Here is a 72,089-nt window from a genome sequence, read left to right as displayed (position 1 = left end):
GGCACTAATTTCCTGACTTCTTAAAAAGGAATCACAAAACTGGAATTGAATTTCACTCAGGTTTCAATCCCCTGTATCCACACAGATGAATGGCTCAACCACTGAAGGCTGACAAATGACCACCTTCCTTAAAGGTTTTTAGTATGGACACACCTCAACCTCATTTGGTAGCTTTTTCGGTGTTTCAACATCTTGATGACACAAGATTTTTTTTTTCCCTTTTGAACAGCCCCTGTCCTCTCCCTCTGCCTTCAGGCTGGTATCTCCTCCTGCCTCCAGGACGTCTCTACCTGGATGTCTGCCCGCCACCTAAAACTCAACATGTCCAAAACTGAGCTCCTTATCTTCCCTCCCAAGCCCTGTCCTCTTCCTGACTTCCCTATCACTGTGGATGGTACAACAATCCTTCCCGCCTCTCAAACCCGCAACCTTGGGGTAATCCTTGACTCAGCTCTCTCATTCATCCCACACATCCAATCCATCACCAAGACCTGCCGGTCTCACCTTTATAATATTGCCAAGACCCGCCCTTTCCTTTCCACCCAAATGGCTATCTTACTGGTACAGGCTCTCATAATATCCTGGCTGGATTATTGTGTCAGCCTTCTCTCTGATCTCCCTTCCTCCTATCTCTCCCCGCTCCAGTCTATTCTTCAATCCGCTGCCCGGCTCATCTTCCTGCAGAAACGCTCTGGGCATGTCACTCCCCTTCTTAAAAGCCTCCAGTGGTTGCCTATCAACCTCCGCATGAAACAAAAACTTCTCACTCTGTGCTTTAAGGGTCTCCATCACCTTGCCCCCTCCTACCTCTCCTCCCTTCTCTCTTTCTACTGCCTACCCTATAGTAGGCTCCACTCCTCTGCCTCCCACCTCCTCACTGTCTCCCATTCTCGCCTATCCTGCCGTCGACCTCTGGCCCATGTCCTCCCACTATCCTGGAATGCCCTCCCTCCTCACCTCCACCAAACTAATTATTTTCCCCTCTTCAAAGCCCTACTGAGAACTCACCTCCTCCAAGAGGCCTTCCCAGACTGAGCTTCCCCTTTTCCCTCTGCTGCCTCTCTGACCCCCCCCTTCACCTCCCCTCAGCTAAGCCCTCTTTTCTCCCCCTTTCCCTCTGCTCCTCCCCTCTCCCTTCCACTACCCTCAACACTGTGCTTGTCTGCTCATTTGTATATACTTTTATTACCCTATTTATTTTGTTAATGAGATGTACATCCCCTTGATTTTATTTATTGCTATTGTTTTTGTCTGTCTCCCCCGATTAAACTATAAGCCCGTCAATGGGCAGGGACTGTCTCTATTTGCTGCCCATTTGTACATTCCAAGAGCTTAGTGCAGTGCTCTGCACATAGTAAGCACTCAAATACTATTGAATGAATGAACAGCCCAGTTTTTTTACTGTTGTAAGTTAAGTTGACTTCCTCCTATTCAGAAATAATCAAAATCCTCAGAAAAGTTTAAAAGCATGAAAACAGTACTCTGTATATTTGAAAAACATTCTAAAGCGAGATCTTGCTTTCCCTTCTCTACTCTGATCTATAACATATTTGTCTTTGAAGGTCTACACATAGAGTGCTAACAGTGAATGTTTTGGATAAATGCTTGAGCAAACCTTTGATAGAAATTCATGTCTACAAGGATGCATTACTTGAAAGAGGTGGAAGGAACAACTTTTACTTCATAAAATACTGTTTCATAGTGTCCTAAAAAAGGGTATTTTGCATGAAATTTGGGCCTGGGGGTTGTCCGCTTTTTTTCCCCCAGTGTTAGTCATTGAGTTTGGCTAATTTAGCACTGATATGGATCCATAAAAGAAAGGCAAAAGTGAATAATCAAGGAATTTAAATAAAACTAGGGAGGATCATATTTGTGCCATGGTGCAAGTTTCTTTAACAAAAAGAAGATTCTGATATCATTTTAATTTGGGTCAAGAATGGACTCCCATCTCACCTTGCTCCAAGGCATTATTCAGTTCTATTGTATCTAACCAATCTCTTTCTGTCTGGTATTTTTGGTTTATTTGCCCTTAAATGAACTAATTAGAGTTTGACTCCAGAATTTCATTCTGGTTTAAAGACTATTTTGCTAATTTATCAACAATGTTCTAAAATACATGCCTGTTTTCTAAAAGGCTTCTACCCCACCCTATTAGTCCCTTCTGCAGACTTGATGAGCAGCTCATTAATGCCCAGATCCTTAATCAAAGCTGCTGGAGTGCTTGACTTTGGGAAAGGATTTTAAATTCTAAATAAATGAACAATCTGTGTCCCTCAGTAGCCTCTTTCCCCATCTAAAAGAAAATGTCTCATCAGAATATATGCAATTATACATTAAGATCAGTGAAATGTTAAAGGCATCCATTAAGGCTGCCTGATGGTTTTTGAAAGTACTGATAATAGAAAGACTTTGTATAGACCCCCCCCACACACACACACAGTGACACGCACACACATATGTTCTCAAGCATGCATAAATGTGTAGGACTAAAAGACCCCTACAAGACCAAAAATCCATTTCACACTATGAATATAAAATCATTCTTTGTTTCTCTGATGAACTTGTCATTTACAAGTCTTGCACTGATTTGAAACCTTTCTCTCTATCCCAATCTTTCCAAAGCTTCTGTCCATGGAAAACAATTCCTTTCTTATGGACTATGCACCTGACTTACCTGTCTGTTAATGTTGCTTCCCAAATCTTCACTATTATATTCATACAATCTGAAAACTGGCTAGTATTAAGCATTGCTTAAAATGCTTAATTTGTTCTGATGTTCCTTTTCGCATGTGCCCCATTTCAGTGCACCCATTCATTTGTTCATTCCTTCATTAAATTGTATTTATTGAGCACTTACTATGTGCAAAGCACTGTACTAAGTGCTTGGGAGAGAAGTATAACAATAAAGAACTACTACCCCTGCCCACATTGAGCTCACAGTCTAGAAAAGGAGACAGAGATTAATATAGATAAATAAATAAATAGATAAATTACAGATATGCAGAAGTGCTTTAGGGCTGGGAAGGGAGATGAATGAAGGGAGAAGGTCAGGGTGACTCTGAAGGGAGTGGGAGAAGAGGAGAGGAAGGCTTCTTGGAAGAGATGGGCTTTCAATAAAGATTTCTAGACGGGGAGAGCAGCACCTTAGGTATCCTGCTATACAGGAATCGATGGTATTTACTGAATGTTTACTGTGTACAGAACACTGTACTAAGTGCTTGGGTGAGTATGACAGTAAGGTAGGAATCATCCTTGCCCTCAAGGAAATTAGAATTCATTTTCCACAAATATCCTCAGTTTCATCATCTGTAAATTAGGGATTTACAGATGAAAAATCTGTAGAATGTTGTCCCTCTTACTTAGACTGTGAGGCCATTGAGCAACAGGGACTGTTTCCAGAATGATTAACCTGCATCTAACCCATAGCAAGCACTTTAGAAAAAATAATGATAATAATAATAATGATGATGTCCTGAAAAGTGAAAGCTGTCTTGCAAAATGCACTATCTTAATGCTGTTGGTGAATTGATGCATTTTAAGACCTCCCTCTAATGATCATGTTTGCCCTTTACTTTTAAGTGACCATGAGGAAACTGCTTTATAAATTGGATGTATCTTCTACTGTATGGCCTTCTGTTGCAGCATTACAGAAAGTTGAGTACAGCTGAGAATTCTATACACCTTGAATTTGATATGAAGATTGATGCCCCTTTGGTTCATTTTGTTGTCCTCCCAAAGAACACTGACTTTCATAATTAGTTTTTCTACTGTTTTTCAATTTGTTCCTCATTAGATTTTGTACTGCCTAAGTAAGAGAATGAGCATTACATTTTGTGTTGTCAATTTAAGTATTTGGCTAGGTGTTGGTTTTCAATCAAGCTAGTAGATAATCTTTTCTTAGGGCTTATAGAGAGTGTTTAGATTTGTGGTGAATGACAGTCATCTGGATGTCTTCTGGTGATTTTAACTCCAGTGCTCAGTATGCTTATACAGCAGATCTGTTGAGTTGGAAGGGATTTCCAGTGGATTGAAGCATATTCTGACATGAGTTTCCAGGGCACTTGTTATATCCTCCAGCATGGTATCATATGATTCCATAAATGGCCTAGTGAAAAGAGCATGGGCCTGGGAGTAGGAGGACCTGGATTTTAATCTTGGCTCTACCACATACCCGCTCTATCACATTGGGCAAGTCACAACTTCTCTATGCCACAGTTCCCTCATTTGCAAAATGGGGATTTAATGCCTGCTCTACCTCCTACTTAGACTGTGAGCCCCATGTACTTTCCAAGCGCTTAGTACAGTGCTCTGCACACAGTAACCACTCAATAAATGTGATTGAATGAATGAATGAATGTGGGACCTGAACATCTCCAACACTTAGTACAGTGCTTGACACTGTATGTGTTTAACAAATACCACAATCATTCTTATTATTATTATTAGGCTGTGTCAAAGAGTCCTAATTTATTCCATAATTAATGGCGAGAGGGCAAATTTGAATAGACAAATTTGAATAGACAAAACCATATCACAACAAAGTTTCTTCAAAATGTTAGGGAAATAGGGGACATGTTTACTTAATAAGTGGCTAGAGTTCTGATCTCCTAATACTGTGAATTTTTTTTAAGGTTGATAAATTTAACTTAGAGATCTCTGTAGCATTCTAAGCACTACTGCATTTTCTGTCCACTAATAAATCAGTGGTATTTATTGAGCACTGACTGTATGCAGAACACTGTAATAAGTGCTTGGGAAAATACAGTAGAGTTGGTAAACATGAACCCTGCTCAAAAGGAACTGACAGTGTAGAGGGGAAGACAGGCATTTAAATAAATTACAGATAGGGGAACTATTAGATTATATGAATATGTAAATAAATGCAGTAGTGCCGGGATTACTGCTTGAGAGGTACCCAAACATCACAGAGGGAAGAACAGAGAAGCAGCATGGCTTAGTGGAAAGGGCATTGGCCTAAGAGTCAGAGGATCTGAGTTCTAATACTACTCCACCACTTGTCTGCTGTGTGATCTTGGGCAAGTTACTTCTTGTGCCTCATCTGTTAAATAGGGATTAAGGTTATTTGGGACAGGGACTATATCCAATCTGATTATTTTGTATTTACCTCAGTGCTTAGTACAGTGCCTGGCACATAATAGCACTTGACAAATTCCATTAAAAACAAAAAGGTGGATAGAGGGAATGAGGAATTACTCAGGGAAGGCCTAATTAAGGAGATGTGATTTTAGGAGAGCTTTGATGGTAGGGAAAATTGTGGTCTGTTGGACTCAAAGGAGAAGGAAGTTCCAGTCTAGAGGAAGGCAAGGGCAAGGGGTCTTTGATGGGTTAGACAAAAATGAAGTACAGTGAGTAGGTTGGTATTAGATAAGTGAAGTGTGCAGTTTGCCTTGTAGTGGGACATCAACCAGATAAGGTAGGAGGGAGAGAGATGATTGAGTGCCTTAAATCCAACAGCAAGGAGTTTCTGTATGATGTGATGTAGGTGGGTAACCAATGGAGGTTACTGAGGAAAGGTGAGAAAGGTACTGAATTGTTTTTCAGAAAAATGATACAAGAAACAGAGAGAAGCATGGACTGCAGAAGAAAGAGATGGGATACAGGGAGAATAGCAAAAAGACTGATTTAGTAGTTAGGGTATATGTAAGTGCTCAAATCAGCTTGGTAGTAGTTTGGTTGGAGAGGAAAGTGTAGATTCTAGGAATATTGTGAAGTCACAACCAACAGAATTTAATGACAGATTGATTATATGGGTTGAATGCCAAGATAACATACACACTTGTGAGGCAGGGAGGAAGGTGGTGCTGCCTGCAACTATGGCAGTCAGTGGGAGGACAGGATTTGGATTTAAAGATGAGGAGTTTTGTTTTAGACTTGTGAAGTTTGAAGTGTTAGCAAGATATCAATTTAGAGATGTCCTGAGGGCAGAAATAATAATGATAATAATAATAATAATGTTGGTATTTGTTAAGCGCTTACTATGTGCAGAGCATTGTTCTAAGTGCTGGGGTAGATACAGGGTAATCAGGTTGTCCGACGTTAGGCTCACAGTTAATCCCCATTTTACAGATGAGGTAACTGAGGCACAGAGAAGTTAAGTGACTTGCCCACCGTCACACAGCTAGCAAGCGGCAGAGCCAGACTGGAGAGAAGGAGAGAGATCAGGTTAGAGAGGTAGATTTGGGAGTCATCAGCAAAGAGATGAAAGTTGAAGCCATACGTTCTCTGAGGGAATGGGTGTAGATAGAAAAAAGAAAAGGATCCAGAACTGATAAACGAGACACTCCCACAGTTAGAGGATAGGGAGTAAAGGAGGAGCCTGAAAAAGAGACTGAGTGGATTGGCCAGAGAGTTAGGTGGAGAAGTACAGGAGATATTGTCATTGAAACCACATTTTTATATTGTTTTCAGGGGAAGGGGGTGGCCCAAACTGTCAAAGGCAACAGAAAGGTCAAGGGGGATTAATTAGGATGCAGTAGAGGCCATTGGATATAGCAAGTAGTAGTCAGGAAACATATCTACGAACTCTGCACAGAATAAGAACTCAATAAATACCATAGATTATTATTCACATGAGAAGACTACTTCCATAGAGTGAAGGTGTGGAAAATAGAGTACAGGTGTTTGAGGAGCAAGTTAAGGAAATGAAATGAAGGCAGTTGAGGTAGAAAACATTCAAAGAATTTGAGAGGACTGGTAGGAGGGTGGTGGGGTGATGAGTTGAGGGTGCTCTGGGATAAACGGACGGCTTTTTAACACCGGGGATACATAAGGAATCAAATATGTTATCTTGGTCTAAGGTCACATTCTACTTCAAATAAGGCATGGTAAACATTATTCTTCAGCTGTCTGCTTTTAGAAAAACTCTTATGAGTTTTTTTGTTGTTGCTAATTAACAGCACTTAACTGCATGGTGGTTTTCAAAATCAACTCTTTCACCTTCATAAAGATTTGTATTTAGAAATTATGCTTCCTTTCAATATTTCAAGTGTTTGAGAATACTTCCTGCAACCCATTGGTTATGGCCACTTTAAATGAGAAGTGACTCCTTCACAGTTGAAAGTAAAGCTATATGTTCAGTAGTAGTAGTATTAATAACAGTATTTACTGAACATCCATTGGATGCAGTACAATCTATTATGCACTTGAGAAATACAAAACAAAAAAGTGACATATTCCTTGTCTAAAAAGAACTTACACTGGAATGGTAGAGATAAACCAAAAAATTACAAATTAAATAATCACACTAAATAATTGAATGGGAAATTGAGTAAACTTTTATACCTAAGACTGAGGTTAAGTAAACAACTACAAAAGTGGAAAATATGGCTGATGAGTTTAAACAGTTTGGGGTGGTAGCAATTAATTTGGAAAGTCAAAATAGCTGCTTCACAGGGTCTCACACTCAAAGAAAGAATGAGCCAATAGAAGATCATGGTAGAACGTATTGGTGATCTATCTGTAGGGTTCTCTGCATCTACATGAGAAGGTTGTCCTAGTTAGCATTGCTAGAAAAGCTATTAAATCTTGGCGAAAACAATGCTCTGTGGCAGTAGTGATCAGTAGATTTACCAGATATCTGTTGGTGATTTTGCTCCATATTTAGGGCGTAAAGTTATTTGACTCTATGATAATATATTCACAGAAAGTCTGATAGATTATTCTACAAAATTGTTGCAAGTTTTCAAGTGTTCATTGGTAAGCCTGGATACTGAGTTACCCTTGTTAGGATTATTGTGGAATCCTTTTCCATAAAGAGAAGGTATAGTTTTTTTCTCTTATAACATGTGTTTTCATTATTTGTTTTGGCTAGAATGCTTTTAGAGAAACAGGGAATGTTCTTCTAACAAAATTCATCTTCTGAGTATAGTATGATGTGTTGCTAGAAAATTGCTAGGCTATGAGTTGTAGTTATTTATTAAGTGCTTACTGGGTGCAGAATCCTGTACTAAGTGCTAGAAGAAAATACACAGTTGTCCTTTCGGGGGTTCACAATCTGTCCATCAAACATGCACATTATAATGAGAGTTTACTTTAATGCAAGGTACACAAAGAATGTAACAAATATTAAATGAGTTCCAACAGTCCAATCTTTTTCCTTCTTTTCTCCCTTGCCTGTACACAACATATCCTTAGCCTGGATCTCCCTAGTTTCTTATATCTGACAAACCACAGTGCTCCCTCCACTGAAAACCCTCCAAAATTTTAAATTCCTTGATTAGTTCCTAAGTGTATAAATTCATCAACATTCTGCAGCACTTCTTTTCTTATTTATACCAATTCTGAACATTTTTGTATATATACCATTCAGTATATTCAATTACTACTTTTGATTCCTTTTTTTTAAAAAATAAGTTCACATCTGTCTCTCCCATTTGATTGCAAGTTATTTGTGGTCACCTTTTTTTTTTGTACTTTTCAAATGTTTAGTTTGGAGCCTTCCATCTAGTCACCACTAAATTAATACTATTATTTTCACTTTTAATCTTGTCCAAAGCTCCACAAATTCCTCTCCACCTCATTTAAGAACTCTTGGGGGAACTGCATCTGGTCATGGTGATGTGTTTCCACTTATCAATTTGGTTCTGCTTCTTTTATCAAATTTATTATGGTTCCTCTGTCTAGTCTGATACAAAAAGCAATTTAGGTGTAAGGACTTCCCTTACTTCTTCCTCAGTGAAGTTCAGTATAAGAATTAATTGATCCTTTCAGCTATCTTTTTCATCTTATATGCACCTTTCACACTTGGATCATGAAATGGAACCTCTGATTCACGTAGCTGGCTCCTGCTATTGCTTTGAAGAATCTTTTATAATGAGCACTGAAGTCTCTCTTGAGGTGCTTTTTGAACCCCTATTTTACCAGCTCATTATCTATTTCACTTATTCTGCCAATATCCATGCATTTTCCATTTTTAGGTGACTACTTTTCTTATCTGGTGAGAGGGGTGCACCATTCGTCAGACACACCAGTCTTCTATATAGTCATTTTATTTAATTTTTTTTTTGTTTGGGTTTTTTTTCTGTTCTGGAGCATTCCATTTCATTGAAAATTCTATATGGTCTGGGAACATGTGTTTTGCTTATGTTCCTACATGCTTAGGAACACAGCAATGCCATCAATAGGCAGTTGTCAAAGTAAATAAAGGCTATTTCTAGTATACTAATAGTTTGATTTTCCTCTGCTTCCAGGCTTTTTACAAATTATTTTTGTTTCTGTTTTTTTGTCAAATTTACTTTGGATCCAAGAGTAAAAAAAAAAAAAAGTTAAGCTAATCAATACTGTTTATTGAGCACTTGCAGTGTTCAGAGCACTGCACTGAACACTTGGGAGAGTACAGTACAGCAGAGGTGGTAGGCATATTACCTGCTCTTAAATAACTTAAGCTTTCTAAGGTAGTTTTCTTATATAGCATTTTAATTAAATCCCCATTCCTTACTACTGTACCATGAGAACTTGGGAAAGTAAGTCCTATCTCAGTGGTGGTCAAGATTCTAAGGCACTCTGTTAAGTAATTTCTTGGTGGTCAAGTAACACATTCAACTCTCTCATGTATCATCCGGTAATTAACTGCTTCAGAGCATGAAATGGTGTTCTGGTGGACTCAAAGGTTCATGCAGCTCTGAACTGTCACCTAGCAAAACACAGTCTGTTTTCTTGTTATGTTTCCCCAAATCCCCATAGCTTTCTTGGGAAACAATGAATCCCTTCACTGCAGTGAACATCACTGCATTTTGCTAAGCATGAGGAGTAAAATATTCTCTCCCATTCATTCTAGCAATCCCATTGTTCTAGTTCTATACATTCTGTCCAGCAAAAGGCAGTGATTGTAAACCTGGAATGCCCTCCTTCCTCACAACCACCAAACTAACCCTCTTCCTCTCTTTAAAGCCCTACTGAGAGCTCACCTCCTCCAGGAGGCCATCCCAGACTGAGCCCTCCTTTTCCCTCTGCCCCTCCTCTCCTCCACATTCCCCTATTATCTATATTGATGGTGTTGATGCCTGGCTACTGGTTTTGTTTTGCTGTCTGTCTCCCCCTTTTAGACAATGAGCCCACTGTTGGGCAGGGATTGTCTCTATCTGTTGCCAAATTGTATATTCCAAGCACTTAGTACAGTGCTCTGCACACAGTAAGCACTAAAAAAATACAATTAAATGAATGAAGGAATGAATCATCCTGGCCAGAGCCTACATTTACTGGGAAGTGGTCCCCAAAAGAATGGCCCATAGTTATTTCTGAAAAAGCTTACACTACTTTTTGAGCTTTCATCAGGTGTTTTTTTTATTTGTCTGTCAGAAATAGGAGTCTCTGCTTTCATTTATTAGACTTTTCCATTAGACTCTATTTCATGATTTCTTTTAATCTTAAGGACTTCTTCATCTAGTCTGACCTCTTATCATGAATGTTATTGATTCTCCTTCTTGACTTGGACTTGGACTCAGTCTTGAAATCCCCTGGCATTTTTCCAGTACTCCTTAGGAAATTAATTCTAACTTGTAAGAACAGGCATAACTAACTTTCATTTATTGACATCACACTGTTGGTAAAGTATAAAGGTATTAAGAATTCCTCTTTAAATATCTTTTCTGCTCTCCCACATTGTCTAACCCCTCTCTTTTGCCCAATAGTTTTCTTGAGAGATACAAGGATGAGGCCTTACCATCAGAAACTTTTGGAGAGGAGAGATTCCAAGGTCAAATAGGTCTTTTGCAATTAACACTTCAAATTACACTTGTGAGGTGGGAACCTCAGTGCTCTGGACTCTGCTGTCAGAACTACTGAAAAAAAAAGAGACTGTCAAAAAGCAGCCTGCAGGGACTCAGACAACCTTGGATATCATTGGAGATGTTAATGCATTTCAGGTGCTTAGAAAGAAAATGACAGAACACTTCTCTGAGTGTAGCTGAAATCAGTAAATCACAATATGTTTTCATTTTATTTGGCTGTTGCTGTTTTTAACTGGAAAGTATAAACAGCCTTAGCTCAAGGGAGCTACTAGAAGATGTCATCTGTAAACATTATTAAAAAAAATCTGAACTCAGAGCAACTTCAGTTTAGTGTGAAGTGTTTCAAATTAAAATTTGGGAGATAAATGTATTCATCTCCAATCAAAAAAAAATGATTTGAGGGTGAGAAAGTTTATTTCATTATGTGGCATTATTAATTTGTAAAAAACATCAAAATCACTTCCAATTGTCCTTGAAGTACCTGCATTGTTTATAAATAGGATGTAGAAAAAATATACTAATAGCAAGGAAAATCACAGGCAGAAGCAGAAGTGTAGGCATCTTTGAGTTGACCCAGGCAGAGAATTTAGCCATGGATGTCCATCAATTAAAAAGCTCTGAGATTCAGGTTCACCAAAAACAGCGCATCCCATATCCTTGGACTCTTGACTGAGGCAGCTCTAAATCTAAGTTAAAAGCTCGAGATCAGGTAGTTGCTGAGGTCTGGAACCCTTCTCCAGCGAAGGAAATTAGATGTCAAGATAGTTGCTGCAGTTTGCTTTCCACTTATCTTTGACATCCATCTTTTCCAGGATATGTTCCTAGATTCCAGCACTACTCACCATATCCAAAGCAATCTTTATTTCAGTAATAGAAGTTACCAACTATCTTCTCCCTCCGGTCATGTGCAACAGGGACCAGAAAAAAGCAGAATGATCATAGTTGGGAATTAGAACTAGCAGACATGGCTAGGAAGTTGAAAGTGATGGTAGGAATGAAGAGATAACATCAGCGACTCACAAATTCCACCCTACATATTCATTCTGTCACCAACTCCTGTCAGCTCTACCTTCACATCATTGTTAAAATCTGACCTTTTGCTAAAATCTGACCTGTCTTCTTGATCCAAACTGCTACCACACTGATCCAAGCATTTATCTTATCCCATTTTAACTACTGCATCTGCCTTCTTGCTGACCTCCCTGCCTCCTCTCTCTCCCTGCTTCAGGCCATACTTCATTCTTCTGGATGGATCATTATTCAGCAGAAGTATTCATTCCATAATAATAGGTACTTACTGTAGGCCAAGAACTTTTCTAAATAATAATAATAATGATGTTGGTATTTGTTAAGCGGTTATTATGCGCAGAGCACTGTTCTAAGTGCTGGGGGAGATACAGGGTAATCAGGTTGTCCCACGTGAGGCTCACAGTTAATCCCCATTTTACAGATGAGGTTACTGAGGCACAGAGAAGTGAAGTGACTTGCCCACAGTCACACAGCTGACAGGTGGCAGAGCCGGGAATCGAACCCATGACCTCTGACTCTGAAGCACAGGCTCTTTTTCCCTGAGCCACGCATCAGATTGGACACAGTCCCTACCCCACATGGGGCTTTCAATCTTATTCCCATTTTACAGATAAGGTAACTGAGTCACAGAGAGATTAAGTGACTTGCCCAAGGTCACACAGAAGACATGGCCGAGCTGGTATTAGAACCCATGTTCCCAGATGCCCAGGCCAATATTCTTTCCACTTGCTGCCCATCCACCACTGCATTAAACAGAAAATCCTTAACATTAGCTTTAAAGCAATCAGCTCACCCCATCCTTCCTCAGCTCACCCATCTCCTACTACAGCACAATCTGCACACTTTACTTTTTATCACCAATTTACTCATTGTCCTGGTCTTGTCTATCTTGCCACTGACCCTTTTCCCACATCCCCTCCCCTAGTCTGAAATTGGACCCTACCTCTATACCGGACCGCTCTCTCCACCTTCAAAACATCAAGTCCATATTTTCTCCAAGAAACCTTCCCCAATTAACCCCTCTTTTTTCCAGCTCTTTTCCCCTTCAGCATTGGATCTGTGATCTTTGGTCATTTTATATTTGCCCCACCCTTAACCTCACAGCACTTATAGACAATATCCTTTTAATTATATATTAACATTATGTCTTTATATACTGAAAGGTTGTTGGGAACATACTGTACATACAGTAAGAGCATTTACTGTAAGGACAGGGAACATGTCTGTTATTTCTGTGGCATTGTACTCTCCCAAGAGGAGATCACTGGATTCAAAGCTCTCCATTAGCAATCTGCTCATGTCTTCACAAGCTAAACTATATTTCCCACTCAACTCTCCTTTTTTTTACTCAATCAGTGGTATTTACTGAGTCCTTACTATGAGCAGAACACTGCACTAAGTGCTTGGGAGAGTACAGTACATCAGGATTAGCAGATATGTCCCCTGTCCCTTCCTCCTCAAATCTACCTAAACTATATTCCTCATCATTCAAAGCTCTCCTAAAACACTAATACCTTCAGGAATTATTCGCTGACTAATTGAATGCCATAATCAGGAGATGGGAATTAGCCAACTCTAGTCCTTAAGCAAATAGAGGTTTATTTTACTTATTTATTCATTTTGTTACTTTTGTTTCAGTCGAATGTATGGATGCCCTCTGAATCCATTCCTATGTATACAATATATGCCTTTATGTCTCTTCAATTAGATCTAAATGTTTTGAGTAGACAGTGTCTGTCTCCAAGTTCCTAGAGCCCTGCTCAATAAATAACGATGACAGTGATTGGGAAGGCAAATGTAGTGGTATGATGTTTAGCACAATAAATAGACTTAGACTTTAAGCTTGTAATGGGCAGGTAGCGTATGTGCTAATTCTGTCATACTGTACTCTTCCAAGCTCTTCATACAGTGCTCTGCACATAATAAGCATTCAATAAATACCATTGATAAATTAGTAGACTTGGACATTAATAAATGATTCTCGCATTGATGATTACACACTTTTCCGAGAGAGACAATATTTTTAAAATGGTCTTTATTAAGTGCTTAGTATGTGCCAAGCACTGTACTAAACACTGAGGATGATACGAGATAATCAGTTTGGGCATATCTAGTAGAAGAAAGTAGGGTGTAATTCCCATTTTAAAGATGAGGAAACTGAGGCACAGACAAGTTAGATGGGAAAAACAGAGTTGGGAAACTACTGGGTGGTGCACTCACTTGTGCCTTAGAATGGACAAAGGCAAAAGTCAAGTTGCTGGGGATCTGGAAATATAGGAGAAGCTAAGGTTTGGATTTCATTGTTCTTGGTCAGTGGTATTTCCCAATCAGAAACTTAGATTCTTCAATGAAAAATGTTATATATGTGAAAAGTATTATTGATTTCAAAATTGAACACTCCATACAGTGCATTTGAGGAAATACAATTTTATTATATGATTAAAATATTGAAAAGTGAAAGGAGAAGAATGGGAGACACTCCCAAACTCCCAATCTTGTCTTCTAAACAAGATGAGATGAGCTGAGAATTTTTCAAACCATTTTATAGGGGTCACTTTCCAGTGCAAACATTATCTTCCAGCCTTCATCCTAGACAGTCACTAATGCTAATATCACTCAATTCACGTGCTTGTCTGTACTGTTTAATTTAACATCCCATTGTTGATTAAAATCAAGGGTAAACAAATCCAAGACCAAGGAGAAGTTGTTTTTGATACTCTTCTAGCTTCTTACACAAAACTCAACGTGTGATTATCATCTATAAAATAAAAAAAGTATACGAATTATTATGATTCAATTTGATGGGGTAAAAGTATATAAGGTAAAGATGCATAAAAAATGAGTAATGATTCCAGCAGGGTAAGGTGACTGAGACTTTGACACTCAGGTCTTTGGGGAGTATAAACCCTAGTTTCTGAGAGGCCAAACAAACAAGGGAGCATAAGGGAGAAACTGTGAATCCCTATGTTGTGTTTCTAAATTTAAATTTAGTTCTTGGGATTTTTCTCCATGGACAACAATTCCAAGGAGAAAAATCCCTCAGAATTAAGTTAAAATTGAAAAACAAATTGCAGAAAGAAACATTCCCCCTGTTTGAATTGACTACCACCTGGGAAAGAAAAAAATTCTAGATTGCTGCTCCCTTGGTGCACATTTGTCCGAGATCCACTGGGGCTCTCATTCTTACTTTATAGATGTCAAATTTCATTGTGTTTTTTGTTATGTGCTCTAACCACATCAAAGTGTCACAGATGTGGTGTGAGAGATTCAATTCCTTAACTGGTGCTCCATTTTATATTTTATATTTGAAGGTACATAGGCATTTCAGAATGTAACATTCCTGAAACATGAACTTAATGTCACATTTCTAGGATCAAAGAATAACTTTGTTAGTTCATATAGCTAATGTCAATTTTTAAAACAATGATCATGTATCAAATTCTGAAGCTGAAAAATTGGTGTATAGAATTATTTCCTTCTGTGATTTCTATCTGTAGTGTTAAAATTACTTAGTTACCTGACATAGAAGATATTTTAATAAGTGACTTGGATGGTCCTAATAATTTAGGTCACTTTCAAAAAATGAATAATTTTTAAATTAGGAGTTCTTATAATCTACAAGAATCTAAAGATGGAGAAATTTGGACAAACTTAAAACTGAATGAGCCATATAAACGAAAAGGATTTATAACTTCCAACATGTAACTGGATAACAGCATTTATAAGCCCATAAATCTTAAAGCTCCCAACCTAATTTAAAATCAGTTCAGTGACACACTGAGAATGAAGACAGCACAGACAGGGTTCCTTTAATTATCAGAATATTTGCTTCTAAAAATTATAACCTCATCAATTATCAGGGATATCTCAGGGCTATAATCAGGGAAAGCTATTCAAGAGGTAAGGCAACTTAGTATGCTGAATGTCAATCAAGCCTGAAGAAAACATGTAAATTTGATATTTCATATATATATATAATATGACAAGAGGTGAAATGAGGTACTAGAAAAATATGATTTCTAATGTGCTTTTGGCACCTTATTCTTATGCATGCAGTCATAGATAGGTGAGATTCAGGAAGCTGGCCAATTAACTTGGGAAGTAAGATGAAGAAAAACAGTAAAATAATGAAATGCTACAAATTTCAGAAATAAAATTTTATCTTTTTGGAAGCAATAATTAATATCCAACTAAAGAATGCAATGTTTTGAGTGCTTTGAAATAAGCGTGCTTAGAATAGTCTAAATATTTTAGCAAATTTTTCAAGAAAGCAAGATTTGCTTATCAATTTCCAGAGTCTTGTCTATTAAAGATGTCAAATGTTTAGGTCATGAAATGTGGTATAGAAGTCTTAATGTTGCTCTTTACACTTTTCCTATAGGGTCATGAAGATCATATCTGAGTTTATTGGCCTGAGGCCACACTGTAATTAAGATAGTGCAGAATTCATTATGTTCTTCAGTAGTCTTTTCAGTTTTAAGGAACCTGGCTAGAATCTTTCCAGCAGTGGAAAGCAAGAAGGTTCCTCTGTCCTTTTGCAAGTCAGGAAATGCTTCCATTATTCTTGAAGATGGTGATTTCATGCTTTTAAGTCTTGTGGCATTTCCTCAATGATTATATGATGAGAAAAAGATCAGGTGGACACTTGAATATTAGATCTCTTCAGCTTTGGTGAGGGCTTGCTAAATGCCATCTACATTCTGTGATGCAGTGCTACTGCAACCAGCAGGTGTAGGAGCATGGTCTAGGGGAATGGGCACGGACATGGAAATCAGAAGATCTGGGTTCTAATTGTGCTTCCACCACTTATCTGTTGTGTGACCTTGTGCAATTCACTTATCTGTGCCTCATTAGCCTCATTTGAAAATGGGAATTAAGACCTGTTCTCTCTTTCTTTCCAGACTTGAGCCTCATGTGGAGATTTTGCCTTACCTGATGATCTTGGCTTATACCTAATAAGCACTTAAATATTATTATTATTACCATTGCAGTTATCATCACCATCATCATCATTTGGCCAATTAGAGTAATAAGTGGTTTGTTCAGTTCAACTCCAGCTCTCTCTTCCTGCCAGTCATGTTCCTTACAATAGCTGCATTGTTCTCTAAACTCACACCCCACAGCCATTGCTTTTTTTTAGTGGTATTTGTTAAGCATTACCTATGTATTAGACACCTTACTAAGAATGGCAGTAGATACAAGATAATCAGGTTGGACACAGACCTTATAACACATGGGGATTACAGTCTTAATCCCCATATTACAGTTGAGGTAACTGAGGCAAAGATAAATGAAGTGACTTACCCAAGGTCATAGAGCAGACAAGTGACTGAGCTGGGATAAAAATCCAGGTCCAATATTAATATTGTGCCTCCATTCTCCAAATAGTTGCTTCAGTTCTTCACTTTGCTCCACAAATCATCTGGAAACTTTATGCCAAGCGGCACAAGAAACTCTCACATCATGAAAACAATATCAACTATTACTGATGTATCAGGATTTTCAATTATCCAGTCAATCTCAGAAAACATTTTGTGCCCCAATATAATTCTGGGATTAGTTTTCCAAGGTATTGGAAAGAGATAATGTTTCTCTTGCCATTTTATTTTATTTCTTCAGAAAGTGATCTGGCTCCAGAAGCTGTTTAGGCTGAATGAAAGTGAAAAACAGAAACATTGTCATCCAGACATTTTCAGGGAATCTAAGCAGCACTATTTCTATTCCAGCTCTTGACAATGAACAGCTCTCAGTAATTAAAATATTAAGTTTGAATCTAGACAGAACTACCATTCATTTGTTTTGTAATACTTATATCCTGCAGAGAGCTTTTAGCCGGTAATTATTTAAGTGACATATACATATTTTATTTTGATCTTTAAAAACAATTGTATACTTTTTAAATATTCTGTTGAACATTGAAAAAAATAAATTTCTAAAAACTGACTTCCACAGTTCTTTGTGATAAATAACCAGTTTATTCTTTTTCTTCCCCCTCAGTTTTCTCCTTATGCAATCCTCTGATTGAAAAAAGAATATCTTGATACAACCTGCTTCTGCAAATATGCCTTGCACATTGTTTACAGTACTTGTTTCAAATGCTTTTGTTATTTTTAAAATGAATGCATCATTTTTCAGGTAATTCTTTTTTATGAGAAGCAGAGTGGCTCAGTGGAAAGACCCCAGGCTTGGGAGTCAGAGGTCATGGGTTCGAAGTCTGGCTCTGCCACCTGTCAGCTGTGTGATTGTGGGCAAGTGACAACTTCTCGGTGCCTCAGTTACCTCATCTGTAAAATGGGGATTAACTGTGAGCCTCACGTGGGACAACCTGATTACCCTTTATCTACCCCAGCACTTAGAACAGTGAACTGCACATAGTAAGCGCTTAACAAATGCCAACATTATTATTATATTTTTAAATTAAGTTATTGGAAATGTAGATTTTCCATTCTGTCTAGAGATTTTCCTTACTAGGTGTGACTAAATGCTACAAAAACCTAGAGCAATCCAAGCCAACCTGCACTATGCTTACAATTCTCTGGAAATTATATTTGTTGTTAGTGAGGCATGATTTGGTATATAAAAAGAATTTGTACACTGAAAAGTATATTTGCTTATAAAGATTCAAATATGTTGAATCCATGAATCATGGACTAAATTTAGAGAAAGTTGTGGCAAGTGTATCAACCACAATACAATTAAATTTGTCAGAAGTCTGCACACTAATAGCACAATGAATTTTGTTTCTGATTATCCCCCAAAAACTTCTTGTAATAGCTTGCACTAAATACCACTTCTGCCTTCAGCAATTACTTTTCTAGGAACTAAAGGTTCTGAATCCTGCAACTGTCTGCTGGAATGATCTTAATGGAAATAAAATTGACTTGGCAATTCAAAGTGGCATGATAGATATCACCTCACCTTTCTTTGAAGAAACATTCTAATGCTGCTGCCCATTTGACCAAACAATTATTACTGTTTCAAATTTCCAAAGTATGTTTTTCAAGACGAAAGGGATTTTTGAAGGCACTTAGATTCCCCTGGAACATTGAAATTAATATCACAAATCTCCTGTAAACACAAATACTACTTCTGACTCTAATTGACCGCTTACAGACTCCTTCATTGTGCCTACCTCTTGTTTAAATAAAGTAGTAGCTAAGTGGCAAATGAATCAACCACAAAGCCCATCCATCTTTTTAGACAACTCATATGTAAAATTCTTATGAGTATTTTGCAACGGGATGCATTCCAGTTCCCTACTCACTTATTGCATCCACTCCCTGTTTCATCAGAAACATGACTGGCAGGGATGAGAAAGTTCTCATGACAGGGCAATCCACTAACAATACAATGAATTCATCTATACACCATAGTCACAAAATATTTATGACTGGGCTGAGACTACTTATCCTGATATTGATGAGCTAGAATCATAAAGCTTGGAAAATTTCTAGGAAGTATGCTGGAATAGCTGAATGAAACTGGCAGCAATAATCAATGATTTGTTTTATGTTCTCTCTCATTAACTTGAGGGTAGGGATTGTGTCCTTGCTTTCCAAGCTATCATATACAATGTTTTGAGCACACTGCCCTGCCAGCAATTCTCTGTATATATTCACTCTTTCTTTCCAAAGAAAACCAGGGAAGGAGTAGGGAGAACTTGGTTCTCCCTTATGCAGGTGTGGAGAGTGGTATATCCAGTGGACAGCTAGATTTATCGTGGTTTTCTCCAAGTACTCAAATAATAGTATGAGCACCCCATTAGTCCCATGAGGTAGAAAATTGATACTGCTATTTTATTCAGAGACCTTGCCTCTGAGTGTGGAATGCCCTGAATGGGCTTGAATGCTACCTCTATGTAAGGGGTCTGGCTTGAAAGGGGCCTCCCTCTGGTGCCATTCTTCAGGACCAGCAGTCCAGCAGCCTTGCCCTTCTAGATTGTAAACTCACTGTGGGCAGGGAAAATGAGTTTACCAACTCTGTTTCATTGTATTCTCCCAAGCACTTGTAGTAAACTGCTCTGCACAGTCAGTGCTCAGTAAATACAATTGGTTGATTGATTCATTCATTCATCAGGGACATTTCTGAGAAGAAATTTTCACTTCAGAAAATAAATCGGTCGCTATCAGCTAATCTGAATAATCCCAGATAATATTCTGACAGGTCTGAGATGAGACAGGGAATGATTCAGGCGAGTGGTGCTTGGGGGTCCCCACCTCACCCAATCGCACTTCACCCAATCCACAAATCAGAATGATTAACATATCACTCAGGCTTTCCACTCCCCTTCTCATTAGCCCCAGACAGTATTTTGAAGATTTCATTTCATATGTCGTTCATCCCTTGATTTTTCCTCATCCTCACAAATAGGGAAAAAAGCAAGGACTTAAACAATACACTGTAGCAGGTATACAGGAAGAACCTGCCCGGCATACTGGTAATCTTGATGGAGCAGTTAGGAATTACTATATTTCTGACCATCATATGGCACTTCTAGGAAACAATACCATTTTAGGAAGAAAGAATTTCAAATATCTGATCTGGAATCACAGATTAGACTCAATTTATCAATCAGTCCTCTCAGCTTGTCCTGAAAATACCAGGAGAGAGATATATGCTGCTGAGGCTTGTTCATTAGTTAAAACACCTTCAGCACACTTCATTAGGCATGTGGCACCTCTCATTTGTGTTCCATGATGCATAAAATCTAGCACTACTCAGGAAGAATCCCAGACAAAATAACCATGAAGGAAAAAAAAAAACCCAACAAACACACTTAACAATCTAATAGCAATGAACGGCTGCAAGATCATAGTAAAATGCTTTTGTATGAATATCAGAATATTGCAGTCCATGAACGCCAGCTCCTTGTAGACAGGGATGTCTACCAACAATGTTGTATTACACTTTCCCAGGAGCTAATTACAATGTTGTACACACACATTAAGCACCCAATAAATGCCACTGATTGATTGATTGATCATTTCCCCACAGCTAAACTTGGATAGAAATAGACTTGTTTGCTCTCAGATTGTTCCTGGGAGAACATCTCCACTCTGCCTTATGATTTATTCTGGCCAGGAAGTTTCCTAATCTGTGAACAAAACTGAAACCTGCACAACTGCTGCCTTTGCTGCTCTGTAAATGCCCTGGAGGGGATCCACTTCACAGTTTCCACTGATTGAGCAGAGGCTGTTTCTGGATCTTTCTGGTTGTCTGTTTGGGTGTGACCAAGGTCAAGCAGAGGGCAGATGAGGAAATGAGACTTGGTCAGGGACAGCCTCTTGGAGGAGATGTGATGGGTTCTAATCTTAGTTCTGCCACTTGTCTGGTGTGTGACCTTGGGCAAGTCACTTCACTTCTCTGGGCCTCAGTTACCTCATCTGTAAAATGGAGATTGAAATTATGAGGCCCACATGGGACAGGGATTGTGTCTAACCCTATTTGCTTGTATCTAGTCAAGTGACTGGAGCATAGTAAGTGCTTAAAAATATCACTATTATCATTATGTGATTTTTATAAGGTTGTTAAGGTGGTTAAAGGGGGGAACTCTTAGATATGAAGTCTGAGGGAGTTCCAGGCCAGAAAGAGGTTGTGAGCAAGGGGTTGGTGGTGAGATAGATGAAATAGAGGTAGAGAAAGTAGGTTGGAGTTATAGGAGCAAATTGTAGACAATATAGTGGTACACAGTTTAGGTTGATGTTAGAGGAGCAAATTGTACAGATCACATAAACTCTGAGTCCCATGTAGGGCAATAGATGTGTTCCAAACTGATTATCTTACATCCATAGGTTAAGTACAGTGCTTGGGACACAATAAGCGACTTAACACATACCATTAAAAAATATTTTTTTTGTCTCAACAGCATATATCTCATGCCTGTTATTCTCAAGACAAGCTGAGAGGATTTATTGATAAAATAAATTAACTGGTTTCTGCCTGATCATCACACTCTCTGTTTACAGATCAGATGCCAGAGATTACTTGTCCCTAAAATGGTACTGTTTCCTAGTAGTGTCATATGTACTGATCAGTAACATGATCATGGAGATTAGTGAGGTACGTTAGGACAGAGAAAGAGCAGACCAAGTGGTTTAAAGCCAATAGTAAGGAGTTTCTGTTTGATGCAGAGGTTGATGGGCAACAGTCACCCGTCACCTGGGGACAGGTTAATTTTTGAATCAACATGGTGAGAGAGAAGGAGACTGGGGACAGAAAGGCTGAGTTTTATATGAAAGTTTTTCCATGGGGTGAATTGAATTATTTGATTATTTTGGACACAGCATACTGAATCATTTGATTATTTTGGATGAGGCGATTGAACTATTTGATTATTTTAGATGTGGATAATTGAACCTCCCTTTCGGGAGGAATATTATTATTTGGTGATATTGGAACTTCCCTATCGGGAGGAATATACTTGTGTGTTACTCATGCATAGTAAAAACACCCAGGTCCCACCCAGCCAGAATTCACTTATGGTTCATTCACAAGCGGTGAGGCAGCTAGCTCTCCCCCATGAACATTTCCCACTGGGGAGGAATCCACTTATGCATTACACACCTATGGTGAAGCTCCTGGCTTCCAGCCCCACAAGCGTTGAGCAGAACGGGACCCTCACCCATCCATCCCTCGGCTTCTCACTTGGTGCAGGCAGAGCGGCCTTCTCACACTCTGAGCAGAAGTGACCTGCAGCCGGCTGCTGCAAATCTTGATCTGCTGCACAGAAGGTGCATAAATATACCATTCCAGCTCCCAGCCTCAGTTTATCCAATCTCCACCCTCCCTTCTTCTTCATTTCTAATTTGATTGGCACGGGGCCAAGGGACATCTTCTGTATTCTCAGCTTGGGCTGTCAATCTAGCACTTTTGACTGTGGGAGAGATATCCCATCGGCACTTCCTAATTCCTTCTGCTGGCTCAGGCAGTCACTCGATAACATTTCTTTCAATCGTATTTATTCATTCATTCAATCTGTATTAGGCACTTAATGTGTGCAGAGCACTGGAACTAAGCACTTGGAAAGTTCAGTTGAGCCACAGAGACAGTCCCTACCCAACAATGGGCTCACAATCTGGAAGGGTGGAGAGAAAACAAAATAAAACAAATAGACAAACATCAATTGCATCAATATAAATAGAATTATAGATATATACACATCATTAATAAAATAAATAGAATAATAAATCTGTACATATATTCACGAGTACTGTGGGTGGGAAGGGGGATAGAACAGAGGGAGGGAGTCAGGGCGAGGAGAGGGGAGGAGGAGCTGAGGAAAAGGGGGGCTTAGTCTGGGAAGGCCTCCTAGAAGAGGTGAGCTTTCAGTAGGGCTTTGAAGGGAGGAAGTGTGCTAGGTCGGTGGATGTGAGGAGGGAGAGCATTACAGGCCAGAGGTAGGATGTGGGGCAGGGATCGACGGCGGGACAGGCGAGAACAAGGCACAGTGAGGAGGTTAGCAGCAGAGGAATGGAGTGTTTGGGCTGTAGATGGAGAGAAGGGAGATGAGGTAGGAGGAGGCAAGGTGATGGAGAGCTTTTGACCTTGAGATGGTGGGTACACCCGGATCACCTTGGGATATAAACCATTGGAGGTTTTTAAAGAGTGGGGAGACATGGATTGAATATTTTCACACACAAAAAAAATGATCCAGACAGCAGAGTGGAACGTGGACTGGAATAGGAACAGGCAGGAAGCCAGCAAGGTGGCTGATGCTGTAGTCGAGGTGGGATATAAGAACTTGGATCATGTAGGCGGCTGTTTGGATGGAGATGAAAGGCAGATTTTGGAGACTTTAAAGATGTAACTGACAGAATTTGGTGAGAGAGAAAACGTGCTGATTGAATGAAAGATAAGCATTTTGAGGGACAGGAAGGCTGGAGGTGCTCTCCATAGAGAAAGTTGGGGAGGACAGGGTTTTAATGGAAATTCTGTTTTGGACATGCTAGGTTTGAGGACATTTTTATAGTTGATGGGACATCCAAGTAGAGTCGGTCAGTCAGTAACATTTATTGAGCGCTTTCTGTGTGCAGAACACTAAGCTCAGGGCTTCGAGAGTACAATATAACACTATTACAGGCACATTCCCTTCACACAATAAGCTTACAGTCTAGGGGTGGAGAGATAGATAGTAATATAAATATATAAATTACAGTTCCACAATTTTCCTTCCAAATTCTTTCAGAAATTTCATGGAATGCTTATGGTCCAAGTGATTTATGTTAGTTCATAAATTTAGTCTTAAAAGCACCCTTTGTGGAAACCACAGTTTGATTAAAGGGCTCCTGAACTGGCTTCCTGCCTCTGACATATTTAGAGCAAGCAACATGACCTAGTGGGAAGAGCAGAGGCCTAGAAGTCAGAAGGGAATCCTTGCTCCGCCACCTCTCTCCCTTTGTGACCCTGGGAAACTCATTTCACCCCTATAGGCCTCAGTTATTTCCCCTGCAAAATGGGAATAAAATACATATTCTCTTTCCCCATCAGAGTGAGCCCCACATGTGGCAGACACTAAGACTGTGTCCGATCTCATGATCCTGTATCTATATCTCTTAATCCAATAAATAATAATAATTGGTATTTGTTAAGTGCTGACTATGTGCCAAACACTGTTCTAAGTGCTGGGGTATTCATTCATTCATTCATTCAATAGCATTTATTGAGCGCTTACTATGTGCAGAGCACTGTACTAAGCGCTTGGAACGAACAAGTCGGCAACAGATAGAGACAGTCCCTGCCGTTTGACGGGCTTACAGTCTAATCGGGGTAGATACAAGGTCATGAGGTTGTCTCACGTAGGGCTCACAGTCTTCATCCCCATTTTACAGATGGGGTAACTGAGGTACAGAGAAGTGAAGTGACTTGCCCAAGGTCATACAGATGACAAGCAGTGGAATCAGAATTAGAACCCATGACCTCTGACTCCCAAGCCCGGGGACTTTCCATGGAGCCACGCTGCTTCTCACCAATACATGGCACAAGGTAAACGCTTAACAAAAATCAATCATTATTATGATCTGTCTGCCACATAAAATAGTTTGTTACAGAATCTGTGTCATCTTCCCTGATAAAAACTGTTCTGAAGAAGTCACTGAGCCTTTCAGCTATCTCCATTTTACTTCTTAATGTACCTTTAAAATGTGGGTTGCCAAGAGGCCCTTCTAATTCCTTGGCTGGTTTCCTGCCTTTGACATATTTAAATAACCTTAGTAAGTGTGGCATTCATTGCAAGGTGTTTTCAAGCTTTTTTGGGCTTAACTTCCTGTTGCACCAAATGACAGTCTTTAAGGAACTTTTCTCGTGCCCCTGCTTGTGAACCTTTTCCAGCTTTTAAAAAGAGGTTTCACCCAGTGTCCCACCATCCCTCCCCTCTGATGTCCTCTTTTACTTTGCCAGCTAGAAATGCAAGCTTTTTGTTTGATCAGTTCTTTGGGCTCTTATTAAATGGAATAATAATAATAGTTGAGATGTCCTGCAGGCAGGTGGAAGAAGATGTCCTTTCATTCATTCAATAGTATTTATTGAGCGCTTACTATGTGCAGAGCACTGTACTAAGCGCTTGGGATGAACAAGTCGGCAACAGATAGAGACAGTCCCTGCCGTTTGACGGGCTTACAGTCTAATCGGGGGAGACGGACAGACAAGAACAATGGCAATAAACAGAGTCAAGGGGAAGAACATCTCGTAAAAACAATGGCAACTAAATAGAATCAAGGCGATGTACAATTCATTAACAAAATAAATAGGGTAACGAAAATATATACAGTTGAGTGGACGAGTACAGTGCTGTGGGGATGGGAAGGGAGAGGTGGAGGAGCAGGGGGAAAAGGGGAAAATGAGGCTTTAGCTGCGGAGAGGTAAAGGGGGGATGGCAGAGGGAGTAGAGGGGGAAGAGGAGCTCAGTCTGGGAAGGCCTCTTGGAGGAGGTGATTTTTAAGTAGGGTTTTGAAGAGGGAAAGAGAATCAGTTTGGCGGAGGTGAGGAGGGAGGGCGTTCCAGGACCGCGGGAGGACGTGACCCAGGGGTCGACGGCGGGATAGGCAAGACCAAGGGACGGCGAGGAGGTGGGCGGCAGAGGAGCGGAGCGTGCGGGGTGGGCGGTAGAAAGAGAGAAGGGAGGAGAGGTAGGAAGGGGCAAGGTGATGGAGAGCCTTGAAGCCTAGAGTGAGGAGTTTTTGTTTGGAGCGGAGGTCGATAGGCAACCACTGGAGTTGTTTAAGAAGGGGAGTGACATGCCCAGATCGTTTCTGCAGGAAGATGAGCCGGGCAGCGGAGTGAAGAATAGACCGGAGCGCGGTATGGTGGAGGAGGAGGTCGGCAGAGTCGAGGAGGGATAGCAGGCGGGCGGCAGAGGAGTCGTCGGGTACATCCGTATGGATGTTGAAGTCTCCAAGGATCAGAGTGGGCAGAGAGAAGGAGAGGAGGAAGGTGAGAAAGGGGTCAAGGTGGTTGAAGAAGTCGGAGGTGGGACCGGGAGGGCGGTAGATGACGGCGACAAGTAACTGGAGTGGGTGGTAGAGGTGAATGATATGGGCTTCGAAGGAGGGGAAGGAGAGGGAGGGGGGAGGAGGGATAGTGCGGAAGCGGCAACGGGGTGAGAGGAGGAAGCTGACGCCTTCTCCCTTACCGGTGAGTCTGGGGGAGTGGGAGAAGGAGAGGCCTCCGCTGGAGAGAGCGGCGGCGGAGACCGTGTCTTCGGGAGAGAGCCACGTTTCCGAAAGGGCGAGGAGGAGGAGAGAGCGGGAGAGGAAAAGGTCATGGATGAAAGGTAGCTTGCCTGTAATAGAGCGGGGGTTCCAGAGGCCACACTTGAAAGTAGCTGTGGGTGCAAGGGGAGGAGGGGGGGAAGGGCGGGGGGAGGGGAGGGTCCTGATGAGAAGGATAGAGGTTGGAGCTGGAGAAGTAGATTTGGGAATCATATATATATAAATGGTAGTAAAATCCATGGGAGTGAATGAGTTTTCCAGGGGACTGGCTGTGGATGGAGAAGGGAAGGGGACGCAGAACTGACCTTTTAAGTACTTTCATTCATTCATCCAACTATATTAATTGAGAACTTAATGGATGCAAGGCACTGTATTAAGTGCTTGGGGGTGTCCAATACAACCTTAAACAGTTACATTCCCTGCCTACAACAAGTTTATAGTCTAAAGATGGGCAGATAGACAATATAAAATAAAAATAAATTACTGATATGTAATGGCATTGTTATATGTTGGAGATGATTCAGCAGCATAAGACAAGACAAGACATAAGTGCTGTGGGACTGGGATGGGGGAAAAACAAAGGAATCAAGTTAGGGTGAAGGATAAATGAACAGGAGAAGAAGAAAGGTGGGGCTTAGTAAGGGAAGGCCTCTTGGGGGAGATATGCCTTCAGTAGGCTTTGAAGGTGGGTAGAGTAAATGTCTATCAGATTTGAGGAGGGAGGGCATTCCAAGCCAGAGCCAGGACATGGACTAGGGATTGGTGGCAAAATAGGTGAAATCAAGGCACAGGGAGAAGGTTAACACTAGAGGAGTGAAGCGGGGGGGTAGCAAGAGAATAATGAGGTGAAGTAGGAGGGGGCAAGGTGATTGAGTATTTTAAAACAGGATAGTGAGGAGTTTTTGTTAGATGTGGATGTGGGTGGGCAACCACTCGAGTTTTTTTTTTTTTTTTTACAAGTTGTGTGACATATCCTGAATGTTTTTGTAGAAAAATGTTCTGGGTTGCAGAGTGAAGTATGAACTGGAGTGGGAGGAGACAGGAGACAGGGAGGTCAGCAGTATTCAGGTAGAATAGCATCAATGATTGTATTAATGTGGAAAGTCACAGGAAGGACAGTGTTTGGGTGGGAAGATGAGTTTAGTTTTGGACATGTTAAACTTGAAGTGACAGGAGGACACTGTCTCGAAGGCAAGAGGAAATGTGAGACTGCAGAGAGGGAGAGACATCAGGATGAAGGTGTAGATTTGGTTATCATCCACATGGAGGTGTTAGTTGAAGCTGTGGATTCAAATGAGTTGTCTAAGAGAGTGGGGGTAAATGGAGAATAGAAGGAAGCCTAGAACTGAACATTCAGGAACCCTCATAGTGGGTAGGAGGCATAAAAGGAGCCTGCGAAAGAAACTGAGAATGTATCACCAGAGAGATAAGAGGAGAACCAGGAGAGGACAGAGTTAGTGAAGCCAAGGTTGGATAATGTTTCCAGGAGGAGGGGGTGGTCCACAGTGTCGAAGGCAGCTGAGAGATCAAGAAGCATTAGGATGGAGTAGAGGCTATTGAATTTGGCAAGAAGATCACTGATGACCTTTGAGAGAGTGGTTTTTGTGGAGTGAAGGGGATGAAAGCCAAGATTGGAGGGAGTAAAGGTGAAACTTGGAGAGGAATTTGAGACAATGGGTGTAGACAGCTCCATCAAAGAGTTTGGAAAAGAATAGTAGGAAGGAAATGGGGCGATAACTAGAGGGAGTTGTGGAGTCAAGGGAGGGTTTTTTTTTTTAAGATCCAGAGACATGGACATGTTTTATTACAGTGGGGAAGTAGACACTGGAGAGCCAATAGTTGAAGATGGTTGTTAGGGAGGGAAGAAGGGAGGGGACAAAAGGTTTGATAAAGTGAGAAGGAATTGGGTAAGATGCACAGGTGGAAGGGGCAGAAGGGGTACTTCACAATTAGAGGAGGAGACAGCAAAAGATACTGAGAAGGAATGGCCAGAAAGAAAGATGACCAGGAGTGGACAGTGACTGTGAAGTCAGAGTGGGTACACAAAGGGAGTACATTTTGCGTAATTGAAATAATGAATGTGTGCCATATCAGACCTACAAATCCCTAGTAGAAGAGATTGAAATATGATCCAAAATAGAGGTGTAGCCCCTCATATGATATAATCTGGAGTGAGCTGAGTGAGTTATCTACAGTAACCATCTAAAGTTCCTCTCCTACAATTCTCTACTAACCCCTACCAATCTGGCTTCCATTCCCTTCACTTCACAGAAACTGCCCTCTAAAATGTCACAGGGGATCTCTTTCTTGCCAAATCTTACGACCTCTACTCCATCCTAATCCCCCTTGACCTGCCTTCCATATTGTTGACCACCCCGTTCTTGAAACGTTATCCAACCTTGGCTTCACTGACACTTGTTTTCTCCTGGTTCCCCTCCTATCTCTCTGGCCACTCTTTCTCAGTCACTTTAGTGGGCTCCTCACTTTAGTGGGCTCCTCCTCTGCCTCACACCCTGCTGTAGGAGTCCTCAAGGTACACAGATCTTGATTCCCTTTTATTCTCCATCAACATCCACTCCCTTGGAGAACTCATTCCCTCCCATCACTTAAACAACCACTTACATCTCCAGTCATGATCTCTCTCCATTTCTGCAAACTCACATTTCCTTCTATCTTGAAGACATCTTTACTTGGATGTCCCACTGAAACCTAATGTGTCCAAAACAGAACTATTTATCTTGCCAACTGTATCTTCCCACCAAACCACTTTCCTCCCCTCACTGTAGACACCACCACCATCATTCCTGTCTCACAAGTCCATAAACTTGGTGTTATACTCGACTCTTCTCTTTCATTCAACCCACATATTTAGTAAATCCTGTCAGTTCAGCCTTAACAACATCACTAAAATCTGCCCTTTCCTCTCCATTCTAACTGCTACCATGTTAATAATAATAATGATGGTGTTATTCGTTAAGGGCTTACTATGTGCCAAGCACTATTATAAACTCTGGGGTAGGTATAAGGTAATTAGGTTGTCCCATATGGGGCTCACAGTCTCGATCCCATTTTACAGATGAGATAACTGAGGCACAGAGAAATAAGTGGCTTGCCCAAGGTCACACAGCAGACAAGTGGCAGAGCCAGGATTAGAACCCACATCCTCTTTAACTTGATTTTGATGATATTTTTGGATAATAGTAATATTTAAAATTATTCTAGAAAAAAATATAATCAAATTGGCATCCATTCAAAAATGCAGACAAGTGGCAGATCCAGAATTAGAACCCACATCCTCTGACTCCCAAGCCTGTGCTCTTTCCACTTCACTTATCCTATCCTACTTTATTTTTGTATAAGCCTCTTTGCTGACCTCCCTCCCTCCTGTCTCTTCCCATTCCAGCCCATATTTCATTCTGCTGCCCATGTTATTTTCCTAGAAAAATGTTCAGTTCATGTTTGCCCATTCCTCAAGAACCTCCAGTGGTTGCCCATCCATCTCTGGATTGAACAGAAACTCCTTGCCATCCACCTTTAAAGCATTCAATCACCTTGACACCTCCTACCTTATCTCATTCAATCATCCATCAATCATATTTATTGAGCCCTTACAGTTTCTATATCACTGTACTAAGTGCTTGGGAGAGTACAACACAATAAATATAACAGACACACTCCCTGCCCACTACAAGCTTCGCTATTTTCCTACTACAACCCAGTCCGCACACTTCACTCCTCTAATATCAACTACTCACTGTAATCGATATCATCTATCTCACCAATGACATCTCATGCTCATCTTGCCTCTGGCCTGTAACACTCTTCCCCCTCATATCGGATAGACAATTACTCTCTCCAACTTCAAAGCCTTATTAAAAGCACATCTCCTCCAAGAGGCCTTCCTTGACTGAGCCTTCATATCCTCTCCTCCCACTTCCTTCTGCATCACCCTTGCACTTGGATTTGTACCCTTTATTCATCCCTCCCTCAGCCTTGAAGCATTTTATATACATATCCATAATTTATAGTAATGTCTGTCTGCCCTTCTGGACTGAGATCTCTCTGTAAGCAGGAAACATGTCTACCAACTATGTTTTTAATGTACTCTCCCAAGCACTTAGTACAGTGCTCTATACACAGAAAGTACTCAATAAATACAATTGGTTTGTTGGACAAGAAAGAGGTCAATAGTGACCTGAGAAAGGGACATTTCATTGGAATAAAGGGGGCAGAATCCAGATTGCAAAGGGTGGATGAGAGAGTTGGAGGAGAGGAAATGGAGACAGTGAGTATAGACAACTCGATCAAGGATTTTGGAGAGGAATGGTAAAAGGAGATGTTATGATTAGTGGAGGGTGTGTTGATACTGAGGGAGCATTTTTTTAGAATAGTACATACATGTGTATGTTGAAAAGAAAATGAAAAATAATTTTCAGATTTTATATGAATCAGAAATTTTGACTTTGCCATGAATGACCAGAGTTTGAACGTTTTGTAATAACATCAGAGTTGTCTCAGAATTCATCAACAGCAAATGGCAATAAATATTCGATGTGGCCTTATGTACTTTGCTATAAATTTATATATATCCCTTAATTTCAATGGTTTTTTATAATTTGATTTATCCAGTTCTTTCAAGGACTTACCAACATCAAATTTTATACTCTTCCTTGCTCATTATTATGCAAATTAATTCATCCATAGACTACCTGAGGCTTTTTTTCCCCAACATCTTTGTGCAGGCACAAAAGTTTGTTGATATTATTGCTGGAAATGATATATTGCTCTTGTATCATCACTTTATCAAAATAATTCCTCTTTTCCTCATATCCCCTCCTGAAGTAATAATTGTGACATTAGTTAAGCAATTATTATGTGCCAAACACTTTACCAAGTGCTGGGGTAGTTAAAAGTTAATCTGATCGGACACAGTTTCTGACCCAAGTAGGCTCATAGCCTCACTCCTTATTGGGCCTGAAACCTTAATTCTCTCTGGGTATTAAAAATAATATGGGGCTTTCTTCTGGTAGAAAGTTTCCAGAACAAGAAGAGTTTAGCTTTTACCAATACCTCTAAATAATTAATTCTCTCACCCACATTCAGAATCCCTTGACATGGTTATCAAGAGGAAAATAGACCCAGACAGATATTGATTTTTTTTTAGTTGATAAATGGTAAGCAGGTTGTTCAAAAGCAAACTAAATGCATATTCTTTGTGAAAAGATTAGAGTGGAAAAGAAAGCAAATTCCAATTGCATAGTAACTTTCAATTCACAGGCATCCAGGTAATGCAGGCTAATTGTCTTGCTGTGCCAAGGTTTAAGTCCCAGGAAACTACTCTGTCATATTCTGCTCTGAGCCACCCCAAATTGTCCCACTTTCAAGCTCCTCTACTTTGTCTCTGGTTCTTTCTCTGTATACCAGAGTATAAATGTTAATTGAATGCTTATAGCCCAAGAAGCAGTCAAAGAAAGTGAACCACAGTTCAATCCATTCCAAACAAAATTCATTTAACATGGAGACCACTGAAGAACACACACCACAATCCCAGTGATGCTTGCTACATTATTTGAATGACCTGATTCACAGATAACTTAAATTTTATGAACAGATCTTATTTTCCTGAAATACAAATGGAAGTAGAACTTTGAGGTTGTTTACTTGCAACTAGATACTTTCAGAACATGAATACAGTGTTCTAACTGACCTAACCTTGAATCAAAAACATTTCTTCTCTTTCATTTCCCACCAACATTTTCTTCTGCAGTGTAATTTATTTTTCTTGGGGGAAAAAAAAGTTTGTGAAGAACAACAGTAATCAAGTCCCCAATCTTTTGATCTTAGGAACATGTACTTGCCACCATTTCAAAAACCCTAAGGGCTTCAACACATTAGATTCTGGAGGTCAATTTTGAAATATCAGAGTAACTGTAAGTGCATGTATGTATTTTTTCTTTCATTTATATATGAACCTGAAGGCTGTTTTCAAGACTTTAAGTACTTTGAAGCATGGTGGAAGGCGAACAGAGGTGGCATATTTTCGTCGTATGGGATTTGACCAATGAAGTAGTGTAAAGTCTTGAAATTCAAGGTTAGAGAAAATCTAGTTGACATTAGACATGCAGCTTTTGTCAAGTCTTGGTTATTCTTTCATATTATAATTTTACAAGTAAGACAGCCTTTTGTCTATTTTTCTTGGAAAAAAATGTGTGTGTCTATGAATAAATTAGTTATCAACAACTACTTAACATTTCTTTTCGTGAGAGAAAATAGCAAAATTGGGCTTTTTCATTCCATATTATTATAATTCCAAGGTTTGTAAACTGACCCTGCATTTTTACATATATAAAAAGGAGGGAAATAATTTATGACTATTAAATTAAGTCTCCATGTATTAATGTTATTCCCATTAAGCTATCCTGCAAATGTAAGGGGAAGTTGTGAGGATTTTAGTGCTTGTGTAGTACAGAAGTGTTGAAGTGACACTGGAGACTTGAGGTGAGGAAATTAAAAATTAATTCGAGAAAGACTTCTGAAGAAGCACCATGGTTTGGTGGAAAGAGCACAGGTTTGGGAGTCAGAGGACCTAGGTTCTAATTCCAGTTCTGCCATTTGCCTGCTGTGTCACTTTGATCAAGTCACAACTTCTCTGTACCTTGGTTTCCTCACTTTTAAAATGGGACAGGTACTCTGTCCAAGCTGATAAACTTGCATCTATCCCAACACTTAGAACAGTGCCTGGCACAAAATAAGTACTTAACAAATCGCATAAAATAATAGGTGTTCCTAGCCTCAGAAGATTGACTGAGGAATATAGATAATTCCTACACTTGCATCGCCCACAAATCATACTGATAACTCCTAAAATAGATTTGACAAGTTAGGATATCCAGGATTTATAACTGGTGTGAGTTTGGGAAGATGAAGCTTATCTGCGATCATCTGAAAATTCTTCATATGTTAGTTGATCAGAACCAATAATGGAATATGGATTCCAGATTAAAAATTGGATTTGTTCTGTATTCCTTCTCCAAATAGATGGCTATAGATATTGAAGTGTGAAAATAACTTCCCTTCAACTGTATCAGGTGGGAAAACTTGTTCAACTAATTTAAAATGTCAGGTCCTTGAGTACATTTCTTTAGCTTGATTTTTATGATATTTTTGGATAATAGTAATGTTTAAAGTTATTCTAGAAAAAATGTAATCAAATTGGCATCCATTCAAAAATATGGAAGGGAAAATGCAACAGTGAATAAAAAGTCATAAATATCCTTTTTTTCTAGGATATTTTGAGAAATCGTTTTGAGAAATGATTTCATAACAGGAAATTCTCAGTGTGGATGGAACTATTTTGTTCCATCTGAAAGACATAAACTTACATGCCAAAGTGTATGATGTCAAAAGAAAAGGCAAGAACATTTGTTTCGTACATTTTCAGCATAAAATTCTCTGAAGATCTGAAGCTTGCCATGTTTGGGCAAATGATAATGCCCCGATCTTTTTGAAGATCACCTGCCCATTTAATTCAGGAATATTTAATACAGGAATGGCATGTTCAGTTGGCTGAGGTCCCATGGAAAAGGTATAGATAATACCTTCTAGCCTGGGAACCATAGCTGTTGGTGCTAGTGGCAAAAGACACTGGGGATGTTATGCAAAAAAATAAGAATCCTTTCCTTTTCCTCTCCATCTACCCACTTCTTTTTTCCTCTTTCCAATTTCTTGTGTTCCCTTTCCCGCCTAGTTCTCTTCCCACTTCTTCCCTCTTCCCTTCTCTCCACTTTTTTTCTCCTTTCTCCTCTTCCTTTTCTTCCTTTCTCATTCTCCCCCTTTTCTCCTATTTTCATTTTTTCCCACTGTTCTTTCCTCCTCTGCTTCTTCCTCTCTGCCCTTCTTTCATTCCCCCATCCCCATTGCTTCCTTTCTTTCCTTGTTCCCAATCTCCTTCTTCTTCACACTTCTTCTCATTCTAGGCACTGCCAGTGTCTGGAGCCTGTTTAGACTCTGACTGGACCCCAGGAATGAGTCAGGGACTTTCCCTCTCCCACCAGGATTCTGGAATTCCTGGAGATATATTGAGTTTCTTCTGTAGTCCAGGAGTCTGGAGGAGAGATAATTTCCATCCCTCAAAGTCTCACCCTTCAAAACTCTTTTCCAATTCTCACCCACGCCCGACTCTCAGTGAAAAATTGGCCCACCCATCTAGGTAAATGTTAGTTTGGACTGCCAGTACATTCAGATGCTAGAACTTTTTTTTACCACATTCAGGCTAAGTCTAAGATGAAGAAGTTCTTTAAATGATCTAAACAATTGAGGCCAAAATTCTGCTTATTGGGAATAGAAATACATTTTGTTATGACTTGGATGATCCTGACTCATTTTCTAGGTGTTCACCAGAATTTATCACATACTTTAGCATTGTAAAACTAGGGTTAATGACACTTCCAAAGATTTCTAATTTGAAGCTGGTAGTAACTGGGTGAATGGGAAGAATTTAGCTCATCAAATATGAAAAACATTTTTAACAAGACCCAAACAAGCATACACACTTTTGATTGTTTCTGTGCAGTTCACCTGTTGAAGACCTGATCAGTGAAAGTAGTTATCTTTTACAACCTTTCATCAGATTCATTCTAACCAGAGCTTCATTATTTCTCAGTTCTGATCCGATGGATGATTAAAGCTAAAGGTGGTAAATTTTAATTTGGGTAATGCAAGAGACTTTTCATAATTCCAAATAATTGCAGGTGGCACCCTGATAAAGCGTTTGAAAATTGCGTTGACATTTGTAATATCAAGAAAACACCCTAGAAGTTTCAAATTCCAAATGTTACTTGTTTCTTTGGGGGAATGAAATTATTCTTATTCCATTGATGACAGCTAGAAAATGATTTTTAAATGATGTATTTATTTGAGAAGCCATGTGGCTCAGTGGAAGGAGCATGGGCTTGGGAATCAGAGGTCATGGGTTCAAATTACAGCTTCGCCACTTGTCAGCTGTGTGACTTTGGGCAAGTCACTTGACTTCTCTGTGCCTCAGTTTCCTCATCTGTAGTATGGGGAGTAAGACTGTGAGTCCCACATGGGACAGCTTGATTGATCACTTTTTATTACCCCCAGTGCTTAGAACAGTGCTTGGCACATAGTTAAGTGCTTAACAAATTCCATCTTCATTATTATTATTATTATGTTGAGATTTTGAGGTGCAAAGTTTTAGCATTTAAATCAATCAATAATATTCATTGAACACTTACTCTTTGAAGAGAATTGTAAGAAAGCATTTGGGAGAGTACAATATAGTTAGCAGACAAGATTCCTAGCCTCAAGCAGCTTACAGTCTACTGGGGAGACAGGCACTAAAATAAACTACGAAAAGATGTGATCAATCAATGTTTTTTACTGGATGTGTGCAGAACACTGTACTAAGCACTTGGAATCCCACAGAACTGGTAGGTACATTCCATGGCCACAAGAAGCTTACAGTCTAGAGAATGTAGTATGTAGAATATAAGTATGTAATTAAGTAATAAAGTAAGAAATAATTAACTATGTCAATTATAAGTAAACGAGTATATCTAAAGTATGTAGAGTGTAAACACACTGAGCAGTGGAGGGAGTTCTGTAACTCACGTGAGTATCCAAGTGTCTAGGTGACAAGAAATCGCTGTCCTAATAGAAGGAGTCCAGATAAGGAAAGGGAAATGAGAGATTAGTCAGAAAGGTCTCCTGTAAGAGATGTGACTTCAGAAGAGATTTGCAGACAGTGAGAATAGTGAACGCAAAGGGATTTCCAGGCAGAAAGGAGGTTGTGAACAAGAGGAAATGGGTAAGAGAGATGCCAACAAAGCACAGTGAATAGTCCGTTTTGAGAGAAGTGACAAGTGTGAACTTGGGATGAGTAGAAGGGAGCTATTTGCTGTGTGACCTGGGGCAAATCACTTAACTTCTTTGTGCCTCAGTTATCTTACCTGTAAAATGGAAATTAAGTTTGTGAGGCCCATGTGCGCAGTGGCGTGTGTCCAACCTGATTAGCATGGCACATAGTAAGCACTTAATGAATACTATAAAAAATTAGAGCCTTAAATCCAATGGGTAGAAGTTTGTTTATGAAGAGGACTGGACAAGCTTTGGAAGTTTTTGAGGAGTAGGGAGAAGTGTGAAAAATGATCAGATGTTATAACAAGCTAAACTCTTTCACATTTACATTTCATATTAATATCCCCATCAACTTCTATACTAGTCCATCAATGTCACTGAATATTTTTATGTTGTGCTGCTTGTGGATTAATTTACCAAGCCATCTGTCTAGTTCCTATAGTCTCTCTACATTTTCTGATACAGCAATAAACCCAATTCATTCAGTCAGAAGATTAATTTAATCTCTGAAAGATGCAGTAATAGTCTGAAGATTCCAGCTGCTGTAATGCAAACATCACAACCCTGCAGATGATCCTTTGATCTGCATAGTTGAGAGTAATGCTCTTTTTATTATACTTATTCACAATTTTTTCTATATTTTATTGTGCTCTGTTCTAAGACCCCAAAAACATTCTATTCTAAGACCACAAGCTTGTTCCTATTAAAATGATTAAATGATTCTGTCTACATCAATATGCTCTATTCTGGTGTACTATTGAAGGGGTTGTAAAGATTCTCGTGGTCTTTAATGCTGATGCATACAAATGTGAAGTCTACAATGAGCTGGAAAAGACTAGTCTAAAGGTCAATAAATATTTACACCCAGGGTAGAGACACTCAGATAATGAGTTTTGAGTTTTCATAATAAGCTATTTATACTAGGGTTATCTATTTCAATCCACTTTGAATTTTAAAGATGTCAGCTTCCAATCCAGTACCATAATACTAAGCAAGCTCTTCTTTAGAATAGATATAGACCATTAAATTAGGCTATCTTTTGTCTAGAAAACTTCAGAAAGCATTTAATTGTACCTTTAGTGGAACAGAAAACTAAATGATTACGCATTGGTAACCAGTTTAATGGTTGGGTTTGGTCCCTAGGTTTGTGATAGTTCTGAGTTTTATTCATTCACTAAGGTTCCTGAAGGGTATTGAATATCCCTCATGAATGATTTATGATTCTTGGTCCAATCAGGAAGATTATGGGAATGGGGATCCATGCAAAGGAATTGATTATTGTATTAGTGGCTTGCAAGTTGTCATCTGGACTCTGTTATCACTTTTTGCCATGTGTCAGGGATCAGCAGCAGCAACAGTGGTATTTATAGCCCAGGTTTTGTGGACAGAGCACTGTACTAAGCACTTAGTAGGTGGACAGAGGTATCTGTATTTTTTTTGTACAAAACATATTTTTAGCCAGTGAACAGCATACTGTAATGCTAGGCCATACTGCCATAGAGCAGTATGTGGTTGCCTGGATAACTACCTCATAACAGTGAAAAGAGCACGGGCTTGAGAGTCAGAGGTCATGGATTTGAATCCCGGCTCTGCCACTTGCCAGCTGTGTGACCATGGGCAAGTCACTTAACTTCTCTGTGCCTCAGTTACGTCATCGGTCAAATGGGGATGAAGACTGAGAGCCTCACGTGGGACAAGCTGATTACCCTGTATCTACCCTAGTGCTTAGAACAGTGCTCTGCACATAGTAAGTGCTTAACAAATACCAACATTATTATTATGTGTTGCGTTCTAAGCTGCCCATATTAATCAGTTATTTTTCAGGATTTTTTGTAGGGCCTATCCTGTCCTATTTGCAGGAGGATTTCAGTGGCATTTTCTTGGTGAGAAAGCTTTACCACTGATGGCAGTGTCCCAGCAGGCAGTCTTTTCTAAATATGACATTTTCATTCCTCCCCAGTGATAAGTAAGAATTGGACTTTGGAGATGGGTCTCTGAGGACACCCAAACTCCATTTAAGAGAACCATTACTTCGGGGACCATAATGAGCAACAAGAAAGAGTGAAGCATTTAGGAAAACACACACATATTTAGAAAATAGTTCATTCAACTTGAGGATTTAGAAAATGATGTTTGTCATTCCCTCAAATCCTAGAATTATTCCAAACTGTAATCAAGATTGCACACCCTTTGCCAAGGACTTCATTTAAAAAAAAAAATCCTTGAAGTCACACAATCCAAAACGTCATCTCTATTATTTAGCTAGAGTTTGTATTTGATTTTTTGGAAGTACTTCTAAGGAAGAACATTTAGAAAAATATCTAGTTTCAAAATGATTTCATGAAGGGCAAGACAATGAATTTGCAAGTTCATTGATTTATTTGGAACGATTATTGAGATTTGAAAGTTCATTCACTCATTCCTTATATTTCTTCATATGGGATGGTCTGTTATTTTGTCTTAAAACCTTTATAGTTGAGCAATTGCTTCAAATTAATATAATTTAATAAATCTTTCCCTACCTTTTTCATTAGTTAATTATGGTATTTTTAAGCACTTACTATGTATGTCAAACATTGTTATAAATGCCAGGGTAGATAAAAGTCCTTCAGATTGGACAAAGCCCTGTGGGACTCACATTAGCCAGAACAGGTATTGAATCCCCATTTTACAGCTGAGAAACTGAGACAGAAGTTTAATGTCTTGCCCAGGGTCCCACTAGGCAGGTAAAGGAGCTGGGATTAAGACCCAGGTCCCCTGACTCCAAGACCATGTACTTTCCATTAGAACACATTTCTTCTTCATCTCTTTTTCCCCACTACATTACAGTTTTTCTTAGATAACTTGTTCATTTTCTGGCAATAAAACTGATGCAAACATTACTCACTGAATTAGAAAATATATTTGCCTGTAGTTCTTTGAAATATGTGGGTCCTTGGAGCTTTGATCTCTTGTTCACTTTCAGGTAAATTTGTATTTGCCTTGGTTAATGTTTGATATGGTTTGTCTCATTTCCTCTAAAGGGAACATGGTCTTCCAATGGTAGAGAACAAGATAACATATTATCTATAGTCAAACGACACAGCCCTCAGATAAATACATTACATCCTGAAATTGTAATTATGAGCCTTTAATGAGAAAAAAGGTAAAAATTAATTGCTTCTTGGTTATTCCTGTTGTCCTTGAGGGGCTATATTTTGGTATTAGTGCCATTCAGTAGGGGAGTAATTACAAAGTGTTGTAAGCCTTTGAACTCCTACTGCTCTTTTCTGAATAAGCCTTTTCCTGTATAATATTAGTAATAATAATAATTATGGTGTTTTTAAGCACTTACTGTGTGCCAGGCACTGTACTAAGCACTGGGATCGATACAAGCAAATCGAGTTGGACACACTCCCCCTCCCATTTTGGGCTCACAATCTCTATTCCCATTTTACAGATGAAGTAACTGAAGCACAGAGAAGTAAAGTGACTTTCCCAAGATCACACAGCAGACAAATGGCAGAGCAGAGAGTAGACCTTTGACTCCCAGTTCCATGCTCTATCAACTAAGCCATAGACAGACTGTTGATGAATTCTGAAGACAAGAACTATTTTGTACATTTTATACTCTGTCTCTTGTCATCAATTCTTCTAACTGCCCCAGTAATTTTATTTCTTCTCATTGTACCTGTTGGGCAAGGTATAACTTTTCTAAGATGATGCTTTCAATGGCAACATCTTATCCTCGTATACAAGTGAAACTCACAAAACCAATTTTCGACCAACATGTCTTTCTATAGGATTTATAAGTACTATAGAGCCTTATGTGCTAATGGGTCTATACCAAACAGAGCTTGTCTCTTCTGACAACTCTCCCTTGGCATCCAAACTCCTTCTGCCATTCTTTAATTCAATCATATTTAGTGAGGGCTTAATATTTGAAGAATACTGTACTAAGCACTTGGAATGTATTATTTGGCAACAGATAGAGACAATCCCTGCCCAACAATGGGCTCACAGTCTAAAAGGGGGAGACAGACAACAAAACAAAACAAAACAAGTAGTCAGGCAAATATACTCAGTACTGAACAGACACTGTTGCAATGACTGGAAATGAAAATATCAATTAGATAATTATAAAACCATCATTCCCTTTTGACCAGATAACAAATAACTCTGGCAATGATCTTTAATCTCTACCAACTGTTGGACAACAAAGATCACACTATAAATCACACAATGCCCTCTTCATTAATGTCAAACCCAGGAAATATTTGAAACATGTTAAACTCACATATTAAAATTGTGACATCTTCCAAACTGATTGGAATATCAAATCAATTTTTAATAGGTATCCTTCACCACTCTTATACTATTCACAAGCACCATAGATTATTTGTTGGCTTTCAAAACTACCCTTGCACAACTCAAGTATATTATGGAAGTGACCTTACAGATGTGGCCCAAAGATGAGGTTGTATCAGAAGTCTTCATTGCCACATTTGAGTAGGTAATGGTGGAAGGTATTTTATCTATCCGGTATTACAAACTTCCTGATTGCAGCTAAAAAGTTCACATTTTGCTCACTGGCATTGTTGACATGTATTTGATTGACTCAGCATCTTCATTGTGCAATATCCTAGAAAAGTGCCAAGGTTCCAGTGGAAGTAAAGCATCAGATCTGGGAACATTTGAGGTGAGAGACTGTTTTATGTATAATATAGGAATCCCAAAGAGAAAAAAAACAATCAAAATTGACCAACATCTCAAAGAGAAATGATAACATGTGGTAATAGAATCAGTTTCACTGTCACAGTAACCTTTCCTCTTCCACTGAATCATCCCAATCAGATAAAAATCTGTACTTTTCTTTAGGCCTTCAGAGCAGAAGATGTCAACATAATCTTTTTGGTAACCTAGTAACTACCAGGTCTTTGCTGACAGGAAATTATTTCTTACATAAAACTTAAAATTCATGCTGCAGTCATGGCCCAAGCTCCATCCTGATCACCTCTCTTCCAAAAATTTTTTATGCTTGAAAATTATTTTTAAGTCATCAGTTCACTTTATTTTTTTCTATGTTGATCCTAATTCCTTTGGCTTTATATTATATGCTTCTTTTTTAATGGTATTTGTTAAATGCTTACTATGAGCCAGGCACTGTGCTAAGTGATTGGTTAGACAAAAGACAATGAAGTTGGAAACAATTCCTCTCTGACATAGGGCTCACAGTCTTAATCTCCATTTTACAAGTGAGGTATCAGAATCACAGAGAAGTGATTTGCCCAAGGTCACATAGCAGAGAAGAGGCAGAGCCACTATGAGAATCCAGGTCCTTTGACTCCCAGACCCATGCTTTTTCCACTGGGTCATGCTACTTCTGAGCCTTTATGGCTCTCTGCCTCTCTATGTTCTTCTTGCCTCACTTAGTTTTGAAGCCTTGAACTGTAAACAATTCTCTAGGAAAGGTCGGGTAATGGTTTCACATTTTCTTACACTCCTTTAACACTACTTGCCAGGTGTCCATCCCTCCCAGTCAACTCATTATCGTGCTTTTTCCATAAACCTTTGCATGCTTGCTCCTCACAGAACGTGCTACCTTTCCCTCCTTGCCACACACTACCCAATTCCATTTACACATATCATTTCCCCCTTTACACCCACTTCTTATTAGAGCTTTCAATTCATGAGCTACATTGCAGTCTTTCTTTTACACAGCTCATCAAACCGTTCTTTCTGTATCTTGTTACAGTCATTGGACATATGTATCACACTGCATATTTCCCTGTCCACATTTCATTAAGTACTTCCATTCACACATCTAATCAGACCTTCCCATTTATGTATCTTGATACAATTCTTCAAATATCTGCATCTCATCATGGGTGCCCATATGTGCATTCTATTACACCATTATGTTTATTTATCTCATTCCGTTCCATTTACATACCTCATAACACCTCTTACAAATCCGAACATTTCATTACACCCCTTCACACATGCATACAACATTATGCCCCTTCAACATATACTAGTCATTTCATTCTTCCACTTAATATCTCATTTTGCCAATTATTCATGTCACTTATCCCCTTAAGTCACACTACCCTTATGAGCTACAATTCACCTCATTCACAACTCATACACTCTAACAGAAAAGTGGCTTTAAAAGCCTTAAGTAACATTCTGTGGGCCTAATCATTTATTCCTTAGGAAACAGACTTCATTTTCTTAGTAGGGCTTTTGAAAAGTTGTTTACATCCTCTTCCTCGGCTTTAGACACTTGAAATGAGAGCATATCTGCTCTAAGGGAGGCAAGGCAAGTTTAAGGTTTTAGAGGCCTTAGGACAACATGCAAGCTAAATAGCTCCTGCCTCCTTCTTTGCCTCAGTTACTGCTGGGGATGACCTCAAGAAAATCTCTGCAGTTCAACCACTCTGGCTGGAACTGGAACTGTAGTTCAGACTTATTATTATCTTGATGTATTTAAGGCAAAATGGGTTTTGGTCAAATGTACCTTTTTATAAATTTGCCATTCATCCAAATCACACTTTCCTTTCATGTCAGTCAAAATCATAGAGCAACTGATGAATGGAAATTTAGAAAATATATCATCAAAGGGATCAATCAGCCAGTCATTTTAAGGCACTACCATTCCACACAGAAAACACTTAGAAAATATCCACAGCAGTGCTACAACTCTAACCTTCAAAAAATAGTGAGGGATTTCCCTTCTTTGGCTGGTTAGAGAGATCCTGTCCTTCTGTTTCCCTTTTGGTTTTACCTTTCTTAATTCATGTTTTGACTAAATTTTCTGGTGTCACTTTTTCCATATTTTTGATTTTGGCTTACATACCTCAGACAGTTTTTGTCATATCATTTTCAGTGGAATTTATTGAGGGCTTACAATGTTTGTAGAGCATCGTACTAAGCACTTGTGAGATTTTGATGCAATATAGTTGGTAAACACATTCCCCACCTACAACAAACTTATGTTCTAGAGAACTATATGTGTCAAACACTGTTTTAAGCACTGGAGTAGCTACAAGTTAATTAGGTCACACACTTTCCCTGTTCTGCCATAGGGCTCACACAGTCTGAGAAGGAGGAAGAACAGATATTGAATCCCCATTTTGCAGTTGAGGGAACTGAGGCACAAAGAAGTTAAGTGACTTGCCCAAGCTCATACAGCAAGCAGTTGGCAGAGCAGAGATTAGAACCCAATTCCTCTGATTCCCAGGCCTGCTCTTTTTCCACTAGGTCATACATCAAGCCATTTTATTTTTTGCTAAGATGCAGGTAGTAAATGAAGACTGCCCTAATGGAAGGCTTGCATTGTTTTAATCTGTTATTATTTTTGCAGTACAGTCCTCTAGACTCTAAAGTCCTAGTGGGCACAGAATGTATCTATCAACTCTGTCATGTACTTTTCCAAGTGCTTAGTACAATGCTCTGCACATCAGAAGTTCTCAGTAAATACCATTGATTGTTAAAACAAACAAAATCTGAGAGAGTTATATTTTTGGTGATTCAAGGCCTAGATAAATTTATCTGTAATTTATACTGATGAGGATTTCAAGGAGTTGATCTCCTGGGATATGCAAAAATAAGAAATCCCCTCATAACGATCAACTTGTAGCTTAATACAACGTCAGGTCATGTACCCGCAAAATCCAACTGTAGTAGAGAGGCCTGTTCTTTGCTTGATTGTCTAGAATGAAACTAATTTAGACTTTTTACATAATCCATTAGATGAAAATGAAATGTGATAATTGTAGGTTAATTCGACTAGAAACTTCCTTTCCAGGAAGTAAACAATATAAAAAAATGCACCTTCTTTGCATCCACGATAACCCTGATTCATTTTGGAGAAATCAGTGTTGCTTAGGTGGATAGAGCACAAGCCTGGAAATCAGAAGGACCTGGGTTCTATTCTTAGCTCTGCCAGTTGTCTGTTGCATGACTTTGAGCAAATTACTTAACTTTTCGGTGCCTCAGTTACCTCATTTATAAAATGAAGAGTAAGACCATGAGCCACATGTGGGAAATAAACTGTGTCCAACCTGACATACGTTGGGCCTTATATCTGCCCGGTGCTTAGAATTGTGCCTGGCACACAGTAAGAGCTTAATATATACCATAAAAACAACAACAACAAAAAGAATTGTAGCTCAGGTATTCATTAAAATTTTTGAGTGAGTTTTGGGGTTAAAGTCACAAATCTCATATTTTACCAATATTAGTGGTTCATGACACTTCCTTTCTGAGCTCAAAAATAATATTAAAACATTCAAAATGGAGTCAAATCAGTTTCCTAAAGATAATGAGAATTATTCTTAACATGGGATCATTCATTGTGGAACCACTATTTAGCACTTATATAAGGTGACTTTCTAGAGAATTCAAACATTTCTGAAGTGCAAAGCAAATACTGGATATGAACTCTGAACTAGATGCTTGGGAAAATGCTACAAAAGTGAAAAAATATATTCCCCACCCTTGTGGCACTTACAACCTGGTAGGAGAGACAAACATACTGCAAATATTTCATACATATAGTGAGAGATAGTTGAGTTGAAACAAAAATCTCAGATGAAAACCAGAACTCTAAATCCAAAAGAATTTTCCTGCTCTTTGGATAATGAAGTATCTCCATCCTTTGCCCTTTAGTAGGTTGTTACAGGAACCTTATTCATGAGCTTTATTCAGCCCTAAACTAGAAGCTAATTAGTTCAGGACTGGGTAACTTAGCTCAATGTAGATCTGCTTTATCTGTAAACTCATTGATCATATTTTATTAAAAATATTAAACAAATACTGTATAATATGTCAGGTCATTATCAAGAAATATGCCTAACATGCAACTAAGAATTGTGCTGTTTAACTTGACACTTTGTCCTAAATAGCATGGAGACTTGAAAAGTTGACCTTTTAAAACCAAAAAAACTATATTTCAAGTTCATCAGTATTCCACAAACACTATGCCTACTGAAATAAGGAATTAATGCAATTACTATTTTCATGTGAATCAGAAAAAAATTCCATTCCTTTAAAACCTGCATTTCATTCTCAGTGAATGCATCCTAAAAAAAATCCTGCACTTTTAATACTTTCAAAGCTCTTGAAACATGAATTTACTTAGCAATCAATCAGTGGTATTTCTTGAACTCTTACTATGTGCAGACCAATGTACTGAGCACTTCAGTGAGTGAGTACAACAGAATTAGCAGACATGTTCCTTGCCCTCAATCCCTTCGTTTATTTCTGAAGCACAATTAGGTCATGGAACTTGATCAGGTGGTGAGCTGTAGAACTGGAATTTATTCCAGGTGAGTGCTTAGACTACCAAATGATTTTAAGTCACTCATTCAAGGTCAGTGGAGTATTTTTCTCCATTTTTCTCTGACATAGAGGAATCCGGTATCGTCTGTCAGAAAATTTGGATTCAGAAAAATGATTTAAAAGATGTGTGCAATGGAATTCATTGAATAGCATTCAATCCTGTGGCTTCATCTGCTTTCATACTACAAAAGAATCAAGAGGATTGACTATGTCCACAAATGATTCTTTCTTTGATTGAAAACACAGTATCAATGCTGAGTGCTACCTCTGACTCTTAATAAAGAGACAAAGGCAAGATCAAACGTATAACCCATGATCCCCATTATTAGATTTTATAGAACACAGATGATTATCAGAGCATTAGGAAATTAAAGACAAATTGAATTAAGGAGAACAGATGGAGCAACTGACTTCAGATATGCTGACAGCTAAAGGCTCTTTTAGAGGCATTAACAAAGCGCAGTTTCCCTTTGTAAATTCCACCTGAGGGAACAAGAAATTGCCATGAGGATCAAAAATTGCCATGAGGATCAACAGTAACAACTGGCAGTTGGGCACTCTTTCCTTCTTGCTAACCATCTATTTCAAACAAAAATAATCATGTATCAAGAAGCTTATAATGAGAATTTTGTGGGTTAATTTTCAATTAATATTTGCATATTCATAGGCATGATAAATATGGCAGGATCCTTAATGAAACAGAACATGATAGGTGGAGTTTTCCAAATGGACAAGTCATAGGCTTTGGTGGCATTTTATTCTGCCTTGTTAAACTATAAGGAAAAAAATAGTGCTATATGTATGTGTACTTTCCCTCAGGAACACTACCTTGATTTGATTTAATTTTTCTGACATTTTCCTCATCAAATTGTAATCACAAGAAATTGGATTCATATGAAAGTTTTTAATTGTCAATATGGAATGAGGAAGATAGGAAAGGCCTTCATAGGGAAAATATACACAGTTTTTCTGTTTAGAAATAAATGCAAAATCATACTTACATTTCCAAAGGCAAAATTTCACAACAGTGCAAGTCGAGAATCAGAGTCTCAATCTTGAAACTGCTTTGATGTCTCTGTGAATTAGTCTATTCTGGGAAAATTAGACAATTGATCATGCCTAAAGGAGTAACTGATAATTCAAAGCCCAAATGAATTGGAACACTATCTGTTTTTTTTTTCTTTTTAAATAACTCCAGTGGAAACTTCAGCCTCCATAGTGGATTTTAGATAGCTAAATGTTCTATTTGGGCTGTCCACATGGAGCAATCCAGCAGCAGAAGTAACAATAGTACAGATATAGTATTAGGCACTTACTCTCTGCAAAGCAATCTAATAAGCACTGGGAAAGGATACACAGATGTGGTTCCTGGCCTCAGTGACCTCACAAGATAAAAATGTAAAGCAGGCAGAGGGGACTGTGAACAAACACATAAGGAAAGATGAAACCATTCACTAAACATTCCACTTCGGTTGAGCTATGCAGACCTACATACCAGTCTACAGATAACAAAAATCACAGTTCTCTTTTCTAAATGCATTTACAATCCTGTGGCAAATATTCAAATGATGATTTTATGAAACAACTGTATTTTCTTCTCTTAATCATTTCTCCTCAAATGGCAACCGGCATAGACTGAAGAGATGAATATCATAAAAGATGATGGTTACTGCTCTGAGGTTAAGTTTATTCTGTAGCTATAGAGTGAGACCCTCAAGCTCAAAGGCTGTCAAACAATTGACCCTACTTAAGAATATTTTAGTAGAACTTGTTCTAAAGAAAAGGGTGAAGAGAGTGCACAAATAATAGTGACTAGGTTAATAGTAACAGATACATATTGATATTAATAGATTACTACACTCCTCTTCTCCAGTTAACATTTTTTCAAGGAATTACCCAAGCGGAAATTAAAAAGAATGTGGAAGCCACTGTCAGTCTTTGGTAAAATCATGCAGATGCCTAACAGGTCATCACTGGTGACAAATGAAAGACAAACATTTCTTGCATTTGGGAGTACTAAGATACCAATATATAGTGTGATGATTTGCCCAGTAGCTACATGTTTAAAGGGGCAGTAAGTGCCTACAAAGTCATGATTTAGCAGAGTTAGGGTTAAGGAAAAATATCACTTTTCCCTGTACAATATTCCAACACTGAAGTAAAGAAAAAAATATTTTTAAATGTGTGCAAAATTTAGCATTAGCTGTACAAATGCCTCATATCTTGTAGGTTCCTATTATAGAAGGTCTTGTTGATGTACTACCTGAAATACCATTACAGTTTTTACTACTTCCCTGTTTTAAGGCCAGAACATTACTTCAAATTACTTTCCTAACTGCATTTGGTATCTCATAAATTCCACAGACAGGGAAAATAGAAAAGTTTTATAAAGCGTAAGCTCAGCTGTCATCAATAATGAAAATATTTCCTTTGAAGTTCCCGCTTATCAAATTGACTTGATTAAGAAATAAAAATAACAGAGAATGTAGAGAGCTTGGCATTATTATCATTTCAACATTTACCGAGTGTTAACAGTGTACCTGACTCTGAGGAAGGAAGAAAAAACCTGCTCTCCACAGAGTGGGCTCTCCAAATAAATAAGCCAAATGGAACAGCATTTGCAAAGGCAAAATGGGGAGCAGGGAGGATTACTGGAAGCAGAGGAAGCTGATTCTGTTTTCTTAAGAGAGTTTGGACGAAGGTAGAGTTTGTTGCTTATGGGTTTGTATGATAAGTATCACAATATGTTCACGTCATTTTATTTTGCATTCTCCCTGGCATATAATTTTTATAATTTCACTTTATAATTGTCATTATAAGGAGCAGTGTGTACTAGTGGAAAGAGCACTGGCTTGGGAGTGAGAGGACCTGGGTTTTAATCCCGGTCTGCTACCTGCCGGCTTTGTGATCTTGGGCAAGTCACTTAACTTCTCTGTGCCTTAGTTACTTCATCTTCAAGTGGAGATTAAGACTGTGAACTCCATGTGTGACAGGGACTGTGTCCATTCTTATTTGCTTGTATCTACCCAGTGTGTAGTAGAGTGAATGGAACATGGTAAGTGCTTAATAAATACCATTATTAATATTAATAATAAAATATTTCACAAAGATTGGATAGTGATTATTCATGAGATAATATCCAGCTTTTGATGCTGCCTGTCCAGATAGTTTTTGTACTGTTCCAGTCAGTGATGGTTCCTACCCAACTATCCTTTAACTCATAATGGGATTTATGCATTTCAGTGGGATTTATATAAGAGATAATGTGATTGGGTATAAATCAAGTGCTAGATCCTAGTATCCTTCAAATACCGAAGATTAATTGAGCCCCTCCAGGATATATGATACTGACTCAGATTTTTATCCTGACCCATGTTACCATTTACATGGGAATTGCAGACTTCTCACACCTAGCTGGAGATTTGTAGTGGACAAAATAACAATAATGTTAAAGAAACTCAACAAAGAGATAAAATTTATCTCTGGTGGATGAACCAGTTTTCTTAGGTATTTTGCAAAGATCACAGTAGTCGTCTTTTACAGTTCTACCATTTTCTTCAAGCCTGCATCATAGCATGGCCTAGTGGACTGATCATGTGCCTGGGAATCAGAAAACCCGGGTCCTGATCCCAGCTTTACCATTTGCCTTTTCTGTGATCTTCACCAGGCCACTTACTTCTCTTTGCCTCAGTTTCTTCACCTGTAAAATGGGGATTTAAACACCTGCTCTCTTCCTTCACCTTAGACTATGTTTCCAATGTGGGACAAGGACTCTGTCCAACTTGATATCTTGTATCAACTCCTGCTTGTGCTTAGAATGTACGTGCTGAACAAATATCACAGTTATTATCTGCTACAAGTACATCATAAAATTCAGCGGAGTAGAGTAGAAAGTGATTCTTTACCAAGGAATCATTTAGAAATAAATCTCTAATCACTTGCATTTGAAAATGGTATAGCATGCTGCATCACAGAATTAATAAATGAATCAATGGTATTTATTGACCACTTATTTTGTCCAGAGTACTGAACTAATTAATTGGGAAAGTACAGTATAATAGAACTGGAATATTCTATCCCTGCCCACAAGGAGCTTACATTCCACAGAGGTAATAGAGTGGAAATATGTTGAATACTTTGCCATCACTTTTGTGCGCTTGAATTGTTCCATTTGGTTCCATTTGGCTTGACATAAGCATTTCAAGATTGGTCATGAAGTTTCATTGAAGTAAAGCCTTAAAGTCTATCTAATAAACGTAGCCTGGGGACAATTAATTTGTAAAATAAAAAAAAACACAAATGCAGCTGAGACAAATGCCACACATTTAAAGTAAAAATAGTTAAATGACATTGATCGCACATTTTGTGGTTCGAAACACTGAAATTCTTTTCCTTTTTATAGAAATAAACAAGAACAAGTATGTACCCTAAATTTCTGCTGGGCTTTTATTAGCAAAGCTTATTGTTCATCAGTTTCACTCATATCTACAATGGTAGTTGAGATTACTCCACATAAACTGTAAGTGAAGGCATAGATATATTAAACATCTCAAATAAATCATTAAAAAGTAGAAATCACTGTTTTGAAATCTAAAGGATGTAATATGAAATATTAATGAGATATTAATCGGTATGAAATGTAGGTAAAATAGAGTAGTGTAAAGCTGTGATAATCTAAATATAGATGCAACAATCTAAGTATATTTAGATAATTATAAACTGGGATTATAATCATCTGAAACCAACTCAATGGAGTAAAGAGTGCTGTTAGACCATTATGAATTAAGTAAATTGAATGGAATAAATGTAAACAATATGACCTCAAAACTAGAGTAAGCTGAATCCTGAAATCTTGACAATGAAGTTGTGACAATAATTTTCTCTTTAGAAGGACAGGTTAATATGAATTTTAAATGATGTGACTTGAATAAACAAGGATGAAAAGCAAGTGTTTGAAAACAGGAACAAAATCTACATTCTAAATCAATATCAGCTGATCCAGAGCCATGGATATTGAATCAAAAATGATAAAAATATATAGAAAGTGAACAGTGATAATTGAATCCAAGATAACAGGAAATAAACTAAAATTATAATTGGACCTACAGTGATGGCTGCAGAGTTTAAAATGATATGAACTGAATTTGATATGATGGAAGTGGAACTCATAATGACTAAAATGAAGTGAAAGATCATATAAAATGATATTGCAGTATAATAAGTGAATCAAATATTATGTTCACTGAGCACATAGGACAGAAATGGACTGAAAGATGCAGTGAACCAACAACAGAGTTGCCATCCTGAAAATAATTTGAACTGATACCATGCAGATTTAATTGTTTTAACTGTTCAGACATCAGACATATCAGATATCAGACATCAAAACTATTCTCCTAAAATTAAATCTATTGCAGTTGTACTAAATATAAGCAAAAAGGAATTATTCTAAAACTCTGAATCTCTCTGAATGCAATTTGTTCTATCGTAGAGTCACTGCCATCAGAGATTGTGAGTTACACTAACAATTCTGCTATTGGTTATAAAAATAGGATGAATTGAAACAGGAAATAATTAGGAATCCACCAAAATAATTTACAGTGACTACATGATGATACACTTGGATTCGAGAGTAAAGTTAATTGATTGTGAATTTGAAAATTAAACCATTGACTACTAGCAAAGTTATATGAGACAAAGGCAAATTGTGGAAGAGCTATCAAATTACAATTCTATGTAATAAGGCTTTAATAATTTAAAGTAGCTAACATAGAATATCACAAATGGAATGAGTTAATTTTTATTTTTTGAATGTTTTAAATTTTCTTTTAATTTGAGGATATTGAAACACTACTCCATAGCAAGTTTACATGAAGGAAAATGAAATGAAAGCATGAAATAAAAACATTTTACAATATACTAGCTTGTATCTATTTTGTCTTTGTTTAAAGATGGGTTTTTTCTTTGGAATCCTATATGTTACATTGAACAGTGTAGAATAGTCTTATGAAGTAGAATACTACATTTGCCTGAAATTTTCCATATGAATCTGTGTGTCTGTGCACGTATGGATGTGGATGTGTATATCTGAGTGTATATCTGAGCCCTGCATTTCCTGAGGGATTCACTTCTCTCTAGAGGAATCTTTATAGACCCCCACATTGGGCTCCAGTCCCACTGCTATCCTTCTAACCATCCCCGCAGGGCTATGGACAGTGTCAGACTTTGGTCCAGGACAAGCAACACCGTATATCACTCGGCTCAAACACCCATCAACTCCACATTCTATGTCACTGACTAAGTGAATTTTCTAAGGAATCTGCAATATTATATATCCTGAGCTGTTACCTATCAGCACTGAGAATTTTGCTATAATGGGAACCCCAGAAATTTCCCACACAACCTCTTTCCTAATAATAATAATTGTAATATTTGTTAAGCACTTACTATCCATCAAGCACTGTACTGAAGAACTGAAGTAGATGCAAAGTAGTTAGATTCTCACTGTCCAAGAAAGAGGCAGAACAACTACTTTAATACTGTAGATAAGGGAATAGAGACAAAGAGAAGTTTAGTGACTTGTCCAAGATTCCTCAGGCAAGTCGCCCAGTCAAAATTAAAACCCAGATCTCCTGACTGCCAGGCCTAGGCTCATTTGACTAAGCTACACTGTTTACTTTTGAGATATGTAAAACTAACTTTTTAAATATAATTCCACCCTGCCTCTCTTGTTCCAGTGGCTTTTCTGTCCCTCTGCCTCCCCAGGTTGGCTCACAACCCTTCCTTTACCTTATACCTATTAGTTTAAGTGTTTTAAGTTTTAAATGGTTTTAATGTTGCTGAGTTTTATCAGGGAACTCACTGCTCCATTTTTTTTTCCACTGCAGCCTCCCAGTCACTTTCTTGACTGGCAGTTGCTAATTTTTGGACCTGCAGTGTGGGAGTCTGAGACTAGGCCAAAATGGGAAGGGAGAAGAGAAGACAGTGATGGAGGAGGAGGGGGCAGGTGTTTCCTTAGACTGTGAGCCCACTGTTGGGCAGGGATTATCTCTATCTGTTGCTGAATTGTACATTCCAAGTGCTTAGTACAGTAAGCGCTCAATAAATACGATCAAATGAATTATCTGCTCTCTCTATCCTATCCTGACCCAGCCCCAGGATTTTCGGCTTTACAATCATTCATTCATTCATTCATTTACATTTGTTGAACGTTTACTGTTTGTACAGCACTGTAATAATAATGTTGGTATTTGTTAAGCGCTTACTATGTGCAGAGCACTGTTCTAAGCTCTGGGGTAGACACAGGGGAATCAGGTTGTCCCACATGGGGCTCACAGTCTTAATCCCCATTTTACAGATGAGGTAACTGAGGCACAGAGAAGTGAAGTGACTTGCCCACAGTCACACAGCTGACAAGTTGGCAGAGCTGGGATTCAAAACCATGACCTCTGACTCCAAAGCCCGTGCTCTTTCCACTGAGCCACACTGCTTCTCTAGCCATGCTGCTTCTCTGTACTAGGCACTTGGAAGAGTTCAACAATAAACAGGCAGATTCCCTGCCTATAAAAAGCTAACAGTCTACAGAGGGGAGACAGACATCAATACAAATGAATTAATCACAGCAGCGTGGCTCAGTGGAAAGAGTCTGGGATTGTATGCAATGGGATTGTATGGGATTGTGGGCCAGAGATTGTATGCAATGTGCAGGCTGGGTTGTAGAAGGAGAGTAGTGAGGTGAGGTAGAAGGAATGAGGTAGTGGAGTGCTTTAAAGCCAATAGTGAGGAGTTATTGTTTGATGCAGAGGTGGATGGGGCATGACTGGAGTTTTTTGAGGAAGGGGGTGACAAGTCTTGAGCATTTTTGCAGAAAAATGACCTAGGCAGCAGAGTGAAGTAATAATAGTAATAATGTTGGTATTTGTTAAGCGCTTACTCTGTCAGAGCACTGTTCTAAGCGCTGGGGTAGATACAAGGTAATCAGGTTGTTCCACATGAAGTATGGACTGTAATGGGGAGAATAAAGAGGTTGGAGAGGTCAGCAAGGAGAATGATGTTTTAACCCAGGCAGGATAGGATGAGTGATTGTATTAACATAGTAACAGTTTGGATGGAGAGGAAAGGGCAGAATTTAAAGATGTTGTGAAGGTGTTAAAACCACAATTTTAACTGTGATTTAAAATTTACAGTTTAAATCCTGTAAACTAAAAGGATTTAGTGATGGATTAAATATATATGGGTTGCATGAGAGAGAGAGAGAACAAACAAGGATAAGCCAAGATCATGGGCTTGTGAGACTGTAAGGATGATGGTGCCATCTACAGTGATGGGAAAGTCAGGGGGAGGATAGGGTTTAGGTGGGAAGATAAGGAGTTCTGTTTTGGACATGTTAAGCTTGAGGTGATGGGAAAACATCCAGTTAGAGATGTCTTGTAGGCAAGAAGAAATGCAAGACTGCAGAGAGGCAGACAGATCAGAGCTGGAGTTATAGATTTGGGTATCAACTGCATAGAGGTGGCAGTTGAAGCCTTGGGAGTGAATGAGTTCTCCAAGGGAGTGGGTGTAGATGGAGAATAGAAGGGGATGCAGATCTGAACCTTGAGGGATCACCCCCCCAAAGTTAGGGGATGGGAGACAGAGAGGGAGCCCTTGAAAGAGACTGAGAATGAACAGCCAGAGAGGTGAGGAGAACCAGGAGAGGACAGAATCAGTGAAGCCAAGGTTGGATAACGTTTCCAGGAGAAAGGGGTGATCCACAGTGTTGAAGGCAACTGATAGGTCAAGGAGGATTAGGATGGAGTAGAGGCCCTTGGATTTGGCAAGAAGGAGATCACTGTTGACTTTTGAGAGAGCAGTTTCTGTGGAGTAAAGGGGATGGAAACCAGTTTGGAGAGGGTCAAAAAGAGAATTGAGGAGAGGAATTTGAGACAGTGGGTGTAGATGTCTCACTCAAGGAATTTAGAGAGGAATGGTAGGAGGCAAATGGTGTAATAACTGGAGGGAACAGTCGGATCAAGGGAAGCTTTTTTCTAAGTGTAGGGGAGACAGATGTGGGCATGTTTGAAAGCAGTGGGGAAGAAGCCATTGGAAAGTGAATGGTTGAAGATGACTTTTAGAAAGGGAAGAAGGGAGAGGGGCGAGAGTTTTGACAAGGTACGAAGAAAGGAGAAGAACAGGGAGAGGAGATGGCCTTTGAAAGGAGGCAGGAGATCTCCTCTAGAGATATTGCTGGGAAGAATGGGACCGTTGAAGAGGAATCTGGAAGCGGGTGGAACGGGTGAGTGTGGCAGGGTGATTTTAGGGACCTCACACTTGATAGTGGCAATCTTCATAATAAAGTAGGTGGCCAGTGGCCAGCAGAGTAGGGGTAACAGCAGCCGCAATGGAAGCAGCGAGGTTCCTACCAAAACCAAGCATCATTGGAACTGTTTTAATATGGAGTTAAAAAAAAAAAAGATTTAGAATAAAGGAGGTGTTGGGAGACAGGTAGTGAATCTGGGGCCAGAAAAGGAATAGAAATTGGAGTGGTGTTGGGGCACATAATACTGGCTTATGTTTATATACCAAGGTTAGGGTTAAATTATTTATACCTTCAGAAAAGAGGTTGCGTACTGAGACTTCTGGAATTCCCAGGCAGTGAAATTTAGTGCACTGCTGGGTAACTTCTCCATGAGGTATTTGGTAGATTTTAAATTCCACAGATTGTAAAAGCTCCCTGAGGGTATTGCCATGTCTATCAACTCTTTTGCATTGTATTTTAACATTCTACACCCAGAAAGGGCTCAGAAAATACCACTGACTGGATGACTCATTAAAGTGTTCCTAAAATGATGAAGGCACTAAATGCCAATCCCAGTCATGCTAACTTTTTTGTTCTTCCCACTGGATAATAATGATATTAAGTGTCAAATGGTCAAAAACACTATTTAAACTCTGGGGTAGATACGAGATAATAAGATTATATTCAACCGATTCCATATGGATCGATTTCATCATTTCTCATCTCCATAAGAGATTATGAAAGTTTTCCTTTGCAGTGTTAATAGTTTGGTGTGTCTTATCCAGAGAGGAATTTCACTGATCAGTTTCTCTCACCAGTCACAATTTGAAAACTCACTTAGACCTCTGAGATTTGTCAAGATGAAAATGATTACAGTCCATTTTTGTTAGCAGTCATATTTTTCCTTTCCATGACATTTTACAAACAAGAAGCAAAGGTTTCACTGACTTCTACTTATCCCAGAAGCCCCATTGCTAGCATGATTGGTGGGTAAGTATAAGGAAAGTCACAGATACATATTTCTTTACTTGGACAAAGTTGCTAGATTTCCCTAGCTGACAGCTATCTTTCTTTTTTTGTAACACTACAAACTATAGAGGGCAGTCCAGAACAGCAAGGTACCCATGAAAGGGAGATTTTCTGTTCCTACATCAGCCAGCGTGCAGGCTGTTTGCTTTGGAATCTCATTCTGCTTCTTCAGTTCTGCTTTTTCATTCCCTATGGTGCAGCAGGCTGCTGAGCCAAATTTAAGCCTCCAACCCGGGCAGAGATGGAAAATAAACCTAGATGAAGTCATTGACATGGGTGTTTTTTTTCCCCTCTATCCTTTGAAATAGACTCACCTGCCATTGACTTAAGGTAAAAGAAAGTTCTTAGATATGGTTTTTATTGAGACATTAAACAGATCGGTGGTAAAAAAAGAAAAGAAAACAAACTGATGCTGCTTGCTCTGAACTGGGATCTGTATATTTTTATCTAGTTGTTAGCAGTTTTACTTAGGCTGAATAGGTCACTCCTGCTCAGTGCTGTTGTGTGGGGGAAGTCAGATCAATTTTTCAGTGCTGGACCTTGGAGCAGACTGGGCAAACTCCAAGGTGGTGAGGCTACCAAGGCAGGGCACATTTCTCTCCCATTCAGACTAATTCACTCATTTCCTTAACCTCTCCCTACCACCTACTCTTTGAAATGATATTGTCAAAAACAGAGATACCACCTACCTTCAGTTGTTGTGGAAAAACTGGGAAAACTAAGAAGTAGAAAAAGACTGGGGCTGGGGCTAGAGCTCTTTTGAAGCCCATATTGCATTCCCTAATACCCCTTTTTGTTATTTCCCTTCACATTAAGCAAAACCACCTCACAATGTGTACTGATTTCTCAATCATCTTTCCTCATTCCCCTCTGGAACCCGCTGCATCCTCCAACTACCCCACTCTACTTTTTCTATGGTAGCTTTCTTGTCTCAGATTCTTTTGTGAACTGTGTATATCCACTATCTTTATGTCTCTTCTTACTCTTTTTTGACTCTATGCCATGCAGCTCCTTCAAATTAATGAGTAAAAATGAATACTAATTGTGGAATTGAGAGCTTACTCCGTGACAATCACTGTATTAAGCAGTAGGATAGCTACAAGATAATTAGGTCAGACACAATTTCTGCTAACACATATTTCACCATCTAAGGTGAGTTGCCGTTTTGCACATATGAGAATTGAAGCACAGAGAAGTTAAGTGACTTGTCCAACATCACACACCAAACAGTGGTGGAGCTAGAATCAGAGCACAGGTCTTCTGAATTCAAAGGTTCTTAATTAATCAATCAATGGCATTTATTGAGGGCTTATATATGCAGAGTAATGTATTATGTTCTTGGAAGAGTATTATAATTATAATAATAATGATGATGATGACATTTGTTTAGTGCTTACTATGTGCCAAGCACTGTCCTAAGCGTTGGGAGGGATACAAGGTAATCAGGTTGTCCCACATGGGGCTCAAACCCTTAATCCCCATTTTCTATTTGAGGTAACTGAGGAACAGAAAAGTAAAGTGTCTTGCCCAAAATCATGTAACTGACAAGTGGTGGAGCCAGGGTTAGAACCCATGACCTCTGATTCCCAAGCCCTTGCTCTTTCCACTGAGCCATGCTGCTTATAAATAGAGTAGGTAGACATGATCCCTATCCACAGTGAGCTTCCAGAATAGAGGAAGAGGCAGCTATTAAAATAATTTACAGATGGATATGTACAAAAGTGCTGTGGACCTGGGAGAGGGGTGAATATCAAAGTGCTTAAGGGAGGGATATAGACCCTAATTAATAGGTGGCTCCCAAAACTTTAACCACCACCTCTAAGGTGGATAACTACAAAATCTTACCTTGTAGTGCTAACTTCTCACTTCACTACAATCCCACATTCCTCCTTGACTCCAGATCATCACTTCACACTGGTCCAGGCCTTGTCGTATTCTAGTTACTTCACAGATCTGCCTTCCTCCAGTTTCACTTATCTACACTCCATACTTCATTATATTATTTCCCTCCAATATCATTTTACACACATCTACCTGATAGCCATTTCTCTCTGCATCAAACAGAAAGTACTGACTCATGGCTTCAAGGCACTCATTCAGCTTCTCTGCCCTACTTACTGCACTCTACGTTGCTGACCCACTAACCTACTCACTGTGGCTTGCTTTTGTCTCTTCTGCCTGAATGTCTTTCTTGTTGCTTGAAAGTCTCTCCTTTGCATCATACATCAGTCCCCATCTTCAGTGCACTTCAGGAATAATAATGTTGCTATTTGTTACACGCTTACTATGTGCCGAGCACTGTTCTAAGCGCTGGGGGAGATCCAAGGTCATCAGGTTGTCCCACGTGGGGCTCAGAGTCTTCATCCCCATTTTCCAAATGAGGGAACTGAGGCACCGAGAAGTGAAGTGATTTGCCCAAAGTCACACAGCTGACAAGTGGAGGAGCCTGGATTAGAACCCATGACCTCTGCCTCCCAAGCCCGGGCTCTTTCCACTGAGCCATGCTGCTCACACCTCCTCCAGGAGAAGCCCTTCCCCGATTAATTTCTTCTCTCTTCCATTTTTTTCCAACCCATGCCCCACTCCAGAACTCTGTGCCACCCATACATTTATGTGTTCACAGTCACATGTAGCAATTATGCTTATGTCCTTTTGCTTAAGCACTCATCTAAATGTACACTTTCCTTCTTCCTAACTGCAAATGTATTTTTCGAGGCATTATTTCCCAGCAGGTTTATATTCTTTGATGGTAAGGGTGGTGTTAATTATTTAATACAATGACTCTATTTGAAAGTAGTTTTAAGCCTACATCCTATTAGAATCTAAGCCTCTTGTGGGAGAGTGACTGTGTCACTGCTTAGTAAAGGGCTTTGCATCTGCTGGGTCATCATAAATACAAATACTACTACCACTATGGCTGAGGATGACTGTAGAGCTGGGGCCACTAAGGTTTCACATTTGCATCCAATTCCACATCATTGTCACTTTTGCAGAAGCCTTGAGCCAAAGCACACTATGATTGTTAGCAGCAGCTCCAATTTCCCATGTGCTTTGCAGGAGGGAGTAGGTTAAAGCTCCTAGCACACAAGAGTAGAGTGTATTTTTTCTCGATGTAAAGGGCTGATAAACACACAAAAGCTAAGATGACAATCCAGTAGGGTGAGAATTAACCAGAGAATGCCTCTTGGAAGAGGTGTTTTAGGATGGGGGCAGAGATATGAGCAGTGGGAGAGGAGTGACCGAAGCAAACAAACAGAAAATGGACCTTAGCAGGGGGTAGGATCGATCAATCAATCAACTGTATTTATCGAACCTGACTGTGTTTAGTACCGTGGTACTAAGTACTTTGGAGAGTACAATATAACAGAGGTGGTAGACACTTTCCCTGCCCAGCAAATGAGCAATTGATACAAACAGTAGCTAGTTGAGAGGAAGGCGCAGTTAGAAAGTGAGGATATTTCAGTCATAGGGTAAAGCAAGAAAGGAGAAATTTAGTAAGAGGTAAATAACTTGTTAAAAGCCTTTAAACAAGGGGTGAGAGATTTTGTCAAATGTGTAGGAAATGACACTCCATGGGCTGTTTTTGAAAAAAGGAGGTGAATTTTCTTGAGGCTCCTCCACAGAAATGGAGGGGAGACATAGGCGCCAGAGTCCTGAATTCTCAAAATTAGCAAATTGATGCAGGTCATAAATTCCGTTTACATTGGAGAATACTATTGTCAATTCCAATGAGGGCCAGCATTCCTTTTCTAGTTGTTGAGAGCTTAGAAGGATTTAACAGTATACACCAGCAGTATTGGAGAGCAAATAGCCCAGAGGGATTACTCTATTACACTTTTTATAAATGTATTGTTGAATCCCAGAATAATTTGGATTATTAAACAGCTGAAATCTCATTCAACAGGTTCAGATTAAAAAACCTCATCTCATTTGCTACTAAAAACAAAGGCTTTAATTAAAATTCAGGTTGTGGCACATGCTGACAAGAACCCAGGGAAGATTCAGCACTAATAACTTACTGACTGGGATAGCTAAATGGGATTTTTTTTAAAAAATCTATATTAGACTGTGGGAGTGTGTAAATTAATGGCAGTCTTAGTTTCCAGGAACATTAGGATTGTTCAGCCCGTTTCTGAGCAGATGTGTCCCAGGATTGTTTCTGGGGTGGTGGTCTGTGAATTCCTATTCCAGGTAACAGGAAGCGTGCTATCTTCCTGATGCCATAGAGTGCAAGTATATTAGCAGAACAGGACTGGAAGACAGGGAGACCTCCAAACACTCATATCAGGATGAATTTTCCCATCTCAAAAGTAGAAGGATCATATCTATGGTCTGTTCCTATACTCTATCTCTCGGCTTATAGAATGGGAGCTTTGTAAGAGAAGCATAGCATAGAAGAAAGCATAATCTAATGGAAATAGCAAGGGGCTGAGGGGGCAAGAGACAGATTGATGTAAATTGGGCAAGGTACTTAACCTCCTCAAACCTCAGTTTCCAAATCTGTAAAATGGGAATGATATTACCTGCCTTTAGTGATCTCTCAGAGATGCTTCAAAGTTACAATTCATTATTCAGTCAATCAGTGGTATTTATTGAACACTTACTGTGTACAGAGTACTATACTAAGTGCTTGAGAGAATATAATAGAAGAGTTTCTAGATGCTATTCCTGCCCACGAGGAGTTTACAATAGAAAGGAGAAAGCAGACATTAAAATAAATTATGGCTATGTACATAAGTGCTGTGGGGCTGAGAGTGGAATGAATATCAAGTGCTTAAATAGTTCCAATCCAAATTCGTAAGTGATGTAGAAGGGAAAGAGAGCAGGAAAATTGAGGCCTTAGTTGAGGAAAGGCTCTTGAAGTGGGAGGGAGTTCCAAACCAGAGGGAAGAGGTAGGCAATGGGGCAGGAGTGAGATAGACAAGATTGAGTACAGTGATTAAGTTGGTATTGAAGGATCGATGTGCGTGGGCTGAGTTGTAATGGGAAGTCAGCTAGAGACAGCATGGCCTAGTGGATCAAGCTCTGGCCTGGGAGTCAGAAGGTCCCCACATTCCAATCCTGGCTCAGCCACTTGTCTGCTATGTGACCTTGGGAAATAAATCACTTAACTTCTCTGTGCCTCAGTTACCTCATCTATAAAATAGGAATTAAAACTGTGATCCTCATGTGGGCCAGGACTGTGTCTATTCTGATTAGCTTGTATCCATTCCAGCACTTAATACGGTGCCTGGCATATAATTAACACTTAACAAATACCATATAAAAGAGTGAGGTAAGATAAGAGGGGTACCCTGATTGAAAGCTATAAAACCTATTGCATGAGCTTCTGTTTCATGCAGAAATAGCTATACAACCTTCCCTGGTTTTTTAGGAGTGGAGATATATGAACTGAAGATTTTTTTTTCAGAAAAATGATCCAGGAAGCAGAGTGAAGTAAGGACTGGAATGGAGATAGAATGGAGACAGGGAGGTCAGCAAGGAAACTGATGCAATAGTCAAGGCAGAATATTCATAAGTGTTTGGATCAGCATTAGCAAATTGGATCGAGGGCAAAGGGTGGATTTTAGCAATGCTGTGAAGGCAGAATTTATAGGATTTGATGACAGACTGAATATGTGTGTTGAACAAGGAAGATAAATCAAGGATAATGCCAAGATTATGGGCTTTCATGACAGGAAGGATGGTGGTGTCATCTGAAGTGATGGGAAGGTTTGAGAGGGAAGATGAGGAGTTCTGTTTTGACATATTAAGTTTGTGGTGTGGGCAGGACATCCAAGTAGAGATTTTCTGAAGGCAGTTGGAAATTCAAGATTGCAGAGGAGAAAATCGGTTAGGGCAGGAGGGTAGATTTGGGAATCATCTGTGCAGAGATGTAGTTGAAACCAAAGGAGTAAATGATGTCTCCAAGGGAATGGGTGTAGATGGAAAATAGAAAGGGACCCAGAACTAAGCTGTGAGAGACTCCCACATTTAGAGGGTGGGAAGCACAGAGGAAGAACCTGTAAGAGAGACTGAGAAGGAACAACCAAATGAATCACCATGGAAAACTAAAAATGCAATAGAAAAAGACCAACCCTAAATGGCATGATATATCAGTATATCATGCATATAGGTATATGCATGTATGAACATATAAAGCCTTTAACTTACTGGTGTAGCCTTTACTAAGTTTATATGTGATTTTACAGACAGAATATTTTGAAATCTTTAAAGGATAGTACGAAAGGATGTTTTAGAGCATGAAAGGGAGGGTTTTTTTCTGTGAAAATGCATCATCACTAAATGTTGTGTGTAAGCAATCCATCATCTGATTGAAGAGAGATAATAAGGTTTTCCTTTACAGTTCATTTATTATTAAACAGAAAAGGTTCTCAGGGAAAACCCCCCACAAACTTTACATTACTGACTTTACTGTCACTATCATCATCATCATCATCATTAGTGTCATCACTATAAAGCCATTATTTTCATATAAAAAAAGTTTTTTTCTTAAGCATCCCCTATATTTCTAGACTGAAAACTCGATGTGGGCAGGGATTGTCTCTCTTTATTGCTGAATTGTACTTTCTTAGTACTTAGTAGAGTGCTCTGCACACAGTAAGCACTCAATAAATATGATTGAATGAATGAATGAGTGAATGAATATGGATCTGTGCTAGACCACAACAAATCATCTCCTTTTTCACCAGGGTAGGATGCATCTGGGTATTGAGATTGCAGGATTTAGGAAATGGAGACCTGTGAGTGTCTGCAGGTATGGTCACAGTCACAAAAGCAACCTTACTGTAAAAATTGCCATGAGAAAGAGGATTAACCAATTAATGAAGGATCTGTGGGTGATCACCGGAATCTCCTAGTGAGGATGGATTCAGGACAACTTGTTAGTGGGGAATCTACCCAAAGGAGTGCATCTGACAATAGAAAATCACAAATGCATAAACAAAACTTAACTACAGTTGAGGGAAGGGGAAGGGGAATATTTACCAAAATGCCAAAAAACGACAAGCTGGAGTCTCTGCAGATCTTGCATTTCATCTCAGAGTCCCGGACATCCCCAAGAGTCAAGCCCTGGCTGGCCACTCACTCAGCTATGGCGTGTTTCATAATTGGCCCCACCAGGAGCTGGATAAGCCCTTGCTGGGGAGTGGATCATTGAAAGCCAAAAGTCATGGTAGCTTCTGATTGGTTAGCTACTGAAGAGAGCCTCCTATTTATGAGGAACTCAGAAACTTCAGGAACAGAACCTGTAACTACACAGGCAGGTGATTTAGCTAGCTTGGGGGGGTCCATGGCTATGTTTCCCTTACAGGTCCTGAAATGGTTGCCTCTCTCTAAAATGGAGTCAGTCACATCAGACTAACACTTCTTCACAGAGCTAAAAATTCTACACCCTGTTACGTTTTTTGTTTTTAAGATAGAAACTCAATAAGGCAACTCTTTGACTGTTCCAAATATTATCTTCTTCCTTCTTCACATACCATCGAGTCATTTCCAACCCATAGACTCCATAGACACAGCCTCTTCAGAATGTCCCATTTTCTGTCATAAGGTTGTCTGGTATGTGTATGTATCCATAGAGTTTTTTTTGGTAAAGATATGGAAATGGTTTACCATTGCCTTCTTCCACGCAGTAGAAACTTGAGTCCCTGCCATTGTCTTTGGTCAATGTTTTGATCACTTGATCACTCACCTTTGTCTCTTTCCCATGACACTGCTGCCCTGCACAGGTAAATAATCAACTTTGTCTGACTCTTCAGCTTAGATCTTTCCATTATGGTTGCCCTATATGGCATAGCTCTAAGCTTCATCAGCTGCCAGGATAAGGCGCCGATTCATGTTATTTAGAAGCTGTAATATTATTGTCTAGCATTTCAGAATTGTTCAAGATTATGGTGCCTAATTAATGTGGGTTGGGGATAATTAGGCAAATCTTAATTTCTGCTTTGTATTCAAGATAACTGAGAGATAGTTAGGCTAACCAACACCTTTTCTATTGAAAATTACAACAATGGGACAACATCTGGAACTTCATAATTTTCCTTCTCTCAGGTTTTGCAAAAGCAGTGGAGAGAAAAGAGGAGGAGATTAAAGGCCCTGGAATACTGGGGTATATTTGCTATAAATAACAGGATCTGAACTGAACTTGCTGGGAGTTGAGCCTGGGCAGGGGAGCAAACCATTCATAATGGGTGTGAGCATTCATTCATTCAATAGTATTTATTGAGCATTTACTGTGTGCAGAGCACTGTGCTAATACTGTGAACAGTTTAAGCAGAAAACCTCTGTCACAATTCTAAGACATTTATCTCTTTATCTAAAATTGCCTAGGAAACACCCCCAAAATCCAGCATTTATGGTCAGCTTATCCAGAGAGAGATTGTAATGTTCACATCATAGTACAAATAGGAATGATTGGTATAAACAATGGTAATAACAGCATGGCCTAGCTGATGGACCACGAGTCTGGGAGGCAGAAGAACCTGGGTTCTAATCCCAGATCTGCCATTTATCTGCTGTGTGACTTTAGGCAAATCACTTCACTTCTCTGTGCCTCAGTTCCCTCATTTGCAAAATGGGGGTAAAGACTATGAGCCTTATTTGGAACAGGGACTGCATCCAATCCGATTATCTTGTATCTATCCCAGTGCTTAGTACAGTGCCTGGCATATACTTATTATTTAACAAATACCACAATTATCATTATTAGTAGTAGTAAAAGTAACATTAGTAGCAGCAACATTAATTGAATGCTTTCTTAGTGTGATGCATTGGACTAGGACCTTGGGAATTATAGTTTAACAAAATGGTGAGTTCTTTTCCAAAAAGATATCATAGTCATTGAGGGGAGACAAGCATAAAAATATTTACAGCTCAAGTGGTCAAAATAAATAAAGTGGTAGTATATGCATAAGAGCTAAGGAGGTTATAAAGACGTTCATATGTGCTTGAGTTGGCTGATGGGATGATATGATTCAGGGTGCTGGTATATTTATCTGAGAAACCTTATTGAACGAGTTGAAATTTTGTGTGGGATTTGAGTATGGGGAGCTCTATCATCTGTTTGTTGTGAGGTAAGAAGGAATTCCAAGCCAGAGGTACAGTTTGAGAGAGGAGATTCAGGCATGAGAATTGAGAGGGAAGAAAAGCTAAAAATTTGGCTTGGTAGGAATGAAGAAGGGAAGTTGGTGAATAGCAGGTGAAGAGAGCATATAGGTATTGTGGGACTATATAATGGAAAGCCTGGAAGCCAATTGTGAGGAGTTGTTTTTTGATGTAGAGATACAGGGAACCAGTGGAAGATTTTGAGAAGAAGACATATATGGGCTGAAGTGAAGATTGTATGCAGCAGCCTGTGATTAAGATTAATCAGAGGAAGACAGAATTGGGAATTACCGTATCTCAATCCTGTATTATGTTGACTGAACTGAATGACCTATCCCTTCTCCTTCCCATTGACTTAAATTCAGATATCAGGCAGATCAGTCTATTGATTCTTTTTTTATTTAAAAGGATAGTTTTTTCCACACTGCATTTGGAAATAATGGGACGTTAGAAGACATTAGAGATTCATAAGGTCAAAACAGATCCTATAGCATTAGAATTTCTTAGTTATATTGGTTATAGCCATGTTCCTAGCTATTGTAAAAATGGAACCATCTTACTCTCCACATCTGCTGCCTATTTATCTTCCAGTCACATCTGCTGACTTTACTGACAAAAACAAGTTTTTATTGCAGTTAGCGCTGCAGAGTCAATACTGCAATAGAAAAGCAAGAAGCTGATGAATTCTGTTCTGCCTCTTCCATCATCAACATTGTCAGCTAAATTCCAATTGCAAAATCTTTATTATGAGTGAGGATGTGTAAGGCAAAAAGAATACAGCTGGATTTTGAGATCTCGCTTGAGTTTTCTGAGCTGCCAAGAGTTAGGAAGAATATACTATCATTTATGAAGACTCAAATAAATGCACACCCATATGGCACTCCATAAGTGTTACACAGATATTGTTTGGTATTTTGTCCACCATGTAAAATAATAAACAAAGTAACTCTGCAGTAATTGAAGTAATATATACATGAGATGGCATTTTCAAAGAAATTTATTATTTTGTCTCAAACATTTTCCCCTTCACATTGATTACTTGAAGGCATACCACAAAACCAAGTTGCAAATAAAGAGGTGATAAAGGCAAAACCTGAAAATAATAATGATAATAATAACAATAACAAGAAGATCATTTATTAAGCACTTACTATGTACTAAACAGTTAGGTAGACACAAGATTGAGCACAGTATCTGTCCCACATGGAACTCACTATCTGTCTTATCCCCAGTTCGTTGATGAGAAAATTACACCTTAAAGAGGTTTTTGACTTGCCTAAGGCCATGTAGTGGACCAAGGGTAGAACTAAGACTAAAATTCGGTCTCCTGATTACCCTGGACCCAGTGCCATTTCCACTAGACCACAGTGCTTCTCCAATGAGATACTGCTTTCTCATACTCTGGCATAATCTAGTGAAAGGACCATGAAACTGGAGTGAGGAGACTTGGGTTCTAATCCCAGTTGTACCTATGGTAAATGAATCTCTCTTCTCCTCTTCAAAGCCCTACTGAGAGCTCACCTCCTCCAGGTGACCTTCCCAGACTGAGCCCTCCCTTTCCCTCTGTCCCTCCTCCCATCCCCATTCCTCCTATTCCCTCCCTCTGCTATACCCCTTTCCCTTCCCCACAGCACTTGTGTATATTTGTATATATCATTTATTAATGTATTCATTTTATTAATCATGTGTATATATCTATGATTCTATTTATCTACTTTCATGGCAGTGATGCCTGACTACTTTTCATTCATTCATTCAATAGTATTTATTGAGCGCTTACTATGTGCAGAGCACTGTACTAAGCGCTTGGGATGAACAAGTCGGCAACAGATAGAGACAGTCCCTGCCGTTTGACGGGCTTACAGTCTAATCAGGGTAGATGGACAGACAAGAACAATGGCAATAAATAGAGTCAAGGGGAAGAACATCTCGTAAAAACAATGGCAACTAAATAGAATCAAGGCGATGTACAATTCATTAACAAAATAAATAGGGTAACGAAAATATATACAGTTGAGCGGACGAGTACAGTGCTGTGGGGATGGGAAGGGAGAGGTGGAGGAGCAGAGGGAAAAGGGGAAAATGAGGCTTTAGCTGCGGAGAGGTAAAGGGGGGGATGGCAGAGGGAGTAGAGGGGGAAGAGGAGCTCAGTCTGGGAAGGCCTCTTGGAGGAGGTGATTTTTAAGTAAGGTTTTGAAGAGGGAAAGAGAATCAGTTTGGCGGAGGTGAGGAGGGAGGGCGTTCCAGGACCGTGGGAGGACGTGACCCAGGGGTCGACGGCGGGATAGGCGAGACCGAGGGACGGCGAGGAGGTGGGCGGCAGAGGAGCGGAGCGTGCGGGGTGGGCGGTAGAAAGAGAGAAGGGAGGAGAGGTAGGAAGGGGCAAGGTGATGGAGAGCCTTGAAGCCTAGAGTGAGGAGTTTTTGTTTGGAGCGGAGGTCGATAGGCAACCCCTGGAGTTGTTTAAGAAGGGGAGTGACATGCCCAGATCGTTTCTGCAGGAAGATGAGCCGGGCAGAGGAGTGAAGAATAGACCGGAGCGGGGCGAGAGAGGAGGAAGGGAGGTCAGAGAGAAGGCTGACACAGTAGTCTAGCCGGGATATAACGAGAGCCCGTAATAGTAAGGTAGCCGTTTGGGTGGAGAGGAAAGGGCGGATCTTGGAGATATTGTAGAGGTGAAACCGGCAGGTCTTGGTAACGGATAGGATGTGTGGGGTGAACGAGAGGGACGAGTCAAGGATGACACCGAGATTGCGGGCCTGCGGGACGGGAAGGATGGTCGTGCCATCCACGGTGATGGAGAAGTCTGGGAGCGGACCGGGCTTCTGAGGGAAGATGAGGAGCTCAGTCTTGCTCATGTTGAGTTTTAGGTGGCGGGCCGACATCCAGGTGGAGACGTCCCGGAGGCAGGAGGAGATGCGAGCCTGAAGGGAGGGGGATAGGACAGGGGCAGAGATGTAGATCTGCGTGTCATCTGCGTAGAGATGGTAGTCAAAGCCGTGAGAGCGGATGAGTTCACCGAGGGAGTGAGTGTAAATGGAGAACAGAAGAGGGCCAAGAACTGACCCTTGAGGAGCTCCAACAGTTAAAGGATGGGAGGGGGAGGAGGCTCCAGCGTAGGAGACCGAGAATGATCGGCCAGAGAGGTAAGAGGAGAACCAGGAGAGGACAGAGTCCGTGAAGCCAAGGTGAGATAAGGTATGGAGGAGGAGGGGATGGTCGACAGTGTCAAAGGCAGCAGAGAGGTCAAGGAGGATCAGAATGGAGTAGGAGCCATTGGATTTGGCAAGAAGGAGGTCATGGGTGACCTTAGAGAGAGCAGTCTCGGTAGAGTGGAGGGGACGGAAGCCAGATTGGAGGGGGTCTAGGAGAGAATGGGAGTTAAGGAATTCTAGGCATCGATTGTAGACGACTCGTTCTAAGATTTTGGAAAGGAAGGGTAGTAGGGAGATAGGACGATAACTGGAGGGGGAAGTGGGGTCAAGAGCGGGTTTTTTTAGGATGGGGGACACGTGGGCGTGTTTGAAGGCAGAGGGGAAGGAGCCCTTGGAGATTGAGTGGTTAAAAATATAAGTTAAGGAAGGTAGGAGGGCAAGGGCGATGGTTTTAAGAAGGTGAGAGGGAATGGGGTCCGAGGCGCAGGTGGAGGGGGTGGCACTTGCGAGGAGGGAGGAGATCTCCTCTGAGGATACTGCAGGGAAGGATGGGAAAGTAGGGGAGGGGGTTGTTGGGGGGGAGGGGAGAGGCGGAGGGGTGACTTTGGGGAGCTCAGACCTGATCATGTTGATTTTCGTGAGGAAATAGGTGGCCAGATCATTAGGGGTGAGAGATGGGGGAGGGGGAGGAACAGGGGGCCTAAGGAGAGAGTTAAAGGTCCGGAACAATCGGCGGGGGTGACGGGCATGGGTGTCGATGAGGGAGGAGAAGAAGCTTTGCCTGGTGGAGGAGAGGGCAGAGTTAAGGCAGGAAAGGATAAATTTGAAGTGTGTGAGGTCGGCTTGGTGCTTGGACTACTTGTTTTGTTTTGCTCTCTGTCTCCTTCTTTTAGACTGTGAGCCCATTGTTGGGCAGGGATTGTCTCTATCTGTTGCTGAATTGTACATTCCAAGAACTTAGTACAGTGCTCTGCACACACTAAGTGCTCAATAAATATGATTAAATGAATGAATGAATATCCATATATTTGAATCCATGTATCTGAAGGTGCTTAGCAGCATTTATGAAAGTTTGGGGGCGTTTCATTGGAGCCGGGTGAGAGAACATTTCTGGGAGAGGTTGTTTGGCCTAGTAGAAAGTGCTTGGGCCTGGAGGTCAAAGGTTCTGAGTTCTAATCTCAGAATCACTACTTGCCTGCTGTGTTACTTTGGGCAAGTCACTTCAGTTCTCTGTGCCTCAGTTTCCTCAGCTGTAAGATAGGTGTTCATTATTTGTTTTCCTTCCAACCTAGATTGTGAAAAAGAATGGTGTCTGACATAATTGTCTTTTATCTACCCAACCCTTAGTAGAGTGCTTGGCACATAGTAAGCACTTAAATACCACAGTTATTATTTTTATTAGTTGGGGTGGTATTTTTGATTGTACAAGAGAATTTGTGTTAAAGTGTGAATGTGAACATTTCTGGGTGTTAGAAAGCAATTTATGGGTGTGTACCCTCATGTGTATTTGTATTTTCTCTCAATACCCATACAATATGTATGTATGGGCAGAGAGAGAATGATTGTTTGAAAACAAAGAAATGTTTAAATGTCCTTAAAGAAGGTAAAATACATGTAATCCAGATGGAGAGAGGGACTTCCTTCTATATGTAGATAATGGTGCTTTGTGAGTAAATATCATATTAAAAATTGTCACCTTTGGGAGGGAATCACTTTACAAGAATAGCAGGATGGAGGTTCAGGGATAGGTGTAGTCAAAATGGATTCCTTATGACAGGTGCCCAGAGAGGACTCTGGATCTGGACTCATGATATTTGGTTACAAATATGTTACTCCTGTCTTCTCAGGACTACTAGAACTCAAACCTCACCTCCTCCAAGAGGCCTTCCCAGACTGATCTCCCCCCTTCTCCCTCTGCTCCCCCTCCACACTCTGCTCCTCCCCTTCCCCCTTCCTCTCTCCTCAGCTGAGATCCCTTTGCCTCTGCTCCCCCTCCACTCCCCACCTCCCCCTCTGCTACTCCCCCTCACCTCCCCTCAGCACCGTCCTCATTTGTATATATTATATATTACCCTTTCTATTCTGTTAATGAGATGTACATCCCCTTGATTCTATTAATCATGATAATGTTGTCTTGTTTTTGTTTTGTTCTGTTTCGCTTTGCTGTCTGTCTCCCCCAATTAGACTGTGATCCCGTCATGGGGCAGGGATTGTCTCTATCTTTGCCAAATTGTCCATTCCAAGTGCTTAGTACAGTGCTCTGCACATAGTAAGTGCCCAATAAATACTATTGAATGAATGAATGAATAAAAACCAGTGTGATGTATAGTGCACTCCTTTTAGGCCACTGTTTGGCTTAAAGAGTTAAACTTGTTCTGGGGAGTTTGAGATTCCAAGAGGAATTTTCCATGAAAAAAGTATTCCAAAAATATGCATTTCCCATCCGCAGACTCAAAGTATGCTAAGTGTCTAGAACTCTTCAGAAGAAAAGCTTAAATGCATTTTTAAAAATCATTATTATAGTATGGATCGAAAGCTGCAACTTGCTACAATCTATATTTGTTCGGTATTGTTTCCACAGCCATTTCAGGAAAAAGAGGGGAATCTGACATGGAATATAATTTGCAGTGCTTTGTCACTAGAGATTCCTTTGTAAAGGCCCATGTTATGGTTCATTGTATGCACAAGTTAAGGAAACCTCCTTGAAGAGAATATGGGTTATAATCAATCAATCAATCAATCAATCAGATTTATTGAGCACTTACTATGGGCAAATCACTGTACTACGTACTTGGGGGAGGACAATACAACTGAATTAGGAGGCACATTCCCTGCCCCTAAAGAGCTTAAAGAAAACTAAGGTCTTCTGAGAAAGAAAACTATTTAGAAAAATTTTCACATCGTCTGAAAAATGAAAATCTGTGTTGTACCTGACTCACGGACCAGACTCCCTTCCCAAACTGGACAGCCCCAAGATGACTAGCATCTGATAACTCTCTAAAAAAAACTCTTAAAGACTCTCTGCTCTACCCTCAAGTTTTTGTCATTTGGCTTGCTAAATGAAAATGTGTTGACTGCTCACCCTGCTGATTGGTCAGAACTTAGTTCCAGTAGGAAGTAGTTTGTGGTTTAATTTGTTTTGGGACTTAGTCCTGTTCTCTGCAGGCAGAATCCAGGACTTGGGCTGAACATTCTCAGAACTCTACCCTGAGCCTCAAGTTGTGTGGGCTTCAGAGAACAATAGTACTGTCCCAAGAAGTTAGAGGAAATGTTATTATTGGGAGTAAGTGCTCCTGTCCGACGCATAGCACTGCATCTCTGAAATCGAAGTGTTTCTTTTCACCCCTTTCTTGCCTTCAAATCAATCAGTCCCTGGTATTGATGACTCTTACTCTGCTCAGAACTATGCACTAAGGGCTTGTGAAAGAAGAATAGAAACAAAACATATGCTCCCAGCCCTCAAGGAGTTAATAGTCACTCAAATTTGTTAAGTGTTTACTGTGTGCAGAGCACTGTATTAAGTGCTTGGAAGAATAAAAAATAAAAACATAACAGACATGGTCCCTGTCCACAATAAGCTAAATGTCTTGATAGAGCATGAAGAAAAAGAAAGATGTATTTTTCAAGGATATTGAAAAACCGAATGAAGAAATTAAAAATAGAGTATGATCATCACTATTTACAAAAAATGTAAAGGGGGCTCTAATATAGAAAAGAAAATGACTGAGGGATGGGAATTATTTGAGGACTGCTTCCTGAAGTAGGGATGTTTTCAGGTCTTTCATAAAATCTTGTCAGTTTTTCCTTCACAAAATTACAATTCTTCCTTCACAAAATT

The sequence above is a fragment of the Ornithorhynchus anatinus genome, chromosome 3, assembly GCF_004115215.2.
Source record: "Ornithorhynchus anatinus isolate Pmale09 chromosome 3, mOrnAna1.pri.v4, whole genome shotgun sequence".
Taxonomy (NCBI): Eukaryota; Metazoa; Chordata; class Mammalia; order Monotremata; family Ornithorhynchidae; genus Ornithorhynchus; species Ornithorhynchus anatinus.
The sequence above is the reverse complement of the archived record's forward strand: the minus strand, read 5'-3'. Positions refer to the sequence as shown.